At 48.8% G+C, this 54,486-nt stretch overlaps 1 long non-coding RNA gene across 1 annotated transcript; it reads right to left on the bottom strand.

The window, feature by feature from the left end:
- Positions 1-19,444: 19,444 nt before the first annotated feature.
- LOC147112376 (uncharacterized) lies at positions 19,445-52,066 on the bottom strand. The gene is made up of 3 exons (XR_015079487.1): positions 51,951-52,066; positions 24,501-24,575; positions 19,445-19,543 (listed from the first exon to the last, which is right to left on the bottom strand). It is a non-coding gene; the product is annotated as an uncharacterized LOC147112376 (long non-coding RNA).
- Positions 52,067-54,486: the final 2,420 nt, after the last annotated feature.

The following is a 54,486-nucleotide window of genomic DNA, read 5'->3' as shown; positions in this document are numbered from 1 at the left end:
TCTCTCTCTCCCCTCCCCCCCACCCCCTCTCTCTCCCCTCCCCCCCTCTCTCCCCCTCCCCCCCCCTTCTCTCCCCCTCCCCCCTCTCTCTCTCCCCTCCCCCCCCACCCCTCTCCCCCCCCACCCCCTCTCTCTCTCTCTCCCTCCCCTCTCTCCCCTCCCCCCGCACCCCCTCTCTCTCCCCTCCCCCCTCTCTCTCTCTTCCCTCCCCCCCCACCCCCTCTCTCTCTCTTCCCTCCCCCCCACCCCCTCTCTCTCCCCTCCCCCCACCCCCTCTCTCTCTCTTCCCTCCCCCCACCCCCTCTCTCTCTCTTCCCTCCCCCCCACCCCCTCTCTCTCTCTTCCCTCCCCCCCACCCCCTCTCTCTCTCTTCCCTCCCCCCCACCCCCTCTCTCTCTCTTCCCTCCCCCCACCCCCTCTCTCTCTCTTCCCTCCCCCCCCCACCCCCTCTCTCTCTCTTCCCTCCCCCCCACCCCCTCTCTCTCTCTGATGTGCCTCAATTATTCCGAGACTCGAAGTTAGCAGAACAAAAGTAAGGCTTTTATTAACTCAGAACATAACACGTAAAATAGAGAGATGTCTACCTTCAGGAGGCTGATGCCGGACTGAAGTTAGATTACAAAGGAGCCAGGTATGGGCGGAGCCCTGCACACAACCAGTTCCAGCACATTCCAATGCATAATACATGAGGACTGGGGGAAGGGAAAAGACACAGAAAGCAGGCAGTTAGAAGACACAGAAAACAGGCAGTGATGAATGGAATATATTTCATCACATTCACCCCTTCTATAGATTTAGTCTGTTCGGGGGTTTGATAGTCCTCTGCGACCGACGTGGCTGTTGTGGTGCCGCGGGTGTCGGCTGGGTGTCCCCGGTAGCCTCCTGGGTCTCTGCCGGGGGTGCCGCCGGGGTTGTTGAAGGGGTAGTTGGTGGGGGTGCCGTTGGTCGATGTTCTTCCGGGGGTGATGAAAGAATAGTGGGTGGGTAAGGGTTGCTGTGATCGTCGTCGCTGCTATTGCCGTGGTTGTTGTTGATGCCGGCTGGGGCGACGTCTTTTATGGACACGGTGTCCTCCCTTCCGTCGGCGTGCCGGACATATGCGTATTGGGGGTTGGCGTGGAGTAGGTGTACTGGCTCCACGAGAGGGTCCGTCTTGTGGCCCCTCACATGCCTTCGCACGAGTACCGGACCTGGGGTGGAGAGCCATGACGGCATGGATACGCCCGAGGTGGATTTCCGGGGAAAGACAAACATTCGTTCATGAGGCGTGGTATTAGTGGCCGTACACAATAGCGACCGTATCGAATGGAGCACATCCGAGAGGACTTCCTGCCAGCGGGAGATAGGGAGGCCCTTGGTCCTTAGAGCTAGAGTGACTGCTTTCCACACTGTCCCGTTCTCTCGCTCCACCTGGCCGTTACCCCGGGGGTTGTAGCTGGTGGTACGGCTCGTGGCGATCCCCTTGGACAGCATGTACTGGCGTAGCTCTTCACTCATGAAGGACGCCCCCCTATCTGTGTGGATATAGCTCGGCATACCGAACAGGCAGAACAGGCTGTTGAGGCATTTAATGACCGTGGCGCTGGTCATGTCTGGGCAGGGGAAGGCGAATGGGAAACGGGAGTATTCGTCCACAATGTTCAGGAAGTAAACATTGCGGTCGACGGACGGGAGGGGGCCCTTGAAATCTAAGCTGAGCCGCTCGAAGGGCCGTGTAGCTTTGATTAAGTGGGCTCTATCTGGGCGGTAGAACCGAGGCTTGCACTCAGCACAAGTGCGGCAGTTCCTGGTCAGAGACCGAACTTCCTCAATCGAGTAGGGTAAGTTACGGGACTTTATGAAGTGGAACAGCCGCGTGACCCCTGGGTGGCAGAGGTCGTTGTGGAGGGTCTGTAGCCGATCCTCGGTGGCGCTGGCACACATCCCTCGTGAGAGGGCGTCAGGGGATTCGTTAAGGGCCCCTGGCCGGTAAATGATGTCGTACTCGAAAGTGGAGAGCTCGATCCGCCACCTAAGAATCTTATCATTTTTAATCTTCCCCCTCTGTTTATTGTTGAACATAAACGCTACCGATCGCTGGTCGGTAAGTAGGGTGAAGCGTTTGCCGGCTAGGTAGTGGCGCCAGTGGCGCACTGCCTCCACGATGGCTTGGGCCTCCTTTTCCACGGAGGAGTGTCTGATCTCGGGGCCTTGGAGGGTCCTCGAGAAGAAAGCTACGGGCCGCCCCGCCTGGTTGAGGGTGGCCGCCAAGGCGAAGTCGGACGCATCACTTTCCACTTGAAATGGAGTGTTCTCGTCCACTGCCTGTAGCATGGCCCGCTCAATATCCTGCTTAATGCTTTTGAAGGCGGCGTGGGCCTCAGCAGAGAGCGGAAAAGAGGATGCTTTCAAGAGGGGGCGGGCTTTGTCGGAGTAGTTGGGGACCCATTGGGAATAGTAAGAAAATAACCCCAGGCACCTTTTCAGGGCTTTGGGAGTGTTGGGCAGGGGCAGCTCCCGTAGGGGGCGCAATCGGTCGGGGTCTGGTCCGATTTCCCCATTCTCCACCACGCTGCCCAGTATGCAGAGGCGCGTGGTGTTGAAAACGCACTTGTCCTCGTTATAGGTGAGGTTGAGTTTTTGTGCGGTTTTCAGGAACCTCTCGAGGTTCGAGTCGTGATCCTGCTGGTTGTGACCGCAGATGGTGACGTTGTCGAGGTAGGGGAAGGTTGCCTGCAAGTGGTGGTCATCGACCATGCGATCCATCTCCCTCTGAAAGACCGAGACCCCGTTCGTCACCCCAAAGGGGACTCTGAGGAATTGGTAGAGGCGTCCGTTCGCCTCGAAGGCGGTGTACGGGCGGTCCTCTGGTCTGATAGGGAGCTGGTGGTACGCTGACTTGAGGTCGATGGTGGAGAACACCCGGTATTGGGCGATTTGGTTCACCATTTCTGATATGCGGGGTAGCGGGTAGGCGTCTAGTAGGGTGTACCTGTTGATCGTTTGACTATAGTCGATCACCATCCGTTTCTTCTCGCTACCCCTTACCACTACCACTTGGGCGCGCCACGGGCTGTTGCTGTGTTCAATAATGCGTTCTTTCAGGAGCCTGTCTACCTCGGTCGCGATAAACCGCCTGTCCTCCCAGCTGCACCTCCTGCTTTTGGTCGCTATTGGCCGGCAGTTAGGGGTAAGGTTCGCGAATAGCGAAGGCGGCTTTACCTTCAGGGTAGCCAGACCGCACACTGTGAGGGGCGGCTGGGACCCACCGTACTTGAGCGTGATGCTTTGGTGGTTGCACTGGAAATCCAAACCCAAGATCACGCTCGCACATAGATTCTTCATGATTAATACTTTAAAATTATCATACACAGTTCCGTTAACGCACAATTGTACCGTGCAGTAACCCAGAATGGTCGATGTCTGGGTTTTATCGGCCATAGAGATGGTACCCTGAGCAGGGACCACCTTTAGGGAGAGTTGTTGTGCCAGTTCAGGGTGGATAAAACTCTCCGTGCTTCCACTGTCAATTAAGCATTTAACCCGGCACCCGTTTACCTCGATGTCCACCATTGATTTGGATAGCGGATGCGGCCTGGTCTGGTCCACTGTGACCGATGCCACTGTAGGGCCCTGATCGAGACAAGATGGCGTCCACGCTGTCTGCTCATAAGATGGCGGACCCCACGAGGTCGGGCAAGATGGCGTCCAAGATGGCCGCTCCCACGGCGCACACGCGGCGGTGGCGGGTTTTCCGGCGGTTGGTTTTCCGGCGGGGTTCCCTCTGCACACCTTCCCGAAGTGCCCCTTCTTACCGCACTTAAAGCAGGTGGTGCCTTTCGCCGGGCACAGGTTTCTGGTGTGCTTTGGCTGCCCGCAGAAGTAGCAGTTGGGTCCTTGACGCGTCGCGGCTGTCGTAGGGCTTCTGGGGGGAGAGCTGGGCCCCGCCGGTGTCGGGCTGCCGGGCGGGGAAGATGCCTTCCAAGATGGCGGCGCCCTCGGCGCACACGTGGCGGCGTGGGCGGCGCGGGCTGAAGAGTAGGCGTCCGAGTTTCTCTGGGCCATCTCCAGGGACCGCGCGGTGTCCGCAGCCTGTTTCAGGTCCAACCCCGTTTTTTCCAGCAGTCTTTGCCGGATGTGAGTGGAGCTGAGGCCTGTGATAAAGGCATCGCGAACAAGCTCGTCGGTGTACACTGCGGCTTTTACATCTCGGCACTTACAGTCCTTGCCAAGCTTTTTCAGGATGCTTAGGAACTCCTCCACCGATTCCCCAGGTCGCTGTGCGCGAGTAGCGAGTAGATGCCTAGCATACACCTCATTCGTAGGCTGCTGGTAATGCGCCTTTAAGGTGTTGCAGGCGGCCAGGTATGTATCGGCGTCTTGGATGAGGGGGTAAACCCGGTGGCTTACCCAATTCCGTAGCATTCCGAGTCTCATCTTCGCAGTGTCCGTAGCGTCTTTGACGGCTGCGGAATTGTCCAGGAAGAATTCCATACAGTCAAACCAGTGTCCGAAGCGTGCTGATGCGTCCGGAGCATGTTGATCCAAATCCAAACGTTCGGGTTTCAGGAGTTGATCCATAGTGTTGAAAATTGAGTTAATAAAATTGATGTGCCTCAATTATTCCGAGACTCGAAGTTAGCAGAACAAAAGTAAGGCTTTTATTAACTCAGAACATAACACGTAAAATAGAGAGATGTCTACCTTCAGGAGGCTGATGCCGGACTGAAGTTAGATTACAAAGGAGCCAGGTATGGGCGGAGCCCTGCACACAACCAGTTCCAGCACATTCCAATGCATAATACATGAGGACTGGGGGAAGGGAAAAGACACAGAAAGCAGGCAGTTAGAAGACACAGAAAACAGGCAGTGATGAATGGAATATATTTCATCACACTCTCTTCCCTCCCCCCCACCCCCTCTCTCTCTCTTCCCTCCCCCCCACCCCCTCTCTCTCTCTTCCCTCACCCCCACCCCCTCTCTCTCTCTTCCCTCCCCCCCACCCCCTCTCTCTCTCTCTTCCCTCCCCCCCACCCCCTCTCTCTCTCTTCCCTCCCCCCCACCCCCTCTCTCTCTCTTCCCTCCCCCCCACCCCCTCTCTCTCTCTTCCCTCCCCCCCACCCCCTCTCTCTCTCTTCCCTCCCCCCCCACCCCCTCGCTCTCTCTTCCCTCCCCCCCACCCCCTCTCTCTCTCTTCCCTCCCCCCCACCCCCTCTCTCTCTCTTCCCTCCCCCCCCACCCCCTCTCTCTCTCTTCCCTCCCCCCACCCCCTCTCTCTCTCTTCCCTCCCCCCTCTCTCTCTCTTCCCTCCCCCCCCACCCCCTCTCTCTCTCTTCCCTCCCCCCCACCCCCTCTCTCTCTCTTCCCTCCCCCCCTCTCTCTCTCTTCCCTCCCCCCCACCCCCTCTCTCTCTCTTCCCTCCCCCCCTCTCTCTCTCTTCCCTCCCCCCCTCGCCTTTGGTCCGGCCTGACTTACCCGAGCTCAGCTGCCTCTGCGGCCCGCCGCCGCACACCGGAGCTCAGCTGCCGCTGCGGCCGATTTGTTACTCCAGGCCCCGCCATCCGCCCGCTCTCCGGGGCAAGGTAAGAGCCGGGCTCCGGCCCCACACCGCCAGGGATGAGCACCCGAGGAACCCGCCCAACGTGAACGAAGACCCTGTTTACCTGTCAGGCGTGCGCCGGGCCTCTTCCCCCGCGCATTCAGGAGGCGCGAGCTGGTTTCAAGACTGCCGGCGTGCCCCGTTGCCGGGGTAACCCGCCCCGCCCGAGAGCCGCAGCGGGCTCCGTTGCCGGGGTTTCCTTTTTTTTTCAAGACGCCGCGTCTCAGCCGGGGTAACCCGCCCTGACCGAGAGCCGCAGTGGGCTCCGTTGCCGGGGTTTCCTTTTTTTTTCTTTTCAAGACGCCGCGTCTCAGCTGCTCCTGCTGCGCGCGCACCCTGACCCTCGTGGCCGACGCCGTTGCCCCGGGTAACGTGACGCGGGGGGGGGGGTGAGGAGCTTAGCAGAAGCCCTAGCTCGGGCCTGGCTGGGCAAGAAAGTCCCAGGCTTTCAGGCCTAACAAAAAAAACGGGAAAAGGTAGGAAAAAGAATGTTCAGTTTAGAAAAAATATTTACAAATGAATGAAGTTTTTTTTAAAACAATTTAATAAATTCAATTTTATTTTGCTGGAAATGTATATTTGAAAAGAAAGACGCAGAAAGCAGGAAAAAGAATGGATGCAAGATGGCGGCCACTCACCTCGGTTCAGAAGGATAAGGCCCGCCCACACACGCACCGATTGGTCGACCGGTCAGGTCACCGAAGCGTAGGATTGGTCAATCGTCGAGTCACTCGACACTCAACTGTAGGATGGCACGCGCCAGGAAGCCGCCGTCCGATTGGCCGACCTCGACGTCACACGGTCGCTAATGAGATGCTAATGAGCGGAACGCTGAACGTTTTTCGGACACCGCGGGCGCGGTTTTTGTCCGGCCAAAAGGTAAATACGCCTATGACCGGCCCGGAATCGCAAGCTTTCTTTTGAGGTGATGCGCGCGTCGGTACGCTCTGTAACTTTCAAACGTATAGAACACGGACAGACAGACAGACAGACATCGGGACAGACAGAAGAGCCGCTTTATATATATAGATATAAGGCAGCTTTACAATCACTTTTACTGATAACTGCTTTTTACCTAGAACTGAATTCAAATTCTCAAACTGCACACCATGGATGTGAACTCACACTCTCTAGCCTGTTACCCCAGGCCTCTGGATTATTAGTCTAGTAACATAACCACTACACTACTGGACCCCTTGCTGAAGTTATGGTGTGAGAGCAGAAGAACCACAGCCCTGGCATTAAAATAGTAAATGTAATTTTAAAATAAAGGGCGATTTGGGAAAAGTATCTGGCTGTAATAATTGAACAGCAAAAGTATTATCAGAGCGTGCGACAGCAGATTATTGGTGAGTATAAATAGATCCATAAAATAGTGTTACCAGGAAATGACACTGATACAGACACCTGTACAGCAATATCTGGAGGACTGTGTCCAGTTATGATCATTGTATGGTCAATCCACCATTGATGGCAGTGCCTTCAGCAGCCTTGGCCCTATCTCTGGAATTCCCTCCCTAAACCTCTCCGTCTCTCTACCTCTCTCTCCTCCTTTAAGATGCTCCTTAAAACCTACCTCTTTGACCAAGCTCTTGGTCATCTGTCCTAATATCTCCTTATATGGCTTGGTGTCAAATTTTGTTTGATAATCGCTCCTGTGAAGCGCTTTGGGACGTTTTACTATGTTAAAGACGCTAAATAAATGCAAGATGTTGTTGTAGTTGTGAAAAGATACAAAGGTAAATTTACTGATACTGAGCTCCCGCCATGGAAGCTGTACCCAAGGGAGCACCAGTTCACCAACCCACTCTCCCACTCTGCTGGGAGCAGGAGATCAGTGAATTTATCCTACAGAGCCAGTGGAAAGGGTTTGGACAATGGCAGAAGGCATGGCTCCAGATCTTAAGTCCATGAAGAGCAGCTACAAAATCTAAATAGAGTGACACTGGACCAGCTGATCTTTCCCTGCCTGTCAATTTTGTATGTTCAAATGTTCAGCTATCAAAAGCCTGCAAGGCTGCATGACCACTTTGGAGGGTCAAGCAGTACAAAAGCGATAGGTTGTGAAGGAATGCTTTGCAGCCTGTATATTTGGGGCAAGTACTTGCTACAGAAACCGGCTGCCACCTTGGCTCCTTTCCGCAGTTCTTCCACATTTGCAGTCAGGTCCATTGGTATGGAGAGAGCAATCACTCTGTCAGCTAACTCCTGCCAGAAATATAGATGATTCTTCTCTGGGGACTGACTGCCAACCAGGGCAACCCTCCTTTTCTTCACCGCATGCACCAGCACTGCAAGGGCACCAGCCCATAAAGATGTCTCTGCACTTTCAGGACTCCTCCATTGCTGAGAAACCATGTGAATCTTTAAGGTCCTTCCTCTCGCTTCACACAAAACAGGAGTTTAATTCAGTGGATTTACTGACTGAAATTGTGTTCTTGCTTACAAATGTTGGTGAGAGGGGTGGAGGGTGCTGAGGCACTGTCTCACCCTGGGCCATTGGCAGGCTGCTTAACGAGCCCAACATGATAGAAGAAGAAGCTAGGTTGGAATGTTGGCTCTAACAGACTCCTTCAAACAGAGCTTCCATTGTAAGATACTCTGATTCTTTGTGGTTGCGTGTATGCTTCTGTGTGAGTAAATGGCCCCGATATTTACGGAGAGGCGAGGAGGGTACAGGTGAGGTCGAAAATAGCCAAAGAACCCGGCAAGACCGGCTGATCTTAATGGCAGGGCCTCATGTGCATCGTGTAGCTCTGCCTCCCACCTGACAGGCAGGCTGCAAGGAATGCGAGTGGCAGGAGGCCGCAGCCGGGAACCCTTGGAGATGGTCCTCGGCAATCGGTGGGGCAGGGAAAGATCGGCAATCGGGAGGGGGGTAAGATCGGCAATCGTGGGGGATGGGGAGATCTGCGATCAGGAGGGGGTGAAGATCGACAATTGGTGGGGGGGGGTGAAGATCGGCAATCGAGCGGGGATGGGGGGTGGTTTGCTGGTCGACACTGGTAAGGAAGCTCCGGTCAGCAATTGGAAGGGGATGGAGGTCGCCAATCGGGAGGGGGATGGGGAAAATTGGCAATCGAGATGGCGGGGGGTGGGTGGAAAAGGTTGGAAATTGGGGGGGGGTAGATTAACAATTGGGAGCAGGGGGAGGCTGGCAATCAGGAGGGGGGACGCTGGTCGGCCCTGGTAAGGAAGCTCCGGTCAGCAATCGGGAGGGTGGTGGGGGGTGATAGACTGGAGATCGAGCTGGAGGTGGCCAAAGGCTTCCTTGTGGCTCCTGGGGGAGCACTCATTCTGACTCCTGGGAAACTCATGCAACAGCAGTTAATTTTAAATCGGGCTCCCAATTGCAATGTCGGAGCCTGATTTGTATGGCATCTATACATCTATCGTGCAGGCAGAACTGTAGGATAGCTTTACTTTAGCAGCTTTTTTTAAGGAGTGTAATTTTATTTAACATCTGTTCCCAGGCACTGTGGGTACTTTACAGACCATTGTCTCCGGCCACCACTCCCTGCTAGGCATTGCTCTCCTACTGAAGTGTCAAACAGAGTAACCCTTCTTATACCACGCATCTAATGCAGCATCTGTCAACTGGAGGTTTGGCACCTTTCCTGCTTCAGCACTTACGTAGAAACCCTTTCTTCCTGCTTTCATTCCTTTCTGCCATCCAGAAACTTGGCAATTGAAAATTTAGTGCCATCCAGGTACTTTTGAATGCCAACTATTTAGTGCCCTCCACATTCTGCCACTTCTCTTGAAATGACTGCTGCAGCCTTTCAAGTAATTGTAGCAGCAAAGGAACTTAGCCTCCTCCCACCAAGCGTGAAGCTCCTAGAGAAGGCATATTCCACTCCGAGAGCTCACACTGCATTTGTAATTAGGCCGACTTCAGTAGAGTTGTTGGGGTTGTCTGTACAGAACGTGAGATGGGTATTGTGTGGGCTGTGATTCAATCATGTTGCTGTCTGTGCCCAAATTTCCACTATAAGAGTGGTTAGAATGTGGAACTTACTATCACATGGACTAGTTCAGGTGAATAACATAGATGTATTTAAAGGGAATAACAACAGAAAATGCTGGAAATACTCAGCAGGCCAGGCAGCATCCGTGGAGAGAGAAACAGAGTTAACGTTTCAGGTCTGGGACCCTTCATCAGAACTGGAAAAAGCTGGAGATGTAACAGATATTAAGCAGGTGCAGAGACAGGGGGGGTGGTTAGGAGGGGAGGAAGGAATAGAAAGAATACCCTGTGCTTTTGTAAGAGGCAGGAAAGATAAAATGTTGCAAATGGGAATGGCAAAAATCATCCTGCATGAAAAATGGGGGCAGGGATAATTATCTGAAATTGTTAAACTCAATGTTGAGTCCGGCAGGCTGCAAAGTGCCCAATCGAAAGATGAGGTGCTGTTCCTCGAGCTTACGTTGAGCTTCATTGCAGCAATGCAATAGCCCGAGGACAGAGAGATCAGAGTGGGAGTGAAGCGGTGAATTAAAGTGACAGGCGACCGGAAGCTCAGGGTCACCCTTACAGACTAAACGGAGGGAAGCTAGATAAACATGAGGGAGAAAGGAATAGAAGGGTGCTGATAGGGTTAGATGTAGAGGGGTGGGAGGAGGCTCATGTGGAGCATAGACACCAGCGCAGACCAGTTGGGCTGAATGGCCTGTTTTTATGCTGTACATTCTATGTAATTCTGATGGTCTACAGACAAACATACCAAGAAAGGAAAACATCAGACAGGAAAAGACTAGCTAGTCCATGTAGCCTGTTCCATATCGTTGTGATGGTCTATGCACCACGTTAAGAGACTCCTTACCCACTATGTATCATGTAGTCTCCTGGGAGAGGCAAAAAACCAGACCAAAAACCCATGGCCAATTAGGGGAACAAAATCTGGAAAATTTCTCTCTGATCCCTCTAGGCAATCAAAACCAGTGCAGGACCACATTGACTTATATTATTTGGTGCCTACCTCTTCTATGATGCGATCTCTGCCCAGCCAGGAACCGGTCCAGCTCTCTCTCACTACACAGTGAATCAGCGCTCACTCCACAAGTCAGCAAATTGTTCCATAGGTCTACTATCCTCTTTGTAAAGAAGATATGCCCAACAGAAACCAATACACATAATTTATAAGCATGACACCTATCTAACTGAAATAATTTTCCAATGTGCACACAATCTAGAACTTTTATTATTTTATAGAATGTAAGAACATATAAACATAAGAATTAGGAGCAGGAGTAGGCCATATGACCCCTCGAGCCTGCTCCGCCATTCAATAAGACTGTGGCTGATCTTCGATCTCAACTCCACTTTTCCGCCCGAGGCCCATATCCCTTGATTCCCCTGGAGTCTAAAAATCTATCTATCTTACCCTTGAATATAATCAACAACTGAGCATCCACAGCCATTTGGGGTAGAGAATTCCAAAGATTCACAACCATCTGAATGAAGAAATTCCTCCTCATCTCGGTCTTAAATGGCCGACCCCTTATCTTGAGGCAATGCCCCCTAGTTCTAGACTCACCAGTCCTCAGTCAAATTGCTCCTGAGTCTACGCTTCTCTAAAGTATGTAAACACATCTCCTAAAGCCTATCTGGGTAGCTAAGGTGTTTCAAACTGCGGATCATTCTTGTGACCCTTCTCTGAACCTTTTCCAAAGTTTCAGTATCACCCATAATTGCAGAATGGAGAGCCAGCTGACTAAAAAACAAAAAAACAGATATTAGGGGTTAGGAGTAGCAACTCAGACTGGTGGAAGGTGGGAAGTGCTGTTCCGCAGGGATCGGTGCTGAGACCACTGTTGTTCAAAATTTACGTAAATCATTTTGACTCGGGAATCGGAAATACAATTTCAAATTTGCGGATGACACCAAATTGTGGGGTAAAGTTAATACTGAGAAAGACTGCAACAAGATACAGGAAATAAAGAAATAAGATTAATAAACTGGCAGAATGAGCGTGTAATTGGCAAATGAATTTCAATATAGAGGTGGTACATTATGGTAGGATGAGTAAGGATACCATATACTGCTTGGATAATAAGAGTCTAAATGGGGTTTGAGGAACAAAGAGATCTAGGGATAAAGAAAGAACTTGCATTTGTATAGCCCTTTTCACAACCTCGGGATGTCCCAAAGCGTTTTACAGTCAACTAAGTACTTTTGAAGTGTAGTCGCTGTTGTAATGTAGGGTGCAGATACACAAATCACTAAAAGTTGCGACGCAGGTTAATAAAGTCATAAAAAAAGCAAACCAAACACTAGGGTTCATTTCCAGAGGGATAGAATTTAAAAGCAGAGAAGTTATGTTAAACTTGTATCAAACCTTGGTTAGAGCTCACTTAGAGTACTGTGCACAGTTCTGGCCTCCATATTATAAAAAGGATACAGAGGCACTGGTGGATGTAATGTATATACCTTTAAGGGGGGAACTATCTTTTACAGCTCATGTATACTGCAGTACCGGCAGTGACCACACCTGTATATAACACTGAGTAGTAATCTGTACAGATCAGTTCCCGTGTGAGCCACGTTGAGTAAACACCTGTTGTACCGTTCTCCTGCAGTCTGTGTCTTATTATGCATGGACACAACATTGGCGACAAGGCAAGTTCGAACCTACCTGCAACTCTGCATTACCTCCCGGGGATTCGTTCCTGGAGATCAGTGGATTGGAGGTCAGGGCCAGAGACTCGGGCGTCGACCACGGGCAACCGCCCAGTCATCCAGCAGAGACTCGAGAATTGCGGGGGAGGCTGTCGAGAGCCAGGCTTGGCTTTCCAGTCGAGGTGGTCCAGCAAAACGGGCTGGCAACAGGTAGTGCGCAGACCCTTCCCGGACAGCGGCGGGCTAGAGCCCGACCGAGCGGCACAGCAAAGGGCCGAGCAGCGTCGACGGGGGAGACAGAGGGCAGAGCGCACAGGGCGCAGCCGGTGTTCAGGGGCCGAGCAGCGTCGAAGAGAGGGAGAGAGAGACGGGCAGAAACCCGCGAGGCGCCGCCATTGCCACGAGGACCGCCGAGAGCGGCGTTGGCAGCAGCACAGGAGAAGCGCGCGAAACCTACAGGGCGCTGCCATTGCCACGAGAACCGCCGGGAGCGGCGTTGGCAGCAGGGGGGAGGAAGGAAAGCGCGGGAGACGCCATTTTAAACTACACCCAAAATGCCGAAGACTGGCAGTATCACCGCATTTGACAATGAAGTCGAAGATTGGACTACATATGTCGAACGAATAGAGGTATACTGCAAGGCAAATGAGGTGTCAGATGACAAGAAAGCGTCGGTATTGTTAAATTTAATGGGTGCAAAGACGTATGGTTTATTACGAAATCTAGTAACCCCAACGAAGCCAATGGAAAAGAGTTTTGAAGACATAGTAACGATACTACAGGAACATTTAAACCCCACACCGCTGCTGATAGCAGAAAGATTCAAGTTTCACAAATGGAACCAGCATAAGGATGAAAGCAATGCTGATTATTTAACAGAACTGCGCAAACTATCGAAACACTGCCAGTTTGGAGCGGGACTGGCAGATACCTTAAGGGACAAGTTTGTGTGTGGGCTTCAAAGTGAAGGAACCCAGAAACGGCTTTTATCTGAAAAGGACCTTACGTTGGAAAAGGCTTTCAGCCTTGCGATATCATATGAAGCAGCAGCACAGGGCGCTGCAGAGATACAACAGAGACCGCAAGAATATGGCACAAATCAAATGTCATATGGAACAGAGAAGTGCTATCGCTGCGGCAGAACAACACACGACCAGAATGATTGCTGGTTCAAAGACAAAGTGTGCAGACAGTGTGGAAAAGTAGGACACATAGCACGAGTCTGCAGGTCGGGAAAGAAAACCAGCAATAAGAAACCTACCCAAGAAAAGTACAAGAAGGTACATAAGATGACAGAGGATAGTTCAGACGAACAAGAGTGATAACGACTCCGAAAGCAGGGAACTGAGTTGTCTGAAACTACATAATGTGATCACAACGGAGGATCACCGAACCATTTGGGTCACTCTCAAGATAGCAGGAGTCCAGGTAAAGATGGAATTGGACACAGGATCAGCCCTAACAGTCATAAACCAATGGGACTACGAGCGGCTATTCTCACACATGCCCTTGAGAGAAACAAAAATTATTTTGAAGACATACACGGGGCAAAAAGTCTACCCCAAAGGAAAAATAAGGGTGACCGTTATATATAACGGTAAGGAAACACCAAAACTAGACCTGTATGTATTGCAAGATGGAGGACCACCATTACTGGGACGTGAATGGATCCGGAAAATACAACTGGATTGGCATTCCATACAGGCACTGACTGTGGCTGACAAAAAGGATGACGACGTCACACCTGGGCGACTGTCAAAGATCCTAACTGACGCGAAAGAAGTGATCCAGCAAGGACTCGGAACACTAAAAGGCATGACAGCGACGATTAAAATTGAAGAAAACGCAAGCCCAAAATTTTTTAAGGCCAGACCGGTACCTTATGCGATCCGCCCAGCCGTCGAAGCAGAGCTGGAGAGTCTGGAACGTTCAGGTGTACTGTCCAAGGTAGACTGGAGCGAGTGGGCTACACCCATCGTCCCTGTGATGAAAAAGTCGTTGATCAGCACGCCTGGGGAACCAAGGAAGGTTCGCATCTGTGGGGACTTTAAGGTAACAGTGAACCCGATCCTTCACACCGTACAATATCCACTTCCGCGGATTGAAGATATTTTCGCCTCGCTATCTGGAGGGAAACGCTTCACTAAGATTGATCTGGCCCAGGCGTATCTGCAAATGGAGGTAGAAGAAGCATCAAAAAAATACCTCACAATCAACACCCATAAAGGTCTCTACCAATACAACCGGCTGGTATTCGGGGTAGCATCAGCTCCGGCTATTTGGCAGAGGGCAATGGAACAAGTCCTGCAAGGGATCCCAGGGACCCAGTGTTATTTGGACGACATCCTGGTCACGGGCGAAAATGACAGTGATCACCTTGCCAACCTGGAGCAGGTGCTCACTAGATTGCAGGAATATGGGCTCCGAGCTAACCACCCCAAATGCGAGTTTTTTAGAAAACGGATCTCGTATTGTGGCCACGTTATCGATAAAGAGGGGTTACATAAGTCCCCAGAGAAGATTGAGGCAGTAGTCAAGGCTCCAGCACCGGAAAATGTGTCACAACTGAGGTCGTTCCTCGGGCTGGTAAACTACTACCATAAGTTCTTGCCAAATTTGTCAACAATACTACACCCACTGAACACCCTACTGCAAACTGGGGTGCCATGGAAGTGGAGTGACGAATGTAGACGAGCTTTCCAGAAGAGCAAAACACTAATCACATCGAAAGAGGTATTGGCCCATTACAACCCGGCATTACCAATTCGGTTGGCATGTGATGCGTCACCCTACGGCATTGGAGCGGTGCTGTCGCACAAATTCTCGGACGGCTCAAAGAGGCCAATAGCCTTTGCGTCACGGTCACTAATCTCAGCCGAGCGTAACTACGCCCAGATTGACAGGGAGGCCCTCAGCCTAGTGTGGGGAGTGAAAAAGTTCAATCACTATCTGCACAGGCAGAAATTCACCTTGCTGACTGATCACCAGCCTCTTGTCTCCATTTTTAATCCGAAGAAGGGCGTTCCGGTGATGACTGCGCAACGACTACAAAGATGGTCACATTTTCTAGGGGCGCACCACTATGAAATTGAATATAAGGGCACGAAACAGCATGGAAATGCTGATAGGCTATCACGCCTGCCACTGCCTACTGCAGAGGAAGCACCAGCAGTGGATCCTGTTGAAATATTCCATTCGACTATAGTTGAATACCTACCGGTAACTAACGCTTGTATTGAAAAGGAAACCCGAAATGACCCGACACTGTCGCGGGTATATGATTTGATGGTGAAGGGATGGCCAGCACATGGCGACTCACTGTTGCCAGCATTCTCGACAAGGAGAGAACAACTGTCAGTGTGCCGGGGGACCTTGATGTGTGGATCCCGAGTGGTAATTCCACCCAAGTTAAGGGATAGAGTGCTCAATGAGCTTCATGAGGGTCATCTGGGAGGGGTAAAAATGAAAAGCCTAGCCAGGGCTTATGTGTGGTGGCCGGGAATCGATAAACAAATCGAGGACCTGACCAAGAGCTGCTCAGGATGCCAGAAAGTCAAAAATGCACCACCACAGGCCCCTCTACACCCATGGGAGTGGCCCTCATCTCCATGGCAACGGGTGCATATTGATTTTGCTGGTCCATTCATGGACTCAATGTTTTTAATAGCCGTGGATGCGCACTCGAAATGGCCTGAGTTGATCAAAATGTCCTCCACCACCACGGAGAAAACTATTGCAGTCCTACGGACCATTTTTGCCAGGAATGGCTTGCCAGAACAGATTTGCTCTGACAACAGACCACAGTTTGTGTCCAAAGAGTTCCGGAGGTTCTTGAAAAAGAATGGGGTAAGGCATTACACATCCGCCCCGTATCATCCAGCCACAAATGGATTGGCTGAGAGGTTGTACAAACCTTTAAGAAGGCAATAAAGGCTATGTACAATGACAACATTCCGCTGCAGCACAAGGTGGACAATTTCCTGTTCGCCTACCGGAATGCGACACATGCAGTCACCAACCAGGCCCCAGCCATGATGTTCTTTAACCGAAGGTTAAGATCTCGCCTGGATTTGCTCAGACCAAACGTACAAAGAGATGTTGAGAGTAAGCAATTCCAGCACATCCATGAGAAGCCAACAAGGAGCTTCAATGTAGGGCAACCAGTCTTGGCCCGCGACTACCGAACAGAAAAATGGCAGCCAGGAACGATATGCACACGGCAGGGCCCACTAATGTACACAGTGGACGTTGGGGAGAGCATCGTGAGACGCCATGCTGACCAGATCCTAGAGTCACAGGAACAAGTCAACTCCATGCCTCGCCCATACGTACCTGGTGATGAACCCGACGTACAGGTCACATCTACCCCAGAAACAGTAGCATCAGAAGCTGATGAACCAACCGATGACAGGGGGCCAGAATCGCCTCCGCACCAAGAGCAAGACACTCGGGAAAGGCGCTATCCAGAAAGGATCAGGAAGCCTCCCCAAAGACTGAATATATAAATAGACTATTTTCAGCTAATGTTGCATGTTAAAAGTGTTAATTGTAATTAGTTTGATATTTAATTGTTAAATGAGTGTTATGGTACTGTTAATCTAAAAGGGGAGGAATTGTAATGTATATACCTTTAAGTGGGGAACTATCTTTTACAGTTCATGTATACTGCAGTACCGGCAGTGACCACACCTGTATATAACACTGAGTAGTAATCTGTACAGATCAGTTCCAGTGTGAGCCACGTTGAGTAAACACCTGTTGTACCGTTCTCCGCAGTCTGTGTCTTATAATACACGGACACAACAGTGGAGGTGCAAAAAAGATTAACAAGGATGATACCAGAACTGAGAGATTATACGTATCAGGAAAAGCTGAGCAGGCTGGGGCTCTTTTCTCTAGAAAAGAGACGGCTGAGAGGTGACCTAATAGAGGTCTTTAAAATTATGAAGGGGTTTGATAGGATAGATGTAGAGAAAATGTTTCCACTTGTGGTGGAGACCAAAACTAGAGGCCATAAAGATAAGATAGTCACCAATAAATCCAATAGGGAATTCGGGAGAAACTTCTTCATCCAGAGAGTGGTTAGAATGTGGAACTCGCTACCACAAGGAGTAGGTGAGGCAAATAGCACAGATGCATTAAAGGGGAAACTCGATAAACACGTGAAGGAGAAAGGAATAGAAGGATATGCAGATAGAGTTAGATGAAGAGAGGTGGGAGGAAGCTCGTGTAGAGAATAAACACCAGCATAGACCAGTTGGGCCGAATGGTCTGTTTCTGTGCTGTACATTCTATGTAGTGCGAGAGGACCAAAACTGGACAGAAGTCTACGTCAACAATTAATATCTTTCTGGCTGAAAGCGTGGCAGTGGATAGCTAAATAAAGATTTCTTGAATATAACTGTGTTGCTTACTTATTTGTAGATCTGACTAAATCTTGGAAAGTCCCTAAGATGATGTGAAGTAAAGTGGAAATGAGTGTGCAGCAGTAACATTTACTGGCAACCTGAGTGCTGAAGTCACTGTGGTTCTCAGCTGCCAGTTACACAGTGAAGTCACTCTATATTTCGAAGTCCTCCTGTGCTGATCTTTACTGGGAAGTTCTTTGGTTGTTCACCCAATTGGCTGCCGCAATTTCAGCGGAAATCCCACATACACCTTGTAAACGAGGCCTTCCACAGTACTTCCACCAAAGTTACAGCCGCTAGTCAAAGAACAAAAAAGAGCTGGCACAGGCATGATGGGCCGAATGGCCTCCTTCTGTGTTGTATCATTCGATGATTCTATAGTCTTTTTTGTTGCTCTGCGGAGCAACACAAACATTCCAACATCTTGCTGTTCCAATTATCAGCACTGTAACTGATCAATGAAATAAGGCAACAACTCCATCCATGATTACAGCCCTGAATCTCTGTCATGTTCTTCCGATCTCCCACTGGTGTGCTGGGCATTTGCCAACCTCCAGCCAAAGTTCTGGTGGGAGATTGGGAAAAGCCTACATGCCAATCACAAAGACCCAATTAGTAATCAGAAACAACCTTTCAAATGCCACAAACATCTTAAAATCAGAAAGAATAACGTGCTGAAAATATAAAATGTTCATTTCTCCCCAAAAGAACACTGCAAGTGCACTTACATTGGATATTTTCTGACAACCATTCTTAAGTTTAATAACTGAAACATGTTGAAGAGAATTGTGTGTACATCTGTGGAGACTGATGGTAATTAGAGTATTCTCCTGAGGAATATGGCTGTGCTTTGGTTCCCCCGAGCTTTCTTGGCCCAGTTGCTCACTACCTACTGCAACAATCCTCGAGACTCCTTGATGGCATGTTGAAAAAAAACAAGATCAGTTACAGTTGCTAGTCTTCACATGCAGCAGGATGAAGATTCTTTCCACTCAGGGGAAAAGGCTGGAGGTAAAACCCCACGAGTGCATTCTGCTTCTGAATCAAAAACTGATCTCCTGGGTTTCCGGGTTTAAATAAAGGAAGAAGCTGCCTTTGCACGCTTTCGGTGTAAGCGTCTAACTTAATATGCGCCAGCGGATTCACAGCTTGTTGAATACCGCCCAGACGAGGAAAGATGATCCCCTTTCATTTCCTGAGATTAAGGTGAAGCACATGCAAAGTTTCTAGACACGGTTTCCTTTCCAGCTGACACACGGTGTCATCTGTCAGGGCTCGCAGCTGCTCATGGGTTACAAGCTATAAACTCGCTTTGGGAGAAACAGTCAAAAATGCACTTCCTTGCCAAGTGGTCATGTGTTAATTGCGTAAACCAGGAATGCAGGAGAACATATAGCACTTAATGTTTACACACTCACATATCAGCACCTATAAAACAGCCCTGATGACCTTTTTATATCCACCAAACGTTAAAGGCAAACTGCTGAGCTTAAATTCTCACCCTGGTTTTTAAATCCCTCCATGGCCTTGCCCCTCCCTATCTCTGTAACCTCCTCCAGCCCAACAACCCTCCGAGATCTCTGCGCTCCTCCACTTCTGCCCTCTTGTGCGTCCCCGATTTGACACCAAGTCATGTAAGGCGCTGTGCCAAAATGGATTTCTAATCACTGCAAGTTCCAGTGCAAAAGCCCATAGAAAGTCTGTGGCCAAGTGTAAGTGTAATGAACGACTGGCATCGTTCAATCACCGCTGAGAGCAAAATCCAGCCCATCATTTCAAACAAATAGAAAATTGAGTGAAGAGTAAAAAGAAATAGTAGTGCCTACTGTGTGGATCTGATCAACAGTTTTCTTCCCATTCTGATAAGCGGGGGGCCTTGAGAAGTTTTGCTTGCTGCCGCTGAACGTGTCAAGGAAAATCTCTGCACTAGATCGAACCCTGAAATAAAAATCATAAATCCATTCAAATCAATATACTGTGTGGATACGGTAACACTGCTGACACAGTGTTTGCTGATATCGCTGTTTTAGCATCTTTCTCGCAAAGTCATAAGATAATTAAGGATGAGGGAGTCCATTCCGCCTAGCTAGAAATATCCTAAAGTATTTCCCCATTGCAGCATCCAATCGATTCCAGGATTTTTGCTTCCGTTGCTCTGTCTGGAGGCCCATTCCACATATTGAACACTTTTGGTGTAAAGAAGAATTTCCCAATATTGGTCCTAAATTTGCCTTTTACTTGTTTGATTCTGTTGACCATTGTCCTACTCAATAAAATTAACTCAATCTTGTATATCTCTATAACATAATCTGTTGGATGTCTCCATTCAAGGTTGACTAGCCCAAGTTTCTCAAATCTTTTCTTATAACACAGGCCTCTGACACTCGGAATCAACCTTGTGGTTCTTCTCTGCATTGTCTCCAGCACTTGAATGTCTCCTTTATGTTCAGTTCTCAGTGACCAGGACTGGACACAGTGCTCGAGGTGTGGTCTGACCAGAGTACTGTACAGTTCGAGCAAAACTTTCTCTGACCTGAATACTGGTTTGCCTATATAATTCAACATTCTATCGGCTTTGGTGATTGCTGCTCTACTTTGGTTGGACATGTTGATGTCAAGCCTCCTAGGAGCCTGAGGGAAGAAATTCTCCTCTACAATGCCACCCAAAGTTGGGTGGAATTATGCCAGAGAATGTTTGAAACTTCAGGCATTGAGGCCCACTGCTGGCTCACCATCCAATGGGATTTCCCTCCCTCCGCCCCACCTGAGCCGGCACTGCCTGCTGATTGCTCCCACCCGCCACGTGCAAATGATGGCAGGAGTGGGGCCTGAGGTTCTGGATGATTGCCCTGCGCATTTAACACCCCTTTTTTGGGGCCAGCATGTGAGAAGTATTGGTTGGCCCTAGGTAGGGGTGGTAAATACCCAGATGGCGGGAGAGTGCCTTGTAGCAGCCTCCTCATCCTCCAAGTGGCGCCAGACACATCTGTTGGAGGTCTCGGTCTCCGTCAAGGCCTTTAGTTCGAGTCTTCAATCCAAGCTTTGGCGGAATTCTACTCTTCCCCACTGGCGAGCTCCATCTTGGTGGCAGGAATCCCGCCAGGAGTCCACTGCACATCTCTAATGAGCCCTAACCCAGGAAAATGGGCTGTTTGATTTTCGAAATCATTCAGGGGCGTGGCCAGTTAAGACATGTAATGAATGGCCTCTGCAGGTAAAGCTGACTGGATAAGTGAGATAACATGAATGAGTTACTGTTAGTCTCAAGTTATACAGGAAACTTTGTGATATCCGGCACCGACGGGACCGGCGTGTTGCCGATCTATCAAAACTGCCGGACATACAAAGTTAATGTTGAAGCATACGGAGGTTTTCATCTCCGTATCTGACAACAAACACTGTTGCTTAGCAACAGCTTGTAAACAGTCGGCCCGTACCTTGGAAGCATCTCTGTAGCTTAGCAACAGCTTCAGAGACACTTTCCAGAGCCTGACTGTTTGAAAAAAAAAGCCACGAGAAGAAAAAAAACCTAACAAAACGGCTCCTGATTTCTGCTGGTAGATCGAGGTTTCCGGACATACAACCTCCAGATAAACCAAAGTTTCCTGTATAGATACATTTATGGGAAAGCTGGATCAGTACATGAGGGAGAAGGGAATAGAAGGTTATGCTGATAGGGTTAGATGAAGTAAGGTGGGAGGAGGCTCATGTGGAGCATAAACTCCGGCATAGACCAGTTGGACAGAATGGCCTGTTTCTGTACTGAAAATTCAATGTAGTATAGCTGGTGATGTGGCAGTTTATATATTTTTTTTGCCAGTTGAATACTTGCTGCAAAATCGATTTTACTGAATATTTTGGAAACCCAAGAACACCCATGAGATCGTGTGCCACTTACTGACACCAACCTTTGCTAATTGTAAAGCTATTTTGTTGCAGTACTTCGTGCAGAGCAGTGGTGCATAAGGAATAATTCAAATCTGTAAGCCATCTCAAAATGCAGCACAACCTCAGGGAATGGGGGCTGGAAATGCTCCAAAAGCAGATGACTGCCGACCTGGTTATTATTTACATGATTATCTCATCCAGTTATGGCACCTGCATACATGTTGGCCTCCTGTGCTATACTCACAGATTCCAGTGGTACAAAAATCCACAGTCAATTGTGATTAATAACAACGACGTTTATTTGAATAAAACCGTTCCATTATTTTCTGGCTTCAAGTGTTGAATCACAGTGGACTTCACAATGCTGGGAAACGCATCAGAAAAGTGTTAAAGAAAATCAAAATCTCCTGGGGGAGATGGTGAATACCCTTCATGGGAAATAAATTTGACACTGTAAAAATTTACTTCCCCTTTAAAAAATTCTAAATCCACCAGTGCAAAAATTGGTGTTGATTACTTTTATTTACTATGATACCACTGATAGGCATACAGGAGACCTGCATTTTCTGTTCTGATTACAGACGGAGGATTGCGTTTGTTTTTGCCATGAAGTTATGTGTTGAGGATGAGGTTGAAGCACAATTGCAAATCTCTCAGGTGGGAGCTGCCCAGTGTTGACAGCTCTGATCGCTGTCAAAGATATAGGACACACACTTAACCTAGGAACCTAGATGCAGTGCCATATGTCATAGGTTAATTTGTATGAATATTTTATTAACCTTATTGAAGAATACATGACCGCATCAAAATGGAATAAATCTACCAAAACTATACTTGTACCCTTCTCTAAAATGTTCCTTTTTTTATGATTCTACTTTTCAATATCACATTTTGAGGAAATAACTCACTAATTCACCAAAGGAAACTCACGTATTTGGAAAGCAGCAAAGATTTCCAGCACTCAAAGGCAGTTTCAACAATCTTTGTAATATTATAAAATAACAGGTTGGTGAAGCGGCAACAGTCAGAGAGTTAACTGTACTTTGCCTCTGGTATAAATTGCTGTAATTGCTTCCATTCTATTTGTTTGTGAACCAGCAGTTTAAGACAGATACTTCTCCTCAGTACACAGAGGATGAAAGGTTGACTGCATTTGCAATTGTTGAGTTGACCTGCGACTGACAAGTAGGTTTGTCAGAAGAAGAACTGTGGGGGCAATTTTATCCCAACTCGCTGGTTTTACACCCCGCACAATATTGCTCTATCTTGACTTCGATGGAGAGTAAATTCAGGCGGGGTGCAAAACCAGCGATGCACCCCATCCCGTCAGTTTCCCAATGGACAGGTTAGGTTAACATTGACCCCTTTGTGTCTGTGACCCTGTTATGCATTGGATGGCTGGGCATTAAGAGACAATTCAAACACAGAAAATGGGCCAACCAGTTTTTGAATTTTTCTCCTTTTGACCCCTACACTTAATTACAACGAAAAAAAAGATACGAGAAGGAAGTGGGAGAATGGCAGTAGAAGTCCTGTGGGCTATCTGTGATCCCCTCTATTTCTACCCCTCCAAAAATGGATTAACTAACAGCTGAATTTTGCTCTTTAAGTTCAGCACCATTATCTCTGAAGTCCCCCAAGGATCTATTCTTGGCCCCCTCCTATTTCTCATCTACATGCTGCCCCTCAGCGACATCATCTGAAGACCTGATTTCAGGTTCCACATGTACGCTGACGACACCCAGCTCTATCTCACCACCACCTCTCTCGAACCCTCCACTTTAAATATTAATATTCTCAAGCTTGTAATAGTGCAATTGTATTTTTCTATAGGACATGATTATGACTTAGTTACAGCAAAGGGAATATAGAAAAAGTAAGATCTTCTTATAGCCTAAAGCCTTCTCCTCTTGATTCAAACTATATGATAATTCTAGATTTTAGCAATAAATTCCCACTTGCATTGATTAATTCAAATTACTGGATAATTTTCTTTTAGTGCAAAAAATCAACAGAATTGCCAGGAGTAAAGTGCAGTCCTTAATAGTATTAAATTGTGACATAAATAAAATAAACAAAGATCATTAGTATTCCCTCCCCTCCCCTCCCCTTTCAGCATTCCGCAGGGACCGCTCCCTCCGAGACACCCTAGTCCACTCCTCTATCACCCCAAACAGCCCTTCCCCTTCGCCTGGCACCTTCCCGTGCAAGCGGAGGAGATGTAACACCTGCCCCTATACCTCCCCCCTTCCCACTGTCCAGGGCCCCAAACACCCCTTCCAGGTGAAACAGCGATTTACTTGTACTTCTCGCAATCTAGTATACTGTATTCGCTGCTCACGATGCGGTCTCCTCTACATTGGGGAGACCAAACGCAGATTGGGTGACCGCTTTGCGGAACACCTCCGTTCAGTCCGTAAGGGTGACCCCGAGCTTCCGGTCGCCTGTCATTTTAATTCACCGCTCCATTCCCACTCGGACCTCACCGTCCTTGGCCTCTTGTATTGTTCCACGGAAGCTCAACGTAAACTCGAGGAACAGCACCTCATCTTCCGATTAGGCACTCTGCAGCCTTCCGGACTCAATATCGAGTTCAACAATTTCAGATCATAAGCTCGGCCCCCATTTCATTTTCTCTTGTAATTGTTCCGCTCCTTTCCCCCCCCCCCCCCTTTCCTTTTGTTTCTCTCTCACACCTGGCAGCTATCTTTTGCCCTGCCAGTACACTTTACACCTAATCCCAGCCTATTACCATCTCGTCTAGCTTCTAATCTTTTTTACTTCTTTTTTTCTTTTATTCTTTTGTCCGATCGCAGCCCTGCCTTCGATCTAGTTTCTTTTCTTTCCAGTTTTGAAGAAGGGTTCAACCCGAAACGTCAACTCAAATTTCTCTCCACGGATGTTGCCTGACATGCTGAGTTTTTCCAGCATTTTCTGTTGTTATTAGTATTGTTTACTTAATTGAAATGGATATTGGAAGCAGTGTTAACAATTTAATATAATTTACCTGAAGCTTCAACATGGTGCCTCTGTGTCTGTTTGGAGTGCAGTCCCTCGGATTGAATGGTAGGACATAAGGCATCTGTGAGCACAGGGGGGAAAAAGGCTGCATTAGATCACATGCTGTCGGTAACACGTCCCTTAGAAAAATAATCTGATTTTTGGTCCTGACTCTTGAAATAATCACAGCATTAAAAAAATGAACTGAGTTATAATTGCTATGCCCAAATAACTGTTAAAAAAAAGTTAAATAAAAAAAAACAAGACATAAATAGATTTTTGTTTAGGTAAGGGTATCAAGCGATGTGGAGAAAAGGCGGTAAAATGCAGGTGCAGATCAGCCATGATCCAATTGAATGGCGGAGCAGGCCCGAGGGGCTGAATGGCCTCCTCCTGTTACCAAATGAACTGCGTGCAGCTGGCACAAAGCTGCACTTGTTTCAGGTTCCATAGACCTAACAGGCTTTCCAACAGCTAATCTCCTCAGGTACTTGAAGATCATTTCTGCAGGGCGGGCTTTTCACCTAATACGAGAAGTATCCTCAAATGGCCTTTTCTCCCTGGTGGCAGCACAGCAATGGCTGATTTAATTGCCCGTTTAAAATGAGCAACGCGTCCTGTGTGTCCCAAGGGCCTGCAGAAGAACTGAGAAAATGGTACAAATATTGAACAGTATGCTCACTAACAGAATTCTCTATGTGGTGACACCAGGATGCACAACTAGGAAATGAGATAAAGAGAAAATGACAAATAATTGGATTAGACCCATCAAGTCTGTCCTTTACTGATAGGTCAGTCTCCCTTATCTCTTAACCATCCTCCTTAATTCCTCTGTCTCCAGGAACACATCCAATTTGTCTCTTGAACCTGTCCACTTCAATGCCTTTCCCTGGTAATGTACTCCACTATTCTTTTTCTTTGGGTGAAAAGGTTTCATCTGACTTCCCCACTTCTTATTTCTAACTCTGTAATTTGTGTTCCCTGATGTGTGAATCCTTCCCCGCTGTGAACAAACTTGCTGAAGACAGTTTTTTCACCACCTGGGCAGTCATTTTACAATCTTTCTGTTTGCTTTCTGACTCAATCATGCACAAGGATTCCAACTGCAAAATGGTCCCAAGAGGAAGATGTCGTTCAAAGTACTTAATTGCAACAGTACTTTGGAACCCAATCTCTGTAATAAATGCATTGCTAAGTATATTGAGTTAATCCCTTTATTAAGCATAAATATGGATTCTTAGCAACATGACAGTTGAATTTTCCTACAGCTGAGGAAGGTTTAAAAGGTCATGAAATAATTACACTGCACTGACATACTGAAGTCAAGATAAGACAAAACACATTGAAATCATAGTTAAATCTCAGTCTACAAATAACCTCTCATACCACTTACCTTCAAGTAAACAGACCAGTTAAAGCATCTACAGAGTGGCTGAAGCATACTGCACCAAATCAGCCAGCTTCAGAGTCAGGTTAACACCACAATCAAATATCTCCAAGTACAAATTAAACTTCAATCAAACACTGCGTGAAGCAGAGTGAACATCTCCTTCTGTTAATCAAAGGATTAACTGAATACTCTTAGGTGTTGAATTTGGCATAAATAGGGATTCAACCAACAATTTGCCAGTGTACATCTGAAGGAGGACCACGATACTAAACCAAAATATCCTGCTGTAGGTATTGTCGTATACCTAACCAATAACGGAGTTTAACTCGGAAGAACAACAAACTGGTTTTTAATGTTGGATAAGATGAGGTACAGCAAACAATGTAGAACGATGCAGGAGAGTCGTGGAACAGGTCTTTCCCCAGTGGGGACGCCACGAGGACTGACCAGCTAGTTCGGAGGTTTGTGCGATGACGTTATCGCGTTTGCGTCGTGACGTCATTGCGTTGCTCGTGTTTCCCGCGCTTGGGGCCGTCACGTGATGTGCGTCGTGACGTCATCACGTTTGCCCGCGCTTGGGGCCGTCACGTGATGTGCGACGTGACGTCCTCGCGTTCGCCCGCGTCATCGCGTTCGCCCGCGCTACCAAAGGAGGAATGCCCCGTACAGGTAAATTAAAGGGAATTATGTATATTAACTCGGTGGTACCGCTACATACGCCCCCCCAGAATTCACTTTAATGAACGAGTCCTGTAGTCTCGAGACGGAAACTGTTGGGTGGCTGGCAGTCTGGCAGGCGTCGTACTTGGGTTGGCGAAAGGACGATGGGTGGCCGGTGGTCTCGGCGGTCGTGCAGTCACATCGTGGCGGGCGAGGTCTAAAGGTGCTGATCGTGAGCGGATCCTTGTGTGCGTCGTGGCGAATAATACGTATCCAGCCGTGCGAAGGACCGTGAAGACGTGTGACCTCTGCAGCCCGTGGTTCGAAGCGGGCGCCGGGGCAAAACAGATGGCCGCGTCATAGAGGCGGACAATCGTACCTGGTGTGCCGTAACAACGATGAGCGGCTGATGGTCAGGCGGGCGAGGTCGAAATATGCTGGCCAACTCGTGGTGGCTTGCAAGCCGGGCAGGCGCGGACTATGGCTCTGCTGATGTTGGAAAAAGTCCCCAGTCTGACGAAGTCTGCAGGAACGCCGAACGGGCGATCCAGGAGAAAAGGAACGTGGGTCTTGGTGGGTGGGTGAACCCGCCGACAGGCGAGCGAACTCTGTAGAAGTCAGGAACGCACGGAACGGTGCGTGCCGTAGTGTTAACACTGAAGCGAGTTAACAGTTGCTGCGTTGATCAGTGATGACAGCAATCTTCGCGTGGCCGATCGCGGCCGCGGGATGCCCGTTGGACCCATCATCGATGTTTGCAGCGTCAGTAGATGGTTGCTTTTGTCGAGGGGAACACTGTAGAGAGGGTGGTATGCTTCAAGTTGTTGTTGCTTGAGGGGGAAAACTGCCGGGAGGGCGGCAACGCTTCGAGTTGTTGTTGATTTAAGTAGAAAACTGCTGGGAGGGCGGCAACGCTTCGAGTTGTTGTTGATTTAAGTAGAAAACTGCCGGGAGGGTGGCAACGCTTTGCTTTCACGCCGAAAAGAGTGGTAGAAAACACGACCAGCAGGCTGACGGGCTGGTGCATCGTCGGCGGGGAATGAGTCTTCGTGTTTCACGAGGGATGGGTCCTCGTGGTTTGCGAGGGATGGATCCTCGTGGTTCGCGAGGGATGGGTCCTCGTGGTTCATGAGGAGCGAGTCCTCGTGGCATCTCCGTGGCGGCGCGCTCCGATCTTGTGGGCCCGAAAACCTGCGGAGCCCGCGCTTGGAGGGATGTATACTTGCTGTTGCGTTGGGAGATGTCGTGGAGGCGGACGATCCGTGTGGCGGTAGAAATGTCGAATACGGAGACCGTAAGCAGGTGCATGGTCTGCGCCGCATCGATGTTCTTGGCGAACGAGGCTTCTACCTGAAGAAAGCACGAGGGCGGTTGCTGCTCCCTGTATTGCGGTAGCAACAGCGAAATGGTTGATGCTTCCATGGCGTGCTTCTTTTGTGAAAATCGTTCACAAAAATCGGGATCTGGCTGCGTTACGTTCGTGAAAAACGGGCTCACCTCCAGGCTGCACTTCCTTTGCGAATACGTTTGCAAAGGCGGGGTCGCCAATGTAGGAATTGGTGTTCGTCGGTTGTTGCTTGTCAGATGTTGTTCGCCGTGCTCTTCCTCTGTGAAATGGTTCACAGAGATGGGGTTCAGGCTGTGCGCTGCTTCCGCGAAAAATGTTCATGGAAAACGGGCTCACCAATTGTAGGTTTTGATGAATTCCCGTCCCCACGTCGTTGGGTCAACAATGTAGGTGTTGGACGAATTCGGCTGTGCACGTCGGTCGTCTTCTGTGAAGACGAGGTTCAGGCTGTGCGTTTCTTCCGCGAAAAACGTTCACGGATACAGGGTCACCAATGTAGGTATTGTCGTATACCTAACCAATAACGGAGTTCAACTCGGAAGAACAACAAACTGGTTTTTAATGTTGGATAAGATGAGGTACAGCAAACAACGTAGAACGATGCAGGAGAGTCGTGGAACAGGTCTTTCCCCAGTGGGGACGCCACGAGGACTGACCAGCTAGTCCGGAGGTTTGTGCGATGACATTATCGCGTTTGCGTCGTGACGTCATCGCATTGCTTGTGTTTCCCGCGCTTGGGGCCGTCACGTGATGTGCGTCGTGACGTCATCACATTTGCCCGCGTTTGGGGCCATCACGTGATGTGCGACGTGATGTCCTTGCGTTCGCCTGCGTCATCACGTTTACCCGCGTCATCGCGTTCGCCCACGCTACCAAAGGAGAAACGCCCCGTACAGGTAAGTTAAAGGGAATTATGTATATTAACTCGGTAGTACCGCTACACTGCAGCCATTGTACTTCACAAACAGTTTAAGCACCTATCCATCTGCCCCTTAATTTGAGTGAACTCAGTTGATAAAGTATTCCTGTCCCAAAGCCCCAGTACACTTCCTCTGCAACTCAGCTAAATAAAAAAAAAGAAACTTACATTTATATAGCAAATTTCATGACCTTAGGACGTCCCAAAGAGTTTTACAGCCAATGAAATATTTTTGAAGTATAGTTACTGTTGTAATGCAGGGTATGCGGAAGTCAATTTGCGCACAACAAGTTCCCACAAACAGCAATGAGATAAAGGACCAGATAATCTGTTTTTAGTGATGTAGGTTGAGGGATAAATATTGGTCAGGACACCGGAAGAACTCCCCTGCTCTTTATCGAATCGTGCCATGGGATCTTTTACATCCACCTGAGATGGCAAACGGGGCCTCGGTTTTAACGTCTCATCCGAAAGTCAGCACCTCCGACAGTGCAGCACTCCCTCAGTACGGCACGGGAGTGTCGGCCTAGATTTTGTGCTCAAGTTTCTGGAGTGGGACTTAAGCCTATGACCTTCTGACTCAGAAACGAGGGTGTTACCGACTGAGCCATGGCTGACATAATGAAATAACATCCATGTTGTAATGAAATTATTGATAATTTATAACGAGAATCTCAGCAATAATATCCAATGATTAGTGCATAAATGCAAGAAGTCACACAACACCAGGTTATAGTCCAACAGTTTTATTTGAAATCACAAGCTTTCGGAGCGCTGCTCCTTCGTCAGGTGAAGTGGAGAGATGCATAAAGACGCAGCTTATATAGTCAGAGAATAATGCCAGATGATTACAGGTAATCTTTCTAACTGCCATTTATCACACCTCGGCAGAGAGATAATCACAGCAATCAAAGGTGTGAATGGTGTCCAAATAGGTTAGTCAGGAAAACATTACATCAAAGAACAATGAGGTGGGTTCACAAGGGGTCAAATGTTGCAGATGCTGGGGTCTGTATGAAAAACAAAAAACAGACAAAAAAACATTTTTTTTGCTGGAAATCACAGCAGGTCCGGCCGCATCTGTGTAAAGAGAACAAACCAATGACGACTCGAGTCTGGATGACCCTACATCAGGTGGGGTTACATGTAGCGTGACATGAACCCAAGATCCCGGTTGAGGCCGTCCTCATGAATGCGGAACTTGGCTATCAGTTTCTGCTCTACGATTTTGCGTTGTCGTGTGTCTCGAAGGCCGCCTTGGAGAATGCTTACCCGAAGATCGGAGGCTGAATGTCCTTGACTGCTGAAGTGTTCCCCAACTGGGAGGGAACACTCCTGCCTGGCGATTGTTGTGCGGTGTCCGTTCATCCGTTGTCGCAGTGTCTGCATGGTCTTGCCGATGTACCATGCTCCGGGGCATCCTTTCCTGCAACGTATGAGGTAGACAACGTTGGCCGAGTCACATGAGTATGTACCATGTACCTGGTGGGTGGTGTCCTCACGTGTGATGATGGTATCTGTGTTGATGATCTGGCATGTCTTGCAGAGGTTGCCGTGGCAGGGTTGTGTGGTGTCGTGGTCGCTGTTCTCCAGCTTTCAGCAATCATAGAGCAGAAACTGATAGCCAAGTTCCGCACTCATGAGGACGGCCTCAACCGGGATCTTGGGTTCATGTCACGCTACATGTATCCCCACCTGACGTAGGGTCATCCAGACTTGAGTCGTCGTTGGTTTGTTCTCTCTACACAGATGCGGCCGGACCTGCTGTGATTTTCAGCAAAAAAAATGTTTTTTTGTCTGTTTTTTGTTTTTCATACAGGCCCCAGCATCTGCAACATTTGACCCCTTGTGACCCCACTTCATTGTTCTTTGATGTAATGTTTTCCTGACTAACCAATTTGGACACCATTCACACCTTTGATTGCTGTGATTATCTCTCTGTCGAGGTGTGATAAATGGCAGTTAGAAAGATTACCTGTAATCATCTGGCATTATTCTCTGACTATATAAGCTGTGTCTTTATGCATCTCTCCACTTCACCTGACGAAGGAGCAGCGCTCCGAAAGCTTGTGATTTCAAATAAAACTGTTGGACTATAACCTGGTGTTGTGTGACTTTTTACATTTGTCCACCCCAGTCCAACACCGGCATCTCCACACCATAGTGCATAAATGGCAGTGGTCTGTGTCTTACAGATAAATGGAGAGTATTGGCTTCAGTCATAAGAACATATATAATAAGAAGCATAGAATAAGAGACATAGAATATAAGAGCAAGGAGGTTATGATGGAGCTGTATAAAACACTGGTTAGGCCACAGCTGGAATACTGTGTGCAGTTCTGGTCGCCACACTACAGGAAGGATGTGATAGCTTTGGAGAGGGTGCAGAGGAGATTCACCAGGATGCTACCAGGGCTGGAACGCTTCAGCTATGAAGAGAGACTGGGCAGATTGGGTTTGTTTTCCTTGGAGCAGAGGAGGCTGAGGGGGGACATGATTGAGGTGTACAAAATTATGAGGGGCATAGATAGGATGGATACTAAGGAGCTTTTTCCCTTAGTAGAAGGGTCAATAACTAGGGGGCATAGATTCAAGGTAAAGGGCGGGAGGTTTAGAGGGGATTTGAGAAAGAACTTTTTCACCCAGAGGGTGGTTGGAGTCTGGAACTCACTGCCCGAAAGGGTTGTGGAGGCAGGAACCCTCACAACATTCAAGAAGCATTTGGATGAGCACTTGAAATGCCATAGCATACAAGGCTACGGACCAAATGCTGGAATATGGGATTAGATTAGACAGGGCGTGATGGCCGGCGCGGACACGATGGGCCGAAGGGCCTCTATCCGTGCTGTATAACTCTATGACCATTGCCTGGTCCAGTTCACTCCTTCTGCCAACCATGTACTGGCTATTCTAAAATGGATCCAACTGTACACATTAACCCTTCCCCCGGCCTCAGAGGGAACAATGTGGGTGGACAGTAAAATGACGGGGCGGGAAGGGGGGGGCGGGGTGGGTGGTGTTCAAGCTGCCTTCCCGCCCCACCACCACCATTTTAACATGCCTGGATTCAGGCATGGGAAGGCCACCTGCCCCAGAGAAGTGGGAGCCTAATTTCAATGGCGTGCATGTCCCAATGACATCATCAGGACGCCTACACCATTTTAACTGCTGGCTTGACTAAGACCCGCATGGTCTCAAGCCCACCAGGACCCAGCCGCAGGAGGCCCAGAGATTTAAATCTATTTTAAAGATTTGTTGTGGGCCAGGAGAAGCAGGAATATTCCTCCAGACCCCAAAATAACACCTTGGGCCTCCCCTGCCCTTGGCTTCTACCTTCCATCTCCGATCGTGAACAAGTTCACATTTTGGGTGCAGGCCCTTATTAAAAGCAGTTTTCTAAGTTCTGAAGAAGGGCCCTCAACTGAAATATTAACTTGTCTGTTTCTCTCCACAGATGTTGACTGACCTGTGTCTGTTTCCAACATTTTCTTTTTATTTCCAATAATTTCACCTCACCTCATCTTCTACTCCCATGCCCTAACTATATTCAGTAAAATAAGATTAAATTTTCGCTCCAGAGAACATATCCCTAAATCTTTCTCAACAGCAAAGAAGCTGCATAATTGAATTGACAGTTTTCATCTCACAGGCATGCAGTATTCATTTTTACAGATCTGCCCCATTCACATAGAAATACTCAGATATAACAACAGCAACTTGCATTTATAGAGTGCCTTTCACATAGTAAAATGTCCCAAGGCACCTCATAGGACCGTTAGCAAACACTGAGCCACATAACCACATTAGGGCAAGTGACCAAAAGCTTGGTCAAAGAGGTACATTTTAAGGAGAATTTTAAAGGAGGTGAGAGATAGGTAAAGAGGCAGTGAGGTTTAGGGAGGGAATTCTAGAGCACAGGCAGCTGAAGGCACGGCCACCAATGGTGGAGCGATGAAAATCGGGGATGCGCAAGAGGCCAAAATTGGAGGAACGCAGAGATCTTGGATCAGAGATAACACTCAAAACCTATGTAGAAAACTTTATAAAGTCAAATCCCTACTGGAAACCAACATGTGTAGAAATACTAATGCAAAAAGCTACAAGCAATCAATTGTTTTGTAGAAAAGGTCCCATATGCAGACCTTGAAACAAAGTCAACCTCTCCCAAATTCAACAGACCTCTTCCTTGTTTATAGATATTAGATCTGTCTACTTTTTCCCAAGAGGTCTACACAGGTTCAAAATGAGTGAACAGGGAAACAGATCCACCTCACACGCCATCTCTGATAAAGATGTCAGTTTGGACCATCTTTAGTTGACATTAAAATCCAAAAGTAAATGTTTTTTCCCCCTAAATGTTGAAAAAAAACATTTTAACATAAAGACATACATTTTGTTTCTGATGTAAACAGTTCCAAAAACTGGTGAGCAAATCTGTTGATTTTTCTAAATTCTCTTACAACTGAGACTAAACCCAAGCCTGAGACGCTTAGCCCATAGTCGATGACCCTCTGGGAGCCCCCTACTCAATCACAGAAAAGATATAGCGATATCCATGTCAGAACAATGATGCCCACCAAGCAAGATTTCAGGGTGCGCAAACAACATACACAATGCCTGAATCACTCAGGGAGGGTGCGGGGCCTTGTCACCTTCCTCTGTGAGTTCTGAACAAATTGCCGCACTGTACTGCTTGCTGCATCGATGGAGGTCTGGCATGAGGGACAGCAGAAAGGGAGGGAGCAGCAGAAATAGGATGCCAAAGAGCCAGCAGCAGGAGTCCAGGCACAACATGCTTCTTTATATTCAGTTTGGAATGCATTGGCAGCGACCTCAGCAATTCTTCCCCAATACCACTATACATAGGCACTGTACACAGGTACTATAAAGATACTGTACACAGTACTGCACATGGCTACTGTACACAGGTACTATAAATAGATATTGTACACAGCACTGTACATGGGCACTGTACACAGGTACTATAAATAGATATTGTACACAGCACTGTACATGGGTACTGTACACAGGTACTATAAATAGATATTGTACACAGTACTCTACATGGGTACTGTACACAGGTACTATAGATATTGTACACAGCACTGTACAATACTACTGTACACAGGTACTATAAATAGATATTGTACACAGTACTCTACATGGGTACAGTATCCAGATACTGTAAATAGATATTGTACACAGCACTGTACATGGGTACTGTACACAGGTACTATAGATATTGTACACAGCACTGTACAATACTACTGTACACAGGTACTGTAAATAGATATTGTACACAGCACTGTACACGGGTACTGTACACAGGTACTATAAATAGATATTGTACACAGTACTGCACATGGCTACTGTACACAGGTACTATAAATAGATATTGTACACAGTACTGTACATGGCTACTGTACACAGGTACTATAAATAGATATTGTACACAGTACTATACATGGGTACTATACACAGGTACTATAAATAGATATTGTACACAGTACTATACATGGGTACTGTACACAGGTACTATAAATAGATATTGTACATGGTACTATACATGGGTACTGTACACATGTACTATAAATAGATATTGTACACAGTACTATACATGGCTACTGTACACAGGTACTATAAATAGATATTGTACACAGCACTGTACATGGCTACTGTACACAGGTACTATAAATAGATATTGTACACAGTACTATACATGGGTACTGTACACAGGTACTATAAATAGATATTGTACACAGTACTGCACATGGCTACTGTACACAGGTACTATAAGTAGATATTGTACACAGTACTGTACATGGCTACTGTACACAGGTACTATAAATAGATATTGTACACAGTACTATACATGGGTACTGTACACAGGTACTATAAATAGATATTGTACACAGTACTGCACATGGCTACTGTACACAGGTACTATAAATAGATATTGTACACAGTACTGTACATGGCTACTGTACACAGGTACTATAAATAGATATTGTACACAGTACTGTACATGGGTACTGTACACATGTACTATAAATAGATATTGTACACAGTACTATACATGGGTACTGTACACATGTACTATAAATAGATATTGTACACAGTACTATACATGGGTACTGTACACATGTACTATAAATAGATATTGTACACAGTACTATACATGGGTACTGTACACATGTACTATAAATAGATATTGTACACAGCACTGTACACAGGTACTGTACACAGGTACTATAAATAGATATTGTACACAGTACTATACATGGGTACTGTACACAGGTACTATAAATAGATATTGTACACATGGCTACTGTATCCAGATACTGTAAATAGGTACTGTACACTGTACTGCATATGGGTACTGTATACAAGTATCATACCTGGATACTTTATACAGGTACTCTACAAAAGGACTGTACATGGATACAGGACGCAGGTACCGTACACAAGTTATGTACATGGGTACTTTACACAGTAACTGTGTACAGGTGCTTTACACAGGTTTTACAAAACCTATTTACACACTACAAGCTGATGCATTTCCTGTGCTGTGCTTGATTGGCTTTGTGTCCCAGTGACAAACTCCACCCCCTCCCCAACAAACAAAGTGCCAAGTTTGAGAAGCTATTACACGTGGTAATCACAACAATTTCTCATTTTTATTGACAGGTTTATTAAAATGTAGTCTATAGTATAAGAGCTGTAAAGCGGTGCTGGATGTACACTGTAGCTATGGATCGAAGCACCGGTTCCAGCCAGGCAGTGCCTTACTCACAGTGCGCAGCTCAAACTGTGGTTGTCGCACCCAGAACAGGGAACGACGCGCCGTGCTAACAACCCAGGGGCAGAGCTCCTCTCACAGGGGCCAATCTTTACAGAGCGCGGGCGAGAGCATCTGCAATCTCTAAACATTTAAATCAACAGCGTGCAGAGGAAACCTCGCCCCCAAAGCGACTGGATAAAATAAATCAACCCACAATCTGCAGCTGTCGAATCTGAGCTGGTGGCATCGAAAGACATGTCTGGTTGAAATGGGTTGCCTCAAATTTACAGACATTGGTTCATAACATTTTAGGTAATAGTTTAAGGAACTGCCCTGAAGGACCCACTGAGCACTATCTGGTGTTATACTCATGGTACATTGGTGGTATACTCATATTGTGTCAAACCCGCACAGGGTGAGGCCGCCTCCTCCAGCACAGCAAATGATGGAAATCTAAATTAAAAATAGAAAATACACGGGAGCATCTGAAAAGGAACGACAGGTTAACATTATGGACGTACACCTGAATGCTTTGGGTACTAGTATTGGGAATGTTTTGAAGAGGCATGAGATGACCTCTTTAAATGCAGGTATCTTATCAAATGTGACTGCCCTTCACCTAAATGATAACCACATAACTGGCTATCGGTTCACCAGATAACCACATAACTGGCTATCAGTTCACCAGATAACCACATAACTGGCTATCGGTTCACCATATAACCACATAACTGGCTATCGGTTCACCAGATAACCACATAACTGGCTATCGGTTCACCAGATAACCACATAACTGGCTATCGGTTCACCAGATAACCACATAACTGGCTATCGGTTCACCAGATAACCACATAACTGGCTATCAGTTCACCAGATAACCACATAACTGGCTATCGGTTCACCAGATAACCACATAACTGGCTATCGGTTCACCAGATAACCTCATAACTGGCTATCAGTTTACCAGATAACCACATAATTGGCTATCAGTTCACCAGATAACCTCATAACTGACTAGCGGTTCACCAGATAACCACATAACTGGCTATCAGTTCACCAAATAACCACATAACTGGCTATCGGTTCACCAGATAACCGCATGACTGGCTCAGTTCATCAGATAACCACATAACTGGCTATCAGTTCACCAAATAACCACATAACTGGCTATCAGTTCACCAAATAACCACATAACTGGCTATCGGTTCACCAGATAACCACATAACTGGCTCAGTTCATCAGATAACCACATAACTGGCTATCAGTTCACCAAATAACCACATAACTGGCTATCAGTTCACCAAATAACCACATAACTGGCTATCAGTTCACCAGATAACCACATAACTGGCTATTGGTTCACCAGATAACCACATAACTGGCTATTAGTTCACCAGATAACCACATAACTGGCTATCAGTTCATCAGATAACCAACATAACTGGCTATCAATTCACCAGATAACCAACATAACTCAATTCAGCAGACACAGTTCTCAATTTGAAGGTGTTGATGACGTTTAAAGGACTTTTCAGTAGCTTATTTTGATGGATACTCAAACAACTTTAATGTGTTTTCGCCTCCCAAATCCATGTCCATCTCTCCCGCAACTCCATGGTTGAATCTCTCCAATAAGTTTCCGGCCCTGCCATAGCACTGAAATGGCCCTCATCAAAGTTACAAATGACATCCTATGTGACTGTGTCCATGGTGAACTATCCCTCCTCAACCCTCTCGAGCTGTCTGCAACCTTTGACACAGTTGATTTCACCATCCTTCTCCAACGCCTCTCCAGCGTCGTCCAGCTGGGTGGGACTGCACTCGCCTGGTTCCATTCTTATCTATCCAGTCATAGCCAAAGAATCACCTGCAATTGCTCTCTTTCAGCTCCTGCTTCGTTACCTCTGGAGTACCCCAAGGATCTATCCTTGGCCTGCTCCTATTTCTCATCTGCATGCTGCCCCTCAGCGACATTATCCAAAAACATGTTAGTTTCCACATGTCTGCTGACGGCACCCAGCTCTACCTCACCACCATCTCTCTCGACCCCTCCACTTGTCTCTGATTTGTCACACTGCTTTTCGGACATCCATGGATGAGCGGAAATTTCCTTGAATTAAATGTTAGGAAGACCAAAGCCATTGTCTTCGACTCCGCCACAAACTACACTGGCCAATACCATCACCCTCTCTGGCCACTGCCTGAGGCTGAGCCAGACTGTTCGCAAACTCGGCATCCTATTTGACTCTGAGATGAGCTTCCGATCCCATATCCTCTCCGTCACCAAGACTGCCTATTTCCACCTCCATAATATCGCCCATATCCACCCTTGCCTCAGCCCAATTTCCTCCGAGCCGGACACCTATTTTCCATCCTCTGTAAACTTCAGCTCATCGTGTAGCAGACTACACGATAACATCAACAAGTTCCATCCCACCATCAAACTCACCATGGACTACTCCTCAGAATCGGTTTCATTCTTGGACACACGAATCTCCATCAAAGATGGACACCTCAGCACTTCACTCTACCGCAAGCCCACGGACAACCTCAGGATGCTCCACTTCTCCAGCTTCCACCCTAACCACGTTAAAGAAGCCATCCCCTATGGACAAGCCCTGCGAATACACAGGATCTGCTCAGACGAGGAGGAACACGATGGACACCTACAGATGCTGAAAGATGCCCTCGTAAGAACGGGATATGACGCTCGACTCATTGATCGACAGTTCCGACGGGCCACAGCGAAAAATCGCATAGACCTCCTCAGAAGACAAACACGGGACACAACCAACAGGGTACCCTTCGTCGTCCAGTACTTCCCCGGAGCGGAGAAACTACGCCATGCAGCCTTCAACATGTCATCGGTGACGACGAACACCTCGCTAAGGCCATCCCCACGCCTCCACTACTCGCCTTCAAACAGCCGCCTAACCTCAATCAGACCATCGTTCGCAGCAAATTACCCAGCTTTCAGGAGAACAGCGACCACGACACCACACAACCCTGCCATAGCAACCTCTGCAAGACATGCCAGATCATCAACACAGATACCATCATCACATGTGAGGACACCACCCACCAGGTACATGGTACATACTCATGTGACTCGGCCAACGTTGTCTACCTCATACGTTGCAGGAAAGGATGCCCCGGAGCATGGTACATCGGCGAGACCATGCAGACACTGCGACAACGGATGAACGGACACCGCGCAACAATCGCCAGGCTGGAGTGTTCCCTCCCAGTTGGGGAACACTTCAGCAGTCAAGGACATTCAGCCTCCGATCTCCGGGTAAGCATTCTCCAAGGCGGCCTTCGAGACACACGACAACGCAAAATCGTCGAGCAGAAACTGATAGCCAAGTTCCGCACCCATGAGGACGGCCTCAACCGAGATCTTGGGTTCATGTCACGCTACATGTAACCCCACCTGACGTAGGGTCATCCAGACTCGAGTCGTCGTTGGCTTGTTCTCTCCACACAGATGTGGCCGGACCTGCTGTGATTTCCAGCAAAAAAAATGTTTTTTGTCTGTTTTTTTGTTTTTCATACAGACCCCAGCATCTGCAACATTTGACCCATTGTGACCCCACCTCATTGTTCTTTGATGTAATGTTTTCCTGACTGACCTGTTTGGACACCATTTACACCTTTGATTGCTGTGATAATCTCTCTGCTGAGGTGTGATAAATGGCAGTTAGAAAGGTTACCTGTAAACATCTGACATTATTCTCTGACTATAAAAGCTGTGTTTTTATGCATCTCTCCACTTCACCTGATGAAGGAACAGCGCTCCGAAAGCTTGTGATTTCAAATAAAGCTGTTGGACTATAACCTGGTGTTGTGTGATTTCTTACATTTGTCCACCCCAGTCCAACACCGGCATCTCCACACCATCCTCCTTTAAGACGCTCCTTAAAACTTATCTCTTTAACCAACCTTGTCACCTGTCCTAATATCTCATGTGTCTGATAACGCTCCTGTGACACACCTTGGGATGGTTTACTATATTAAAGGCACTATATAAATACAAGTTGTTTTTGTTGTTGTTGTTGATCTGGAGCTTTACCTGCAAAAGAAAAGTCCCCAGGCGATTCAGAGAGGTGTAAGGAAAAATAATGGACGCTAAGCAAAAGAATGAGATATTAGAAATGTTGATCAAAAAGTGGATTTTAAGGAGGGTCAAAGGTACAGAGGGAGGGGTTTGGGAAAGGAATTCCAGAACATGGGGCCTAGGTGGCTCATGGCATGACCGCCAATGTTAGGGGAAGGGGAAGGGGGGATAGACTAGATGAGTAACACACTGGGGCCAATAATGTGGTCCCTACATAACAATGCCGGTGCCGGTGCTGTTCAGGTTCTCCATCCGTCACGGCATGGACAGCAAGGCGGTCTGTTTTAAGTTACTTTACTTGGCGTTAATGGAGGGGTAATGGCCTCAAAATGGGGTTGATATCCTAATCACCCCATTAAACCCGTCAATGCGGGCTGCGAAACTTTAAAAGGAGACTGCCACTGGGGGGCCGAAGTGCCTGTATGTTTCAGATTCCTTTTAATGTGAAAATGAAGGTCGTATGGCACAAATAGGACCCCAATTGCCATTTTGGAGAGAACTGACTGTAGTGTGCATCGTGCACTCTCCGTTCAGTTCCACAGGCGATAAAACCTTTGAGAATAATATAATAAATAATAAAACCTGAGAGCTCCTCCGGATGCTGCAAAAATGATCTGGGCCAGTGGCATCCCGGGACCCCCTCTGCCATCACAATCCCCTCCGAGCATTTAACTGGCTGGCAGTCGGGCCATTCCGGTATTGGCCAGCCTAAATCTGGCGAGCTGCATTGGGTTGCCCATTTGGTGCCCAGCTGCTCGCTGGCCTGATGCAAATGAGACCAAGGCCTCAACGTCACGGCCTCTTCGTTGCTGCGGGTAGAGGTGCCAGGCTGGGGTGGCACTGCTGGTTGGGCACCCAAAAGTCAAAATCAACGCCAAGGCCTCTATCCAACACTTAAAGAACAGAGAAAGTAATATTGCAGTGTAAAGAATTAACAATCTGCATTTTCCTCCTTTTTTATATCTGTACAGGCATTCACCTTCTCTCAAGCCACTGGCCAGAGGTTGTGCACAGGGCACTCCTGGTGACCACCTCTCCCCCATGGAAGAAAGCCTGAACTCTTTCTACTTTGCTCTCCCCATCCTCACCCTCACCCCCACCCCCCACACACATACTCTTGGCTGTGATCTGGTATTTGCCTTGTGGAAAATCTTGGGCATAAAGCCACATCCAAATTAACACCCTCTACATCATGCTGCCACTAACAATCGAGGGTTTTCTTTAAATACAATATCCACTTTCACTTGAAAAGTAAAATTGCTTCTTTTTATACTAGAATTCACCCTAAATACAAATTATTACTTGTTCACGAGATATTTGTTGTGCCTGTGTGTGTCCATGAAACAACTGCATCTTGTGACAGCTCCAAGTACAGTCTTTCTGTATAAATAACGGTTTGATGAATATTCACGGCCTCTTCTGTTTATGTTTTTCAAGCTTGGATTGTCACTGTGCGGGTTCATGCTGAGGGGAGTCACCTCCTCTGTTAGAGTGAGCCCTTCCCAAACAGAGCTTGTGGAGAAAGCCCGCCTGTCCGCAGGGACCAGCTGGTAACAGTGCCAACATACGGATTCAGACTCCAACCTCAATCAAGAGACCACTGGTGGGACATAAAGCTAGTTTCACTATGGGCTGGTTTCAATATGTGCCGGACCTGGGTTCATGCATGAAGAATGTCCTGCAAATTACAGGGGGGAGGGAGAAATTCATTATCGCCCCGTTTGGGCACTAAATTCTGAAATCTTGAAAAATTAGCACCAGGTGCTAATGAATCTTAGGTTCCCCTAAATTGGCTGTTAGCACTCCAGGAGCGAGCAATTTAGGGGAACCTCAGTAGGGCGCTACAGGGGTGCTACCAGCAGATTGATAATGAATTTCAGGTGCAATGCAATCAGGAATGATCCTTCACACTGGCTCCTTCCAGCTCTTAAAGGGGAGGTTGCATCATTGTGCAGATCATCAGTATCAGCAGTGCTTGCTGTGAAGGCGAACTGCAAACAACTCAATCCCCTGATGGTGATGGCTGATCCCACTCCCAGGGAGAGAGCTTGTCCTTTCATGGACGAGGCATTGGAGGCATTGGTCGCTGGAGTGGAGCAAAGGAGAGCAGCGCTGTTCCCAGACACTGGAAGGAGGCCACTCACCCAGGTCTTCGGGGCAATGTGGAGGGAAGTGGCCCAGGAGGTCTCGGCCAGTAGTGTGGGCGAACGCAGCCTGACACAGTGCCGGAAGAAATTCAACGACCTCACTCGGGTGGTCAAGGTGAGTAAATGCTTCAGCAGGTCCTACATCCCAGCATCTGAACCTCAGTTTGTACACACAGCACAAACCACCACACCCCCACCACTCACCCGCCAAGCATCTGCACCTACTTAAACTCACATCCACATCTCATGCCTTGCGTACAATCACAGCTACTCAACTACAGCAGGCATATCTACCAAACACATAGCTGGACTCTGACTCACACACATTTGTTTCTCTTGCAGGCCAAGATGGCCCAAAATAGGAGGGAGCAGCAGAGAACAGGTGGAGGTGATGCGCAGCTCCAGCAGCTTTCAGACCTGGAGGAGCGAGTGCTGTGACTCATTGGACAGCAGGTGGTGGGCACCATGGCCCTCGGCAACGTCGACCCCCTTGGGGGCAACAACGGTATGTTCAGCCCCTCTCCTTCTCTCATCCCACTTCCCCCTCACACCACAAACCTTTCCCACTTTGCAGTTCATTATACTGTCTGCATTCCTTGCTCCCTTCCTGCCCCCCTGCCCTCACCTTAAAGCGAGTCTTGTGCCTTTGTGCTTTCAGAGAAACAGCAACCAGATGACTAGCCTGTCCCTGAGCCTCCCACTGAGAGTAAGGAAGGAGAAGAGGATGAGGAGCGAAGCACAGCATCACTGCATCTCTCACCCGCAGGCACCACCTCAGATACTGGCACTACGTGATCTTTAGAGGCAAGTTTAGTAGAGGGGTCTGCACTGGGTGATGCACCGGGTACGAATGGGCTGCAGCAAGGTGAGGGGGAAAGGGTAGCTCGGGAGCCAGCTCCCCGGAGGGCGAGTTCGATGGCGAGTTCTGCTGCACAGGAGTCAAATGAGGACCTCGATGGGGAGGCATTCACAAGAAGGGTGATGGGCATACACACCGAGATGATAGGTGCAATGGCAAGGGTGCCCGAGAGCTTGTCGGCAATGGTAAGGAATGTAGAGGAGTCCGCATCCAACATTGCACAGAGCTCTGCGCACACCATGGAGCCCATTCTTGGCAGTCTGCAAAGGATGGTGGACTCCCTGAGAGACCAGAGGGACCCAGACCTCATGCCACGTGCCATGGGCGATGTGGCAGCATCCACTGCAGCACAGGTGGAAGCTACACAACGTCTTAGTGCTGTAATGCAGTCAATGGTTGATGCCATCCAGTCTCAGACTGCACTCATGCAGTCTCAGCTTGATGTCACGCAAGCTCTGACTGCTGCCATCGTCGCTGAGACCACCACAGTCCACAGGGGATCTCATGGTGTCGCAGCAGCCCAGCAATCTGTGATGCAGCAGATTGGTAGTGATGCTGAAGTGCTACTCCGGGGGAGTGGCAGTGTGTCAATGGAGCAGGAACCTGCTGTCCTCTCTCAGGATGACAGTATTCCTGCTCCCACCACTGTCACTCCGCCATTGTCCTTGCCGCTGCCTGTCCTCCAGCCAGCCCAGACTGCCGCCGCCCATGCTGAGGTGGTGCAGTGTACAGCCAGGCCTTCCAGGCCCAGAGCTGGTCGAGGGCATCCTGCAAGGCCATCTGTAGTCTCTAGCACCGACACTCAGCAGCCTTCTGTAAGATTTCTTTTTGGGTTCAATAAAGACTCATTTCTGAAAGAGAATGTTGTTTAATCTAACGTCTTGTTCAAGACTTTCTACAGCTTTTTACAGAACACACTATGCTGTGATGCATCTAGAATGAAACTGAAAGTAAAACTCCTCTGGACTGCTTGTCTCTCACATGACCTCTGCTGGTCAGGCACAAGTAATCAAAAACACAGACAAATATGCTGTAAGGCATAAGTAATCAAACACAGACAAATATCATCACTATTTGCTGATATCATTACACCTTCCGCCAGCCCTGCTGCAGCCACTGTAGCACTAGACTAGGAAAAGGCACTGTAAAGAGGGCAAGTAAGGGTTTGCACAAGGGTCATTAGTTAATGTTGTATATATGTGGTTACTGATTGTGTATATTTATTATTGGAATGTTGCAGAAATGGTGCTGTGTCTCATTTCAGCTTTGGGGTGTGGTATGGAATGAAAAATTGATGGAATGATGGGGACTGAATGAGCAACCGGGAAGTGGCCTCGAATTCATTGGAACCGCAGTCTGATGAGGCAGTCATGAACCACCCTTCCACAAGGCTGATGGAGTGGCTGGATCTTCTGTTGCTGGTGTTCGTACTCCTGTTCCTCCTCCTCCCCCTTGCCCTCGTCCTCCTCTGCATCCTCATCCTGCTCCTGAGGTGGTGTAGCTATGCCTGGTGGCAATGGCTGCACCCTAATGATGGCCAAGTTGTGCAGCATGCAGCAGATAACGGCGAAATGGGACACCCGCTCAGCCGAGTACTGGAGGGCTCCTCCCGAACGATCAAGGCAGTGGAACCATTGCTTGAGCACTCCAATGGTCTGCTCAATGATGTTCCTGGTGGCAGCATGTCTCTCATTGTATGAGTATTGGGCACAATTGCCGGGGTTGCGGAGAGGAGTCATGAACCAGGTGGAGAGCGGATAGCCCTTGCCTCCCAGCAGCCATCCACTAGCTTGATTTCATGGCTGGAAGAGTGCTAGCACACTGGTCTGGTGCAAGATGAAGGCATCGTGGCTGCTGCCAGGATAGCGGGCATTGATGGTGAGGATGCGCTGTGTGTGGTCGCACACCAACTGCACATTAAGTGAGTGGTAGCCTTTGCGGTTACGGAATACCTCAGGATTGTTATGAGGTGCCTGCAAAGCTACGTGGGTGCAGTCAATGGCGCTCTGCACCATGGAGAAGCCCACTATCCTGGCAAAGCCACATGTATGCTCGCGCTACTTCTCTCTGGTCATGGGAAAGGAAATGTAGTCCCTTCTCCATCTGTAGAGAGCATCTGTGACCTCTCGGATGCAGCAATGGACGGAGAACTGCTATATGTTAGATATGTCTCCTGTTGCACACTGGCAGAGTCCGCTGGTGTAGAAATTGAGGGCGACGGTAACCTTGACAGCCACTGAGAGAGATGTGGTGCTCCTGATGTGAGGCTCGAGGTCTGGCTGCAGGAGGTAACAGAACTCTGTGACAGGGTCCTTGGTGAAGTGGAGCCTTCTAAGACACTGTTCCTCACTGAGATTGATGTAGGAGAAATGCTGCCGGAATTCCCTGGGAGGGTAAGTCCTCCTGTTGAGAGCCCTGTTGGCCCTCCTCCCTCTGGCCACATTTTGCGATCTTTCTCTCTGCCTTCGCTGCCTCTGACAGTGATGCTGGAGAGCGAGGTCCAGTGCCAGTACAGCTCCCATTAAATGATGGAAATGTTGCACTATCAAATGTAACCCAAATGAAAGTGAGAATTTTTTCTCAACTAGAATATTCCTTCAAGTTGAGAACGCTCAAAACGCCTGTTTGCTTTTGTCAAACTGACAAGGCAGCATTCTTTGCCAACTAAAAAAACCCCGAAGTTGACACCTTTATGTAGCGCTCCTCCAGCACTCATCCGACTGCATTCCACCTCCTCTACCTGTCGTTGCTAACGGCAGGCGTTCAGGCAGGGGGGGCGAGAGTGAATTTCAGAGCCGGGGCACTGCGCACCCAGATGATGTCATGATCTCCGGGCAAGGAGATCATGGCGCTAGTAGTTACCGCAAACCTCCAGGTCACTCTCGCGGGCGTCGGTACTGTCCCCGTGCCCAGTCGCAAAGCCGGTAGCGCCCCGTTAGCGTCCCCGGAGGCGCTAACGGGAGGCGCTAAGGTGCCCAATTTCTCCCCCAGGATACTGCAGATAAACGTGGCTCCCAAATATAGCCGCCAAATAGTTTTTTAAAAAAAACATGTTTGTAAGTTTAAAAAGTTAAAAATATTCCTTGCTGTAGCTGCCCTAGACAAATGAACACTACACACCACACGCTTTGAGCATTAATGGAGTCTAATTTAAACCAGTTCATCTCAGAGTAAATGGATCAAAATTGTCTCTCTTTCTGCAGACCTTTCCTAATCTCAAATTCTTTCTGGTTCTTTTTTTTTCTCTCTTTGTATGACTCTCACTCACTTTCTTATTCTGATCTTTATCTCTCTACTAGTCTTCATCTCATTTTCTCACTCATTACTAAGTCTTTTCTGTGTCTGCCCTCTCTTCCGTACTTCTCCCAACCTCTCTGTATGGCTCTCACAGATATCCTTATAGGTGTGCGACAAGATGGTTGGCAACATATATTGGGCCAGAGAAGGGTTCTGGAATCAGGTGGGAAAGTCTGTTCAGGAGTTGCTGGACCATGTGCAGTAGGAGAGGAATGGGGAGGTTGGGGGGGGGTGGAGGGGGAGGGGGATTAGGCCAAGAGGGGCTATGGGTTTGGGAGGTAGTCGGAGGATGGCACCTAGGTTTGGCACATAGGGAACTGGAGCCTTGGAAGAAGGTGGAGAGAAAAGGCTGGGAATCATTATTAAAGGATAGAGTCTGAGAAATGTATGCTCTGTAAATAGGGGGCATTTGGAGCTGCAACGCTCGGGGTGAATATATGAGGTTTGGAGCGAAACAACAGGGTAAGAGCAGGCTATGGTATGGAGTCCGTAAGTCTTGGAGGGTCCTGTGGTCTGGGAGCATTCAGAAGGGTTGGGGTCTGGGGCTTGGGTTTGGGAGTGTTCAGTAATGCTGAGCTCTTAAACATAACCAACATCACATTGAAAGTTCAAAAAAGTGTGGGCTCAAGCAGAAAACAAAATTATAAAAAGTCGTGACAATGGATAATTGTATCGTCAATTAATTTTCAACAACTCTTTGATAGAAACTGTTATCTATATCTGTCTGTCTATCTCTATCTCTCTCTCTTTACATACACACATTATACATAATATCTGTATTTTTATGTTCAAAAGGTGAGGGATTCAGTCCTGGGAAATGGAACATGTTTCCACATGCCCTATTAACCATTGATAAACTGTTCCAAACAGCTTCATTGTTATCCTACATGTTTGAGGCTGGTACCTGCTGAGAATGACGCAGAGCCACCAGATGCAAGTTATACTGCTTACTCTGTATTGCTCTCTGGCTAGGCGAAACTGAATTCTGCATAGACATGAAAGCAGAGTTACTGGACTAGGATGGCAGAGGAGTGTAACTGTACTGTTAGCTCGCCGCTAACATTGGTAAGATTCCAAATTAAGGTTAGAAGGTTTCCAGGCAACATAGGAGCCTTTTAAACTTTGTGCAGCACCAATTTCAGTTTTATTAAAATTGAGTGAAGCCAACGCAATGTGAAGCTTCCTTCTTGAAGTGGTCTTCCGCCTTTCGTCCAAATGTGGTCACGGTGACTTGGTACCTAAATTACACTTTGTGTCAATGTGAAGTCAAAAACCACTGCGCATCATTTGGAAACTAATGTAACTGGCTTAGTATAACCCTTGCAGCCATCAAACCAGCTTTGATTCTAAACAGGTCCAGCAATTTTACTCTATTCCTTATTACAAACCAAATTAAATTACTGTTGAGATACCGCGGCAAACGTGGGAGTCGAGACAGAGCTATTGAAAACACAACTGCTTTATTCTGACCACATGGCAAACAGGAACTAGAAAAGCCCGCGCATCCACTTAAATACTTCCCAGACAGGAAGTGCTCCCGGCAGCCTGTCCCTGCGGGAAACAAGTTGCTGGAGGAAAGGGCCCCCGGCTGGGGGCTTCTGCTTAGACTGTCTGTGCCGCCGTGAGCGGATTATGTCCAGTGGTGGCGTGTCGCCACAGAGCTCCCCCCAGAATCCGCTTAGGAGGAGTGGACGAGTCGTGACGGTGGTCTAATGGTTCTGCCGCAGCGGCTCTGAGTGGTCACCGGTCTGGTTGGTTGGGTCGGGCGGTTCGCCGCCAGCTGTGCTGGCTTGCCGGGGGGACGGCCTCTGGCTGGAGGCTGGGCCACGGGGACCTGTTCCCCTGGTTCTGTGTGTGCTGGTTTGAGCCGGTCGATGGAGACTGTCTCGACCCTGTCGCCGAGTCGCAGCTTGAATACCTTGTCCCCGGTTTGTAGTACCTCGTACGGACCGTCGTACGGGGGTCGCAGGGGCCCGCGGTGCGCGTCGTGTCGCACGAAGATGAAGCGCGCCTGCTGTAAATTTGGCGGGACGTGAGGTGCGAGTTCGCCGTGTCGGTTGACCGGAAGTGGGGCGAACTGCTGAGCGGAAGAGAAAGAGTCGAGCCGCTGCTGTTCAGCCGACCAAGGCTTGGTAGGCTCCGGAAGGAATTCGCCTGGGACGCGCAGCGGTTGTCCGTAGACTAACTCCGCTGCCGAGGACTGGAGGTCTTCCTTGACCGCGGTGCGTAGGCCGAGTAGCACCCACGGTAGGCGGTCAGTCCAGGTACTGTCCTGCAGGCCGGCGCGGAGTGAGGCCTTGAGTGACCTGTGGAAGCGTTCACAAAGTCCGTTGGCCTGCGGGTGGTACGCCGTGGTGTGGTGGAGCGTCACCCCGAGGTTGCGTGCTGTGGCCGTCCAGAGTTCGGAGGTGAACTGGGCGCCTCTGTCGGAGGTTATGTCGGCCGGTACGCCGAACCTCGCAACCCAGGTGTTAACGAACGCCCTGGCGATGTCGGCTGTGGTGGTGGAGGTCAGCGGCACTGCCTCAGGCCAGCGTGTGTAGCGGTCGACCATCGTGAGGAGATAAGTTTGGCCTTGCGATGGCGGCAGGGGACTGACGATGTCGACGTGTACGTGGTCGAAGCGGCGGCTGGGTACCTCGAAGTCTCCCAGGGGTGCTTTGGTGTGCAGCTGTACCTTAGCCCGTTGGCAGGCGAGGCAGGAGGTGGCCCAAGTCCGAACATCTCTGCTAAGGCCGCGCCAGACGAAGCGCTTGGAGAGGAGTTTGACGGATGCGCGGGAACCCGGGTGAGAGAGCCCGTGGAGCGCGTCGAAGACGCGGTGGCGCCAGGTCTCAGGGACGACCGGCCTGGGTTGGCCGAGTGAGACGTCGCACGTGACTGCCGTGGCTTCGGGCCCGTGCGCGACCTTGGCTAGGCGTAGCCCTGGCAGGCTGGTAGCCGCCGAGAGGAGGTCTGGGTCCGTGAGCTGGGCCGCTGCTAGTTGTGCGTAGTTGACCGCGAGGTGATTCGCACAGATGGCGGGACGGGAAATGCAGTCGGCGACCACGTTGTCTCTACCGGAGACGTGCTGAATGTCCGTAGTAAACTCGGAGACGGCCGCGAGCTGGCGTTGCTGCCTAGCGGACCAGGGTTCGGTGTGCTTGGCCATCGCGTATGTGAGTGGCTTGTGGTCCACATACGCGGTGAAGGGGCGGCCTTCCAGGAGGAACCTGAAATGGCGGCCCGACAGGTGGAGTGCGAGAAGCTCGCGGTCGAAAGTGGAGTATTTGACCTCCGGGGGGCGCAGTTGGCGGCTGTAGAAGGCAAGTGGCTGCCACGCGCCATTGACCCACTGCTCGAACACGGCCCCGACCGCGTGGTCGGAGGCGTCGGTGGTGAGCGCGACCCGGGCATCGGCCCTCGGGTGCGCGAGCAGAGTGGCGTCGGCGAGCGCGTTTTTGGTGGCGTCGAAGGCGGCTGCCGTGTCAGTGGTCCAGGCTACGTCCATCTTGCCGGATTTTCCTCGGAGGGAGTCGTATAGGGGCTTCATAAGGGCTGCGGCTCTGGGGATGAACCTGTTGTAGAAGTTCACCATCCCGAGGAACTCCTGGAGGCCCTTGATGGTTGTGGGGTGGGGGAATTGCTGGACGGCCTGCACCTTGTTGGGCAGGGGGACGGCCCCAGCAGGGGTGATGTGGTGACCGAGAAAATCGATCTCGGTTAGGCCGAATTGGCACTTCGCCGGGCTGAGGATGAGCCCGTGTTGGGCTAGGCGCCCGAACAGGATGCGAAGGTGTTCGAGGTGTTCCTGTTTGGAGGAGCTGGCCACGAGAATGTCGTCTAGATAGACGAATAGGAAGTTCAGGTCCCGGAGGACTGAGTCCATAAGGCGCTGGAAAGCCTGTGCTGCATTCTTGAGGCCGAAGGGCATCCTCAGGAACTCGAACAGGCCGAATGGGGTGATGACGGCCGTTTTGGGGATGTCCGCGGGGTGTACGGGGACTTGGTGGTAACCGCGCACCAGGTCGACTTTGGAAAAGACGGTTCGTCCGGCCAGTCGGGCCGAGAAGTCCTGGATGTGTGGCACCGGGTACCGATTGGGGGTGGTGGCGTCGTTGAGGCGGCGGTAGTCCCCGCAAGGGCGCCAGCCTCCGCCGGGCTTGGGGGCGATGTGGGGGGGCGAGGCCCAAGGGCTGCTGGAGCGGCGGATGATGCCGAGTTGTTCCATGTTGGTAAACTCGGCCCGCGCGATTTCCAGCTTGGCCGGGTTGAGTCTGCGGGCGTGGGCAGAAACTGGGGGGCCGGTGGTGGGGATATAGTGTTCCACACTGTGCTTGGCGGCTTTGGCCGAAAAGGTCGGGTTAGTGAGGGCGGGAAACTCAGCTAGGAGTGCCGAGTAGTCGTCCGTGGGTCTGGCGAGGCAGTAGGTCGTCGGGCCGGCCAAACGGGCCGGGCTAAAGGCGCCGGGGATGGGGGCCATAGTGTTGATGTCGACGAGGCGGTGCCTCGGAATGTCGACAAGGAGGCCGTGGGCGCGTAGGAAGTCGGCGCCGATGAGTGGGCAGAGGACCTTGGCTGTCAGGAACTCCCAGCGGTAGCGGCGGCCCGCGAGGTCGAGCGTGACCATGCGGGTGCCATATGTGCGGATTTCAGAGCCGTTGGCTGCAGCCAGTGTGATACTCCGTGTGCCGCGTTGGATCTCGAGGGCGGAGGCGGGGGTGATGCTGTGCTGGGCCCGTGTCGCACAGAAATCGGCGGTTGGTTCTGTCGTCAGTGACGTACAGTAGGGGCTCCTTCTGCCCCGCGGCCATCGCAGGGGCCGGTGCGGGGGGGGGGGTTTGAAGGAACACGGTGGCGTGCAGCGTTGAGCCCTAGCGCCAAAACGGGTGTGGTAATAGCAGTGACCCGGAGTGGTAGGGCGGTCGGGCCTAGCGGCCCGGGAAGACCGCGTGGTCGTTGCCGTGAGGTCGGGCGCGACGTCGCGAGCGGCCTGTGCAGAGAGCAGCCGGTCGGCCTTTTCGGCTATCTCATTCAGGTCCGTGGAGTCAGACTCCACAAGGAGCGGGCGGATGCTGGCGGGGAGCTGCCGAATGAAAAGCGTGCGAAAAAGGGCGCCGGGATTTTTGTCGTCTGAGAGGGACAGCATGTGGGAAAGCAGGTCTGATGGTGAAGCGTCACCAAGGCCGGGGAGGTCCAGGAGTTGGCAGTGGCGCTGGTAAGAGGACGTTTGAAATTTTTTAAGTAGCGCAGCCTTCAGATGCTCGTACTTGCCCTCCGTTGGTGGATTCTGCAGCGCTGCCCAAACCTTGGGGACTGTAGCGTAGGTGAGCGAGGCGACGAGGTAGTCGTACTTCGTGGCGTCGACTGTAATGCCTTTCAGCCGGAATCTGGACTCAGCTTGAACGAACCAGGCTTCGGCGAGGTTCTCCCAAAAGTCAGGTAATTTAACCGTGACTACGTTTGTATCCGCCATGCTAGCTTAGGATTCGTCCTGAGCGTCGGGGTCACCAGTGTTGAGATACCGCGGCAAACGTGGGAGTCGAGACAGAGCTATTGAAAACACAACTGCTTTATTCTGACCACATGGCAAACAGGAACTAGAAAAGCCCGCGCATCCACTTAAATACTTCCCAGACAGGAAGTGCTCCCGGCAGCCTGTCCCTGCGGGAAACAAGTTGCTGGAGGAAAGGGCCCCCGGCTGGGGGCTTCTGCTTAGACTGTCTGTGCCGCCGTGAGCGGATTATGTCCAGTGGTGGCGTGTCGCCACATTACTAACAATTGGATTTTATCTTTATGTGGCTGTCTTTCTTAGTAAATGATTATTCAAAACTGCTATGATTTTTGCAGTGTTTAGTTCGGGTCTAGCAACAATATAGGATAATAATTGTTATAAACACACACAGAAAAATAAGACAGGCACATTCTAATTGTGGAGGCAGCAATACTGTGAGTCATACCTGCTCGTTTGTTAACAAACTTCCCGTTGGATAACTGAATCACAATTGTCATCCAAAGGAAGGTGATCCAGATTGCCATGTGCTTCATTTCTCTGTCAATTCATGTGAGCAATGGCCAAAAGATCTGTAGAGAAATAGAGAAATCAGCACAGTTTTGAACAGACAGTAGCAAGATTTACACACACGCACATAAACACACACACACAAACTCGCGCACATACACACACATACATACACACACACGCTCATACACATACATACACACACGCACATAAACACACACACACACAAATTCGCGCACATACACATACACACACACACACACACTCGCACACATACATACACACACTCACACACATACATACACTCACATAAACACACAGACACACACATATATATATATATATATATATATATATATATGAAGTGTATTATTGAGTTGTATAAAATTATGAGGGGCATAGATAAAGTGGATAGCAGAGGGGTCAAAAACCAGGGGGCACAGATTTAAAGTAATTGGAGGAAGATTTAGAGGGGATTTGAGGGGAAATTTCTTCATCCAGAGGGTTGTGGGGGTCTGGAACTCACTGCCTGAAAGGGTGGTAGGGGCAGGAACCCTAACCACATTTAAAAAGTACTTGGATGTGCACTTGGGATGTTCTTAACTGCAGGGCTATGGACCAAGAGCTGGGAAGTGGGATTAGGCTGGATAGTTCTTTGTTGGCCGGCACAGACACGATGGGCCGAAATGGCCTCCTTCCGTGCTGTAACTTTCTATGATGATTCCATGATTCTATACACATACACAAGCACACACATACACATATATATTTCATAGTATTACATAGTATTTACAGCACTGAAACAAGCCATTCGGCCCAACAGGTGTTTATGCTCCACACGAGCCTCCTCCCACCCTTCTTCATCTAGCCCTATCAAAATATATACATATACATAGGCGTACACATACACATAAATGTGTATACACACTCGCTCACACATACATACACTTACACACACAAACCAAAACATGCAAAAACTAACATTAAAAAAGTGGCAAAGTTAGTGCCTTTTAAATGTAGTTATACTGATACTGCTTCATCACTGCAAACGGTTTTGTCTTTCACCCAAAAGTGACAGTATAACTCCAGAGTCAGTTTGTGCAGTATGGCACTTGCATTCCCTTATCTCACACTGCTTGGGCTTGATATCACATGAATGATAACTCAGTCTAGTGTAAAGCCAGGTTGAAGTTCCTGGACAGCATAAAGACTTGGCAGAGTTTTCTTTTAATGTTTGGAGATATCCCCCCTGCTAACAGAACTTACATAAAATTATTTAGAATTTACAGCATATAAACAGGCCATTCAGGCCCAACAGGTCGGTGCCGGTGTTTGTGCTCCACACGCGCCTCCTCCCACCCCTCTTCATTTAACCTCATCAGCCTTGTGCCTCTATTCAAGCACACATCCACCGAGCTCACTACTGGTGCCGAGATTGTAATTCACAAACCGCAGTATAACTTGGGTACCGCCGACTCCAAATTACACTCTGCAGCTTACCGGCAGCCCCGTATAATTGCAACACTGTAAACAGTAAGTGCCAGGTACAAAACTAACAGCTCACACTCTTTTTGGAGTGTTGGAATCCAGACAGTAGGTCAGTCGTCCACCGGCTGCTGAATGAAATATCCTGCACCGCGTGGTGTTAATATTTAAAAGTACTTATGAAGCAGCATTGCCAAATTATCAGCAACTAACTACAAAAACCAAAGATAGACTTGTGAGTAATGCGTCTTGTGGGGACACTTTGTAGGAGGTTTCCTGACTGACAAACCGAATGACTGACTTTCACTACAAGGACTCATTGACTGCAATCTTTCCCTTCCAACCTTTCGCTTGACTGACTATGGGTCACCCAGACAATGGCACCAAGTGACAAATAGTGCAGTCACTGGGCAAGGACATTCAGAGATCCTCATCCAACAGACTTTGGCTTCAAGCGGCTGTTTGTTCTGTCCCAGGCCAGTTTCAAGATATAATCTGAGTAGAGTATGTGAGGGCTCTGAGGCAGATTGTAATGGACCGCAGAACATCTATTTTTCTGTTATAAAAAGGCTAGCTTGAGTCAATGTACTAAAGTTTGGAATTAAGTCCTCGCCAATGACATTCTGTGGTAAAAGCACTGCAAAAATAGAACAAGATTTTAAATTAAAAACATGCAGTGATTTGTCATTGTTTAACCATAGCCAGATATAGATATTTTAATCACAGGTTTTAGACTCTAACAGAGACAGATCTATGAGGTTTACCAACCCTCTGAGCTCAACAGAAGCCTTTCTACAATATGAAACAAGTAGAAATATTTTCCAGATTTCTGTCTCCTATAGAGATATGATCTTCATTGTTCTCAAGCTGGCCTGGAATTCGGGTTGTCTTTCAGAGTACAATTTTAGGGAATGATCTGTGATGGGAAGGCTGATTTTTTTTGAAAAATCATTCTGGCTTCAGATGATCACTATATTTTGTGGAACTTT

Source organism: Somniosus microcephalus, chromosome 9, assembly GCF_052327205.1.
Source record: "Somniosus microcephalus isolate GS21.2 chromosome 9, FLI_Smic_1.0, whole genome shotgun sequence".
In the NCBI taxonomy this organism is placed as follows: Eukaryota; Metazoa; Chordata; class Chondrichthyes; order Squaliformes; family Somniosidae; genus Somniosus; species Somniosus microcephalus.
This window is presented reverse-complemented; position numbering and strand designations above follow the sequence as displayed.